General features: G+C 45.8%; 6 protein-coding genes, 1 long non-coding RNA gene and 1 pseudogene across 10 annotated transcripts; 4 read left to right on the top strand and 4 right to left on the bottom strand.

Annotated features, from left to right (window-relative positions):
- Positions 1-5,937: 5,937 nt before the first annotated feature.
- On the top strand, positions 5,938-6,502 carry LOC120962613 (uncharacterized). The gene is made up of 2 exons (XR_005753339.2): positions 5,938-6,128; positions 6,266-6,502. It is a non-coding gene; the product is annotated as an uncharacterized lncRNA (long non-coding RNA).
- Positions 6,503-18,735: 12,233 nt separating this feature from the next.
- Positions 18,736-21,652, bottom strand: LOC109750375 (thiol-disulfide oxidoreductase LTO1). 2 transcript variants are annotated; one of them, XM_020309339.4, is made up of 7 exons: positions 21,438-21,652; positions 21,109-21,370; positions 20,487-20,743; positions 20,267-20,391; positions 19,793-19,940; positions 19,508-19,645; positions 18,736-19,186 (listed from the first exon to the last, which is right to left on the bottom strand). In XM_020309339.4, exons 1-7 carry the CDS (start codon positions 21,531-21,533, stop codon positions 19,109-19,111), a joined length of 1,104 nt encoding a protein of 367 aa, XP_020164928.1. In that variant the 5' UTR covers positions 21,534-21,652; the 3' UTR covers positions 18,736-19,108. The 2 variants fall into 2 exon arrangements, with proteins under 2 accessions (XP_020164928.1, XP_020164929.1); XM_020309340.4 differs by having other exon boundaries at positions 20,267-20,379.
- Positions 21,653-21,892: 240 nt separating this feature from the next.
- On the bottom strand, positions 21,893-25,795 carry LOC109750373 (solute carrier family 40 member 1). 2 transcript variants are annotated; one of them, XM_020309337.4, is made up of 6 exons: positions 25,560-25,795; positions 25,332-25,470; positions 23,391-23,587; positions 22,868-23,308; positions 22,374-22,794; positions 21,893-22,260 (listed from the first exon to the last, which is right to left on the bottom strand). In XM_020309337.4, the coding sequence occupies exons 1-6, from the start codon at positions 25,688-25,690 to the stop codon at positions 22,132-22,134; spliced, it is 1,458 nt and encodes a 485-aa protein (XP_020164926.1). In that variant the 5' UTR covers positions 25,691-25,795; the 3' UTR covers positions 21,893-22,131. The 2 variants fall into 2 exon arrangements, with proteins under 2 accessions (XP_020164926.1, XP_040243519.1); XM_040387585.2 differs by lacking the exon at positions 25,332-25,470 and having other exon boundaries at positions 25,560-25,714.
- A 343-nt stretch (positions 25,796-26,138) lies between these two features.
- Positions 26,139-29,979, bottom strand: LOC109750398 (uncharacterized). The gene is made up of 10 exons (XM_020309356.4): positions 28,716-29,979; positions 28,568-28,626; positions 28,391-28,431; positions 28,232-28,263; positions 27,956-27,984; positions 27,739-27,775; positions 27,582-27,638; positions 26,899-26,975; positions 26,590-26,663; positions 26,139-26,445 (listed from the first exon to the last, which is right to left on the bottom strand). Exons 1-10 carry the CDS (start codon positions 28,797-28,799, stop codon positions 26,426-26,428), a joined length of 510 nt encoding a protein of 169 aa, XP_020164945.1. The 5' UTR covers positions 28,800-29,979; the 3' UTR covers positions 26,139-26,425.
- LOC109750386 (uncharacterized) lies at positions 29,892-35,266 on the bottom strand. Its single transcript, XM_020309349.4, has 14 exons — positions 35,093-35,266; positions 34,894-34,969; positions 34,548-34,658; positions 34,290-34,387; positions 34,114-34,200; positions 33,881-34,017; positions 33,699-33,771; positions 33,559-33,604; positions 33,373-33,482; positions 33,180-33,287; positions 33,020-33,079; positions 32,365-32,426; positions 31,103-31,415; positions 29,892-30,512 (listed from the first exon to the last, which is right to left on the bottom strand). The coding sequence occupies exons 1-14, from the start codon at positions 35,186-35,188 to the stop codon at positions 30,213-30,215; spliced, it is 1,677 nt and encodes a 558-aa protein (XP_020164938.1). The 5' UTR covers positions 35,189-35,266; the 3' UTR covers positions 29,892-30,212.
- Positions 35,267-44,649: 9,383 nt separating this feature from the next.
- LOC109750339 (ubiquitin domain-containing protein DSK2b) lies at positions 44,650-51,876 on the top strand. Of its 2 annotated transcripts, none has more exons than XM_020309306.4 (8): positions 44,650-45,007; positions 49,157-49,867; positions 49,961-50,163; positions 50,250-50,363; positions 50,440-50,498; positions 50,734-50,762; positions 51,272-51,358; positions 51,466-51,876. In XM_020309306.4, exons 1-8 carry the CDS (start codon positions 44,761-44,763, stop codon positions 51,612-51,614), a joined length of 1,599 nt encoding a protein of 532 aa, XP_020164895.3. In that variant the 5' UTR covers positions 44,650-44,760; the 3' UTR covers positions 51,615-51,876. The 2 variants fall into 2 exon arrangements, with proteins under 2 accessions (XP_020164895.3, XP_020164894.3); XM_020309305.4 differs by lacking the exon at positions 44,650-45,007 and adding an exon at positions 47,198-47,578.
- Positions 51,877-52,047: 171 nt separating this feature from the next.
- On the top strand, positions 52,048-52,144 carry LOC120963609 (U6 spliceosomal RNA; annotated as a pseudogene).
- Positions 52,145-52,327: 183 nt separating this feature from the next.
- Positions 52,328-56,031, top strand: LOC109750340 (catalase-1). Its single transcript, XM_020309307.3, has 6 exons — positions 52,328-52,772; positions 52,881-52,977; positions 54,065-55,209; positions 55,306-55,373; positions 55,497-55,590; positions 55,693-56,031. Exons 1-6 carry the CDS (start codon positions 52,758-52,760, stop codon positions 55,750-55,752), a joined length of 1,479 nt encoding a protein of 492 aa, XP_020164896.1. The 5' UTR covers positions 52,328-52,757; the 3' UTR covers positions 55,753-56,031.
- Positions 56,032-69,343: the final 13,312 nt, after the last annotated feature.

Here is a 69,343-nt window from a genome sequence, read left to right as displayed (position 1 = left end):
GGGGATAAACGGTAATGTGGCCACCCATGCATCCATTCTAAAAATATGAGACCAACCCAAGGGCTAACCCTCGTTGGAATTTTTTTATAGAAGAAACTCCGCGAGCATCGTGCGTCGGAGCCGGGACTCGAACTCGGGTGGGCTGGCAGCAACCCCAGTTGCCCAGCCAACGAATCGATGCCCCGCCCTCATGCATCCATTCTAACTACTTTGGTTTAGCGTAGGATAAGTATCTCAAAGATACATAGATGTATGGCTATTGTATTTAGAACAAATGATTGTTATCAAGAGAATGCAAAGACGATCCTATATATACACATATGGACACACCATCACTTTAGTTCTCGGAGATAGTACTGGTGTCATCACTCCATCCATGGATGCCCGGCTTGCCGTTCTCCGTTTCCTCCTCCTAGTACTTGTGCTATATCCAAATCCTGCTGCCATGGCCGGTCTCTCTCTCTCTCTCTCTCTCTCTCTCTCATTTTCAGGTTTGTTAACTTGATACAGAAAAAATGTTTTTATGTTCTTGTTAGCTTCGTGGATATGCTCTGTGTAGTGACACCGTGACAGACTTGACTACTAACACGCCGATATCCGTGATTGTTTATTTTCATGCAGAGAATTGCGGGAAAGGAGCTTATAGCCAGCCATTCTGTTTCGACGCTTGGTGCAAGGCACTCTGCTGGATGAAGGGGGCTCTCATCAAGGGCGGCCGTGTCAAAGACTCCCGGTGTTACAAAACACCATGGGATGCCATTTGTGTTTGTACTTTCTGCAAGAAATGATTAAATAATCTCAACAAGAAAATAAAGGGTTTTCGCTAAATAAAGTATTTGCTATTTTTTCTCTTCGAAAATGAGGACCAGCCACCCAAACTGATGCACATAGTCATATATCATTGATTCTTCTATAATCTCAATCAATGCCCAAGTACAACTCAATATCAATGACGAATAAATGGGGTTAAAAAAACCAAGGCCATCCACAAAAGGATCTTCCTCACAACAATGTATCCACAAACTTAGCACGAACCCTATGATGATGTTTGACAAAGCAACCAACAAAAACGCTACTCCTAAACAAAGCCTTCAGGAAAGGATCACCACACCGTGTTGGCGTTGACAGGTCCAACCAAATATTACACTTACAATTTTCATCCTCGAACCCAATCTTCGACCTAACACCTTCAACAAAGGCACAACCCACCCACATGACGTTACCGGATCAAGCTAACGAGGCGACAACATGGATTTTTACCCAAAGTATGCACATATTTGTCATTGAAGCCAACCTAGATCCTGGCTTGTTCAACGTATCTTAAAGATAGATACAATCTGTCCGAATTAAAATGTTTATCAAGAGCATGCAAAGACTCTCTATATAGGTAGGATATATTAATTCACTATAAAAAAGGTAGGATGTTAATTGCATGTAGATATATGGTGAAATATAACTTGACGTTGATATTTGATAGAAATTAATTGCAAGACGCTATTTGATAAAATATTAATTGCTCGGCAGATTTTATAGGATGACGTCGACTTGTTTATAACCGGTGACAGATAGATGCATATCATTTTCTTGGAGATACTATCGGCGGCATCTCCCTTAGGTTTGATAAGAAATAAACTATCACTTCATCACCATGGGTGCCCAGCATTTGGTTCTCTATTTCCTCCTCCTAGTACTTGTGTTACACGTAAGTCCTACTGATGTCGCCGGTTCGTCTCCCTCTCTCTCTATCTTGTTTTTCACTTCTTTGCACGGCGTTATACGCATGAGACTGAAGCAATTAACATGTGCACCCCGCGAAAAAACTAATGCATGTGTTGTTATAGTATGGTTTTTGATGCAATTATATTATTTTTTAATCATTTTGTGTCATGTTGTCTTTCCATTGTATTAGCGAATCTAAGGTGCTCTTTAGCTGTATTTTTTAGAAAGAAAACCCTGGCTCAGTAAGTACAAATTACAAAAAAAACACAAACTCGCTAAGATTTAGGAAATTTATACTGGATCCTCATAATTATTACTACCATCCAGGCAGTGTACCTAACACACTATCTATCCATTCCATCCGTGAGGTTTCTGAGGAAACCATCACATCACATACTACTACATGGACGCTAGGCATGCTACCTTGGGTGTGTTTGATTGCTCGCATCCTCTCCAGCCAGATCTTGGGAAAGCAATCATGGTTTGTTTGGTTACCTGTGTGGCAGACTACTAAAGCAGCCCAGATCCTGGAACTGGAGTAATGGCCAAATCGATTGTTTCCAGCGAGTCAGGCATGACCGAGTGCAAGGACGGCACGCGCTTGCACACGCGGGGACGAGAGGGAGACGGCGCATAGTTTGACGAAGCCATGCCATAAAACCCTCACCCTCTCTCACCACTCACTCTCCCCGATCTACACCGCCACTCCCTCACATGCAACATTGTGATCATCGGCGGCAGGAAGATCTGCATAGTGACCACCAGCGACGACCTTCCGCTTGACGGTAAGCCCTTTCCCTGCCAGATTTAGGGTTTTACAGGGTTTGATATGGCTTAATTTGGGTGTCGATTTAGGGTTAAATTTTGGGGAAGCTAAGTTAGATTAGGGGGTACATCAGTCTGATTGGGGGAAGAATAGTTTAACTTGGACTGCGTAGAGCAATGATCTTCACTTATGTGCAGTCCATGTATTAGGGTGATCGTTGGTATGAGGGTTGGTTCTTCCCATTGTAGCTCTGATCCTTGTACCATCTCTCTCCTTCTATATGACAGGAAGCAGTGAAGATCATCACCCTTTACATGCACATTGTTATGATCCTACACATTGTACTTCAGTGGTGTGGTGAGCCTAATGTTCTTCATTGCATTGCCCTTCCGACAAGTTGGTCATCGACAATGATGCTTCAGGCAGTTGTTTCAAGGGCAAGGCTATAGTAGAAGGCAATAGTTCAAAGACGAGGCAGGGGAGGTCGACGAATATCAGTTGCTTCCATGAGGACGTAGGTCCAACCCACTTCTGCAAGATGCTTTTAGCACCTGGGTTATATTTACTTCTATATAATACATGATGTCTTTTGTGAGCACATGGGCACCATCCCACAGGAAATCGTTCTGGGGACGAACATTGGCTGCAACTAAAGGGTCAAACGTCGAGATGTCAACGGGGGTGTGCCATGGATCAAGGGTGGGTTGGCTTTGTCATAGCTCCTGAGTAGGATAGTTTCAAGGTCATTGTGTTTGACCTTTCCGACGTAGACGTGGTGGTCAGGTGCACCCATCATGACCCAACCCTTGCCACGTCTGTGTATCACTATGAGTAAAATACACCGGAGGTCCTAAACGTATTCCAAGTGTGTCAAGTAGGTCCTAAAAGTTTGAAATCGTTCACCGCGGGACCTAAATGTGTGTACGTCGTTCGCCATGGGTCCTAAAAGTATTCCAACTATGTCAAGTAGTTCCTAAAAGTTGCGGGTAAAATAGACGTATAGGACCGGCGGTGGACGATTTCAAACTTTTAGGACCTACCTTACACACTTGGAATACTTGTAGGGCCTCTAGTGTATTTTACTATATCACTATTATACCTATGGTTGTGTCGTTGTGTGTATGCTTGTTAATGTAGTCATTTGTATGCTTGTTGAAAGTGGTGTGCATATGACTGTGTGTGCTCCTAAATTCACCACTAAAAAAAGAGATTACCACACTCTATGTCTTGCACGTAACCGAACAACAACAACACGTTGCATCTGACGAACAAATATTTGCAACCAAAGGTAGTACTTCTATTTCTGTTCTCATGCAGCCTGGAGCTTTGTGGGCAACCAAATGCACTATAAAACATGGTTTATTGTCTCTATTTGCTCATCTGGACTCAACCGAACTACAGATGCAGGAGGCCCAAAATTCATGCACAGAACCAAACACGCGGCTTATGTTTCTTCCCCCCTCTCATCTAGGATCTAGCTTGTTTTTGTCTTCTTTGCTCGCGGTGTGAGGCTACGAGAGACCAAACTAATAATTAACTGATGCGTGGATATTTATAGTTATGTTATTTCCTTTTCCTTTTAATGTAATATTGTGTTTTTTCCGTGCAGAGGATTGCAGATATCGGGCTTCGACGACGCCATTCTGTTTTGACACCTTGTGCAAGGCGTTGTGCTGGATGCAAGCGCAATTCATTGGCGCCCGTGTCAAACAACAAACATGCTGGAGATTGGAGGACAACACCAGTTGTGTCTGTCTCTTCTGCAGAAAATAACCTTAATAAAGCAAGAAAAATAAAGGTTTCTAGCTTTCTGCTGAATAAAGCGCCATAGTGCATTTGTGACATGCTTTTCACAATCCTTCAAAGCTTTTCTAATAAATCCTGTAGTTTTATCCATTATTAGAATTAGAGCAGCTATCGTCTATACTAGAAGGGCTAGGCGCACTTTGCTGCGCCATTGGTATTGTTGGGTTTTCATAAAAAATTTACTCTCTGTTTCAAAATAGAAGGCGTATTCTTTTCTGAAAAGCCAAACCTCTTTAAGTTTGATCAAATTAGAAGTATATCAAAATCAATAATATCAAATTGGTATCATTACATTCATCATGAAACGGATTTTTATATTTTATTTATTTAGTATTGTGGATGTCGATATTTTGGCTCTGAACTTGGTCAAAGTTAAAGAAATTTGAGTTTTCAAAAAACTAAATGCACCTTCTATTTTAGAACTGAGGGAATGTTTAGCGAGCGGAGGAGATGATGGCGTGTATTTTATTTTTATTCATATAATGCGGTGTTTTGGTCGGCTTTTCACAATGTGATTCTATGTTATCTGCTAATCAACCCATATATATGACAGGAAATTTCTGAGTCGGTTGCTGCATGTACTATATTGGTGCTATAGTGTCACATGATGACCCTTCATTTTTCTAATTGGTGAGAGGGTGAGTGGGATTGATATGTTTTTATAGGCCGATTGTTGCTAATTGATTTGAAAAATCGTTGGCCCGGTCAAAATCGTAAACTAAATCTAATATTGAATACCTCATTCGAATGGAAGAGCTCTAAAATTAGGAAGCATAGTGAATTAAAAGAATTGAATAAGAGAGTGCCAAAGAATATAAAACCCACCATATCTTCCTTTTAACCCCCATTTTTTAAATATATATGCAGTAGGAGCTCCTACTGTTTTGACCATAAAAAAGACGACCCAATTCTAAATTAGAGACCGCAATTGGTTGTGAGCCCTTAAAAATTAGGGAGCATAGTGTATTAAAAATATAGTTGTCCAAACAAAGTTCAGTTTCTTTCTAAAAACCCCAAGTTTGTATTTCATGTTTCTTAAGAAGAAAAAGGGCATCCAATCTCTTTCTCTCTATCTCTCTCTCTCTCCCTCCCTCTCTCCCTCTCTATCTATCAACACTTTTCACCACCCCGGAGTGCATATGCTGAATTTCTTAAACTATAAATAAAGATCATTTAGTCTTTATTTTTACATGCTCACATTTATTTTTAAAAGACACACGAGTAAATTCGCATATCCATATGTTTTGGGGAAGGGAGACGGCTTTGCTTCAGTGCTGCAAGAATTAGACCATTTCTATTGAAAATGCTCTTAGTTATTGTGGCCTATTAGACCGGCGTCAACACATGTGTTGTTTTTACTAGTATGTACCGCTCATCGAAAAACCTAGCCTCTGCAATCCAAGAAAGCCTAGGTCATTTATTTTCTCTAGCCGGTAGCCGGGCGCCAATGCGAACGGCAGCAGTCAGCAACGTATGAAAGATTTCTTCGTGAGGCGGCCACCGAATCCTCTAACGTGACAACGTGGTCGTCCGGGGATAAATGGTAGTGTGGCCACCCATGCATCCATTCTGACTACCTCCGTTAGTGTAGTAGTATCTCAAAGATACATAGATATGGCTATTGAATATGAACAAATGAGTATTTATCAAGAGCATGCAAAGACGATCCTATATATACACATATGGACACAACATCACACCGTGCTATCGGTGTTTATATTCCCTTGAGGTTCGGCAATAAAGAAACTTATCACTCCATCCATGGATGCCCGACTTGTTGTTCTCCGCTTCCTCCTCCTAGTACTTGTGCTACATCCAAATCCTGTTGCCATGGCCGGTCCGTCCCCCCTCTCTCTCCCACCCTCTAACTTGATGCAGAAAAGGTTGTTTTTATGTTTTTGTTAGCTTCATGGATATGCTCGTGTAGACTGAATAATAACGCGTGGATGTCTGTGATTGTTTATTTTCGTGCAGAGAATTGCATGAAAGGAGCTTATAGGCAGCCATTTTGTTTCGACGCTTGGTGCAAGGGGCTTTGCTGGACGAAGGCGGCTCTCATCGAGGGCGGCCATGTCAAAGACGCCTGGTGTTACAAAACACCATTGGATGCCATTTGTGTTTGTCTTTTCTGCAGGAAATGATTAATTAATCTCAACAAAAAATAAAGGGTTTCCGCTAAATAAAGTACTTGCTACTTTTTCTCTCTGAAAATGAGGATTAGCCACCTGAACTGATGCACATAGTAAAATATTGTTGATTCTTCAATAATCTCAATCGATGCCCAAGTACAACTCAATATCGATACCGAATAAATGAGGTTGAAAAAACGAGGCCATCCACAAAAGGATCTTCCTCACAACATGTATCCACAAACTTAGCACGAGCCCTATAATGTTTGACAAAGCAACCAACAAAAACGTTACTCCTAAACAAAGCCTTCAGGAAAGGATCACTACACCGTGTCGATGTTGATGACAGGTCCAATCAAATATTTACACTTATAATTTTCATCCTCGAACCCAATCTTTAAGCTAACACCTTCAACAAAGGCACAACCCACCCACATGACATTACCGGATCAAGCTGAAGAGGCGACAACATGGATTTTTACCCAAAGTATGCACATATTTGTCGTTGAAGCCAAGCTAGATCCCGACGATGTCGGACCCTGGATACAACCGCCCTGCTCTTGGAAAAGACACCGGGAGCAGGTAGAGGGCCTCATTGCCCTGCTTTCGGACACTGCCGCATGAACTTTGGTCCCTGTCAATATGGTTTATTTCCCATGCACTATAGCATTGTTCACAATTATTTCTTATAGATTTTTTATCTTTTAAAACTAACAATGGTACTCACATCTCAATTTTGTATTTTTAAAATTTCTACACTTTTAATACCTACAATCTAAAAGAGCGTCAAGTCAACAATTTCCTTTTGATACGGGTGCAAAATTCCCCAGATATTAATGACGTGCTTGTGTATTAGCAAGAGTGAAATGCGCCACTAGTCCATGAACTCAACTTGATTGCACGTTTTAGTCCAAGAACTCGAGAAGTGATCAGATTTGGTCTGCAAACTCGTTGATTTGATCAAATAAGTTCAAAACCGGTCTGACCAGGAAAAAACCGGCCACGTGGATGCCATGTCATTGATCCTTTGAGTGCTTGTGAATTCACTATTTTTATAGGGTTTTATTTGCAAATTGGTCGGGGTTTTTTTTTTCTCATAGACCATGCTAATTAAGGGCGTTTGGAGCGAAAAAGTATTAAAAATTGTGTCGCCCAAGACTTGAACCTTGGCCGTTCCGAACAGGCAACACATCACCAACCACTGGAATAACACAAAGTTCGCAGACTAACACGGTGCCGAGTATATATATATATTTATGTTGAATCAGGAGAAAAAATAAATATTAAAATGTGTGTCCTGTAGTATTTGAACACAGGCAGTCTGGGTTAGAAGTTGGCTTCCAGACCAATGCACCATGACGTGATTTATGTTCAAATAGGCAGGCTACTATATATATCTTCACGTAATCATTGTTAAATATGTATATAAAATCAGTGGGTTTCAGAGAATATCAAAGTAATATGTATAAATCTTGACGACAATACAAAACCTCACATTCAATATACACTCACACTACAGAAAATATATAGAACATGACTTCAATGACAATATCATTCGTAGTTTTTAGAAAATCCAAATGATCACATAGTTCTAAAACCATCCAACACATCATTCTGTAACCCGTTTGAAAAAGTATTACAAGCAAGTTGCACATACTTGCACTTATTCCATAGTTTTTAAACAGTGACAACACGTAGTTCTAAAACATAGTTCTGAAACCATTTGAAATTGCATTACAAGCAGGTTGCACATACTTGCACTTAAACATTCTACTTATTTCTGTAGAGCAACTGATACTATCTTGAGTGCTCATAACCATTCCAATGATCACCTCCAGGCACTGGTCTTTTTGTTTTTCTCGCTCTTCTTGCTCTTGGTGCAGCGTGGGCAACACTTGTCCCTCCTCCTTGTTGCACACTACTAGCAGTAGCACTACTTCCTTCAACATGGGTAGCAGTACCATCGGTTGCTCCTCCTCTCACTCTTGCTCTCCCTGTCCCTGTCCCTCTCACGCTTGCTCTTGTTCTTTCTATTACATTTTCCACATCTACACTTGAAGCAATATCTGAACCACTTACATTATTTGTAATAGAAGAAGACTTGGCTCTGCCTCTCCCTCTTCCCCTTCCTCCTCCCCTTCCTCTACCTCTTGCAATGTCCATGCCAGCCCTTGTTGCCGTTGTTGGCCTCGGAGAAGGAAATTCACTTATATGGTCCTGAATAAATGCATTTGCAGGAAGTGGACCTTTATTCCTCCTTGTTGGATTTGACAACTCTTCCACCTGCGAAATAGATCATAGGGATTACATCACATTAAAACCATACAAAATATATAGATCAACATATAAATAGTTAAAGAGAAATGTCTAACAGCTCCCAGGTGCCCCTACACCCTCATGAACAGTAAATTCATATAAAATTGAAAAAAAAATCAAAAAAAATCTGAAACTTTCAGGGATCAAAGATTATCAAAGGTTTGATATTCCTGTAAAGTTTCAGGAACAAATAACCTTTGTGGAGCCCTCATAAAAAAAACAAAATCACTGCTCAAAAATGTACATAAACTTTGAACAATGATTTTGTTTTTTTATTTGAGTGCTCTTCGAATGATATTTTTAGCTAAAACTTTGCAAGATCATCAAAAGTTTCATGATATTCGATGTCCCAGAGTTTCAGATTTTTTTGATTTTTTAAAAATTTGTCTTGAATTTACTGTTCATAGAGGGTGTAGGGGCACCCGGGTGCTGAAAATCCTATCTCATAGTTAAAACTATTCTTACTTCCTCCTCCATGAGCTCAATACTACAAAAGTCCTAGTACATTGTGTGGGAATCAACTCAGGATTGCCCTCCTCGGATACAATGTTCTGCAAAACAGTATAAAGAAGAAACGATGACCAACAATAACAATAATAACAATAGTAACAAAAATATAATTATATAGTTTTCTTTACCTCTACCACAGAAGGATCACCAACATTGTCATCATCATTTGTCCTCCTTTGTGGTTCCAACTTGAGTTCGGGATGTAATTCAGGGCATGAAGGCCTCTTGTGATTAGGATCCCTACAAAAGCTGCAATGCATCTTCACACCATGCTTGCTAAGTCTCGTCCCTTCCTCCTTCTCCGATGGGTGCTCTCTCCTTTTGTTTGATTTCCTCCCAGCTTTCTTTTCATACAAAGGTGCTCCCACATCCCTACCATGTGTCTTTTCCCAGAAAGATTTATCCCTTACTGGCCAAACAGTATTTCCATATGCTTTCATGTACCTTTCTCTTGTATAGAAACTAGCTATCTGGGTTTCTGGCTTTATTCTCTCTTTTCTCATGCAGGAAATGGCATGCGAACATGGAATGGCCGTTAGTTGCCATCTTCTGCAATCACAAGTTTTTTCATTCATCTTCACCTCATAGGTGTTATCTTTGCTCTTCACTTCGTATACTTGTGGCCAGAAGGATAAGCAAAACAATCACTAGCATAGTCCTCATTTTTACGCATCTTGTCCATGATTTTGGGACAAATGTTGCCAGTCCATTTGTTCTCACAAGTGTTTGCATAATCATACATCCTGTGCATAATCTGGCCCCTAATCTTTTCCCACATACTCATGATTGGAAGCTCTCTTGCATCTAGTATATATTTGCGTCAACATGTAATACAAAGCATGATCAAGAAGACTCCAAAAACTACACAAACATATACTCAGTAGCTAACATACAAGTTGCAGAATAATCTGTCAAAACAAACCAGCATGCAAAGAATTAATTTTAAACATATTTTTGGAACTTATAAAATTCTGAAATTATTAGCAAAAATAATAGACATATGTGGTTCTGTTATCTACTTTTTCTCAAGATTTTATCATGCTCCAATAACTCTGGTGATTTGTACGACAACAACAACAACAACAACAACAACAACAAAACTACATTATTGAGAACACGTAATACAATCATTCGGTAACTTACTTGTTGAACACTTCACAATGATTATTGAGGAGTGTGTCACTCTTATAGAAACAATCAAAGAAAGCCCTACACCATTGGTTTGGTGGGTGCTTATCAAGCCATGCATATGCTTCAGGACTCAGAGCCTTCAATTTGTCCATGTTTCTTTCATATTGTGGCTTGTTACTAGATCTTGCACAAGCCCAAAGTTGATTCTTCAAAACTTCCCCCTTGTGAATCGTGTTAAAGTTTTGGTAGAGATGTCTTACACAGAACCTATGTTCACTATCTGGAAATTCTTCCTGCACTGCAAGTATCAGCCCTTTCTGCTTATCTGACATAAGAGTAAAGGCTGCCGTGTGGTCGTGGATGTTCAGGTCATGCTTCAAAGTGTTCATGAACCATTTCCAACTGTTTTTGCACTCTACATCTACCACAGCCATGGCAATTGGGAAGATACAATCATTAGGGTCAATACCTATTGCTATCAACATAACACCACCATGCCTTGTCTTCAAGTGACAACCATCAAAGAAAAGAATTGGCCTGCAACCCTCCAGAAAGCCCCTCTTGCATGCATCAAGAGAAAAGTACATAGTTTCAAACAAACCATTTGCATCCAAATTAAGAAAGACACTGCTCCCAGGGTTTGATCTCCTAATCTCTTCCACATAATCCCAAAGCAAATTATATTGCTTCTCCTCATCTCCTCTGATAATAGCCATTGATCTCTTCTTTGCCCTTTGCAGCTTCATTCTGCCAGGAGCCAAATTGTAGTCCTTTTGCACCTTATTGCCAAATGACTTTGCATCAATGTTCTCATTGTCTCTTATTTCTTCCACATATTTTTTGGCAAGATAGGGAGCAGTCATTGCCTTGATAGCCCACTCTCTGCTACATGTGTGCTCATTAACATATCTCTTCACAAGCAAGCTCTTGGACCTGCTGTCTTCTGTCACATACAAATACCAGGGGCAACCTTCAGCACAGACCACCTCAACCCTGGTTCTACAATTTCTAGTCTTGTGCAAAGCCACTCTATTCTTTATGCTATACTCAGATATTGCTTCTCTCAACTGCTCAACTGTTGAAAAAGTCATTCCAATCTTGAACTCCGGGTCTGCCATGTCATGTTCAGCAAAAGACTTGAACTTAAAATTGAAGTTCTCGTCATCTGAATCTGGAAGAAGCAACTCCTCATCAGAATCTTCCTTTTTACTTTTCTTCTTCTTCTTCTTCCTCTTGTCCTTACCATCCTCATTTACTTCAACTACTTTTTTGCCTTTGCTAGTAATCATTGCATCTATGACATCATGGTCCACAAATGCAGCAAAGATGTCATCATCCCCATCTAATGGGTCATTGTCACTATCAAAGAAATCTGCATCTGAATCCAACTGGTCGCTGTCATCAGACTCTTCATCCTTCAGTTTCTTAAATTTCTGCAATCTCTGCAACCTTTTCTCTTCTGTCCGCAACCTGCCCTGATCTGCCCGCAACATGTCCTCTCCTACAATGCTCTCAGGATTGACCCCCTCACCTACAATGGGCTGCAAAACAGCATAAAAAATGGTGACGAACTATAACAAGACAAACAACAGTAACACAATATCATTATAGAGTTTTCTTTACCTCTAAAACCTTTTCTTCTATGGCAACCTCATCACATATGTTAACAGGAATTTCAAACATTTGATCGACGTAAAGTATTATGCTGTTGCAGTTCTTCGGTACTGTACTCATCATCTTCTGAAGATCATCATCACACCACACATAGAAAAGTCCTTCAGTAATACTTCTCCCAGGCATGAGCAAATATATCTTGTACTTTTCACTATCAGGGTAACCGGGTCGCTCTAACAAATCAACAAGCCACAAAATAGACATGTCCTCTGCCTCACAATAATCGAAAAAATCAACTCTGTCATCCAATATGTCCTATTGCTTCCCGAGCCACAGAAAAAGCCATTGTGATGTACCTCTAGGGTGAACAAACCATAATCAATTTCTGCATTCCACGACAAACAAGAAAACATAGATCACATATTCAGTTCAAATAAAAAATCCGCACTACAATTATATGCATCCTCTCTCTGATCTAACGTCCAGTCATCATGATTTCTCACATAGCTAGCATGATTTGCCCAGAAGCTAATAAACGTATTTGTGCAAAGCAAGCAAGCAAGCGGACAGCTTGACAGTGTTCGCACGTCTAGCCGCGTATTGTTATACGTATAAGTGACTCTCGCCTGCACTAGCTCTGATGGATTGGATCGATTCGGTGAGATCAACTCTCCTGGCCAGAACACACACGAACTCTGTCTCTCTCTGGGACAACGGAAGAAGATACATACCATATGAGGGTGCGGGGGCGCTCCGTTCGCGCAGCCGCGGCGCCATCTGCGGCTAGACGGCGTCGAGAGGACGACCGCCGTGGTCGTTTGCGGAGGTGCGTCGTCCTAACCTGCTTGTCACAGAAGGCAGACGAAACCATGGAACGCTACGATCTAGCGACAAACAAGGCAACAGTCAAGCGAAACAGAAGGAAAGGGATCGCATGATTGAAAAACGATCTGGAGGGATCTTCTGTTTTTCTCTCTCTCCTGATTCTACGTACATATGCAGTAGGCTGAAATTTATTGTGCGTGTGCGGTGTAGGTGCGGTGGTCACTGAGGCAATCAAAATTCCGGTCGACCCAAGTTCAAGTACTGGGCGATGCAAGGTTTTTTTCAATACTTTTTCAGTCTATATACGCCCTTAGGATGGTTTTAAAAAAAATCGGTCAATTTGCAGATACACCCCTGTAAAAATAGTGAACTCATGAATGGTCAACGGAACGATGACATGGCATCTGCGTGGCCGGTTTTTTTACTCTCGGGCCGGTTTTGGCCTAATTTGATCAAATCAACGAGTTTGCGGACCAAATTCGATCACTTCTTGAGTTGTTGGCCTAAAGTGTGCAATCAATTTGAGTTCATGGACTAATGACGCATTTCACTCTATTAGCAACAATATCAATACAGACATGATGGATTAATTATATTGATGGCCAAGAACGGGGAGATGCTAACCAGCCACCAGTGTGGCCATCCATCCATTCTCGGGGTACCGTCCAGCGTATCTCAAATCTCAAAGATATATAGTAAGCATTCATCGTATCTTAAAGATAGATGCAATCATTCCGACTAAAAATGTTTAACAAGAGCATGCGAAGACTCTCTATATAGGTAGTAGGATATTAGTTCACTATAAAAAAGGCAGGATGTTAATTGCATGTAGATATATGGTGAAATATAATTAGATGTTGATATTTGATAGAAACTAATCGCATGGTGCTATTTGATAAAATATTAATTGCCTGGCAGATTTTATCTGATGACGTAGACTTGTTTATAACCGGTGACAGATATATGCATATCATTTTCTTGGAGATACTATTGGCGGCTTCTCCCTTAGGTTTGATATAAGAAAGAAACTATCACTTCCATCACCATGGATGCCCGGCATGTGGTTCTCTGTTTCCTCCTCCTTGTACTTGTGTTAAACAGAAATTCTACTGCGCCGTTGCCGGTATGTCTCTCTCTCTCTCTCTCTAACTTGTTTTTCGCTTCTTTGCACGGCGTTATACACGAGAGGCTGAAGCAAATAACTAAGGCAACATGTGTGCCCTGCTAAAAAAACTAATGCATGTGTTGTTTTAGTATGGTTTTTTATGTGATTTTATTATTATTAATCATTTTATGTCATGTTGTATTTCCATTGTAATTATAGGATCTAAGATGCTCCTCTGTTGTATTTTTCTTTAAAAAAAGCTTTTCCCTTAAAAAAAACTGGCTCGATAAGTACGAATCACAAAAAATTAAACTGCAAACCCACTAAGATTTGGGAGAATTATAATTAATCCTGATAATTATTACTACCATCCAACCAGTGTATTTGACATGCTCTCCACCCATTCCATCCCCGAGGTTTCTGAGGAAACCATCACATCATATACTACTACTTGGACGCCAGACATGCTACCTTGGGCGTGTTTGGTTGCCCACATCCTCTCCAGCCAAATCCTGGGAAGGTAACTTTGGTCATTTGGTTACATGCGCGTGCGGTTAGGCTTGCATAGCACGCTACTCAAAGCAGCCCAGAGCATGGCTTTGGAGTAATGGCCGAATCGACCGTTTCTAGTGAGTCAAGCACGAGCGAGCGCAAAGTGAAGGAAATATGCCCTAGAGGCAATAATAAAGTTATTATTTATTTCCTTATTTCATGATAAATGTTTATTATGCATGCTAGAATTGTATTAACCGGAAACATAATACATGTGTGAGTACATAGACAAACAGAGTGTCACTAGTATGCCTCTACTTGACTAGCTCGTTGATCAAAGATGGTTATATTTCCTAGCCATAGACATGAGTTGTCATTTGATTAACGGGGTCACATCATTAGGAGAATGATGTGATTGACTTGACCCATTCCGTTAGCTTAGAACTTGATCGTTTAGTTTGTTGCTATTGCTTTCTTCATGACTTATACATGTTCCTATGACTATGAGATTATGCAACTCCCGTTTATCGGAGGAACACTTTGTGTGCTACCAAACGTCACAACGTAACTGGGTGATTATAAAGGTGCTCTACAAGTGTCTCCGAAGGTACTTGTTGGGTTGGCGTATTTCGAGATTAGGATTTGTCACTCCGATTGTCGGAGAGGTATCTCTGGGCCCTCTCGGTAATGCACATCACTATAAGCCTTGCAAGCATTGTGACTAATGAGTTAATTGCAAGATGATGTATTACGAAACGAGTAAAGAGACTTGCCGGTAACGAGATTGAACTAGGTATTGAGATACCGACGATCAAATCTCAGGCAAGTAACATACCGATGACAAAGGGAACAACGTATGTTGTTATGCGGTTTGACCGATAAAGATCTTCGTAGAATATGTAGGAGCCAATATGAGCATCCAGGTTCCGCTATTGGTTATTGACCGGAGACGTGTCTCGGTCATGTCTACATAGTTCTCGAACCCGTAGGGTCCGCACGCTTAAAGTTCTGTGACGATTTGTATTATGAGTTTATGTGTTTTGATGTACCGAAGGTAGTTCGGAGTCCCGGATGAGATCGGGGACATGACGAGGAGTCTCGAAATGGTCGAGACGTAAAGATCGATATATTGGACGACTATATTCGGACATCGGAAAGGTTCCGAGTGATTCGGGTATTTTCGGAGTACCAGGGAGTTACGGGAATTCACTGGGAGAAGTACTGGGCCTTATTGGGCCATATGGGAATAGTGGAGAGAGGACAAAAGGAAGGAGGCGCGCGCCCCCCCTCTGGTCCGAATTGGACAAGGGGTGCAGCCCCCTTTTCCTTCTCCCTCTCCCCCTCTTTCCTTCTCTCCTACTCCGGAAAGGAAAGGGGAATCCTACTAGGACTTAGGAGTCCTAGTAGGACTCCCCACACTTGGCGCGCCCCCTCTAGGGCCGGCCTCTCCCTCCCTCTTTTATATACGGGGGCAGGGGGCACCTCTAGACACAACAATTGATCCCTTGGATCTCTTAGCCGTGTGCGGTGCCCCCCTCCACCATAATCCACCTCGAGAATATCGTAGCGGTGCTTAGGCGAAGCCCTGCGTCGGTAGAACATCATCATCGTCACCACGCCGTCGTGCTGATAGAACTCTCCCTCAAAGCTCGGCTGGATCAGAGTTCGAGGGACGTCATCGAGCTGAACGTGTGCTGAACTCGGAGGTGTCGTGCGTTCGGTACTTGGATCGGTCGGATCGTGAAGACGTACGACTACATCAACCGCGTTGTCATAACGCTTCCGCTTTCGGTCTACGAGGGTACGTGGACACACTCTCCCCTCTCGTTGCTATGCATCACCATGATCTTGCGTGTGCGTAGGAATTTTTTTGAAATTACTACGTTCCCCAACACAAAGAGGCCACACGGCTGCACATGCGGGGACGAGAGGGAGACGGTGCATAGTTTCTCGAAACCGCGCCATAAATCCCCTCATCCCTCTCTCACCGCTCACTCTCCCCTGTCTATGCCACCACTCCCTCACAGGTAGCGTTTTGATTATTGGCGGTGGGAAGATTTGCATGGCGACCTTCCGCATGGCGATAAGCCCTACCCTGCCGGATTTAGGGTTCGATTTAGCATCCGGTTTAGGGTTTTACAGGCCTCCATTTAGGGGTTGATAGGGCTCAATTTGGGTGTAAATTTAGGGTTATATTTGTGGGAAGCTAAGTTCTATTAGGGGGTATATCAATCTAAATTGGGGGACAATTTAACTTGGACAGTCTTGAGCAATGATCTTCATTGATGTGCAGTCCATGTATTAGGGTGATCGTTGGTATGAGGGTTGGTTCTGCACATTGTAGTTCTGATCCTTGTACCACCTCTCTCCTTCTATATGACAGCAAGCAATGAGGATCATCACCCGTGACATACACATTGTTATGATCCTACACATTGTAGTTCGATGGTGTGTTGAGCCTAATGTTCTTCATTGCATTACCCTTCCGACAAGTTGGTCATTGAAAATGATGCTTCGGGCAGCTGTTCCAAGGGCAAGGTTGTAGTAGAAGGCAACAGTTCAAAGAGGAGTTAGGGGAGGATGAAAATATCGGCCGCTTACATGAGGACGTAGATCCATCCCACTTCTGCAAGGTGCTTACTTCTAATCCATGATGCCTTCCATGAACACATGGGAACCATCAGTAAATTGTACTGAGGACGAACACCGCCTGTAACTAAAGGGTCAGGCTCCGAGATGTCAACGGGAGGCATGCCATGGATCAAGGGTGGGTTTGCTTTGCCATAGGTCCTGACTATTGTTAGTTTCAAGTTCATCGTGTTCAACATTTCCGACGCAGGCGTGGTGGTCAAGTGCGGCCATCATGACTCAACTTGTCATGATCCAAGAGTTGTAATATTTGTTTGTTAGTCTGTCGGTCCTGAACCATTATGCCTACGATTGTGTGGCTATGCGTATGTTTGCTTGTCACTATTATGCCTATGATTGTGTCGCTATGTGTATGCTTGTTAATGTAGTCATGCGTACGCTTGTTGAAAGTGGTGTGTCTATGATTGTGTGTATGCTTGTTGAAAGTGGTGTGCCTATGACTGTGTGTGCTCGTAACCTCACCACTCAAAAAAGATGTAACCACACTGTATGTCTTACACGTAACCAAACAATAGTAAGTTTTATCTGGTGAGCAAAGACTTGTAACCAAACGTCGTACGTCTGTTGTGCTCTCATGCAGCCTGGAGCTTTGTGAGCAACCAAACGCATTGCAGAACATGGTTTACTGTCTATATTTACTCAGCCATACTCAACCAAATCACAGATGCAGGAGGCCCAAATTCATGCAGAGAACCAAACACACCCCTTATGGCCTTATGTTTTTTCCTCCCCCACATCTAGGGTCTAGCATGTTTTTCTCTTCTTTGCTCACGGTATGAGGCTACGAGAAACCAAACTAATAATTAACTGATGCGTGGATATTTACAATTACACATGTAATGTAATAATGTGTTGTTTCCTTTTTCTTTTAATGTAATAATGTGGTGTCTGCGTGCAGAGGATTGCAGATACCGGGTTTCGACGATGCCATTCTGTTTCGACGCCTTGTGCAAGGCGTTGTGCTGGACGCAGGCGCAAGTCATCGGCGCCCGTGTCAAACAACAAACGTGCTGGAGATCGGAGAGCAGCACCAGCTGTGTATGTCTCTTCTGCAGAAAATAACCTTAATAAAGCAAGAAAAATAAAGGTTTCTGCTGAATAAAGCGCCACAGTGCATTTGTGCCATGCTTTTCACAATCCTTCAAAACTTTTCTAAGAAATCCTATAGTTTTCTCCGTTTTTAGAACCAGAGTGGCTATCTTCTATATATAGTTGTCCAAACAAAGTTCAGTTTTTTTTTTCTGAAACCCCCAAGTGTGCCATGCTCCCTCCCTCCCTCTCGCTACATTTTCCGCGACCCCGAAGTGCATATGTCGAATTTCTTAAGCTAGAAATAAAGATCATTCAGTCTTTATTTCTCCTTTTGCCAGAAACATGAGTATGCACACTTTACACGCTCACATATTTTTTCCAGACACGAGTGAATTTGCATATCCATATGTTTTGGGGAACGGAGACGGCTTTGCTTCAGTTGCTGCAAGAATTAGACCATTTCCTTGTGTTTCTGACTTTCTGCACATATCAGGCAGAAAATTCAGTTTCACCAACAAAGTATTAATGGCTCAACTATCGACGCTGTGGAGCTCAGGAATTCCCATATGCGCCCAGAGAGCAGAAACTCTTCGTCTCAAAGGGTGGAGGGCACACACAGTGTCCTTCCCCAGGACTACAAATGTCCAAGTGCAAAGTATCACTCGAGAACTACGAAAACTGTGTGGTTTCCCAGGACTACAAGTTTCACAGCACAAACTACAGGCTCTACAAAAATGTCGTAGTACATTCACCCCCGGGTTCGATGCTCCTTCCGCACCATTCGACGGTGGAACAAATATGTTTTTTTTTTACATAGTATCACAGTGGTTAGTGGTTGTATTTAGTAGTATAATCTATTTATGCACCATTGGAATGCACCTCATCTGAAGCTCGGATGAGATTTTTGTGGCATTGCTGTTAACTACCACAAGCTTCAGGTCCTTGCCTCTAGAGAGCTCTCGATTTCTGCACTTCGAATCGGTGGGGTGCTTCTGCTCGTCGAGGTCCATGGCCTCAGGATTGCTCGGGGCTCTCGGAGACAAAACCGGATTCTTCTGCGAGGACTGAGAGTTCCTGGTCGCCGCTCAGGAGCTGAGTGGAAGGGAGGTACATAGTCAGTTCGTGAACACATAGGAAGCATAGTGCTTTCATCATCTTAGGAAGCATGGGCAAGCCACGACGTAGTGTAGTGACCGACAACATCATATGTGGAAAACTAAAGCTAGATGCGTGCAACTACGAAGTAAAACAGAGGATGTCATCTGAGGATAAGCTACAGATTCAGTGTGTGCCCAATACTGGCAGAAATGCACGTGTGCACCAAGAACTTAAATCGTGCCTCAACATAAAACGCTGAATGGGTAACATCATGGACTTGAACTTTAATGGAAACATCCAAGTTATGGGGAGTACCTTCCCGTTGATGACCCATGTTGGAAAACCTTCCAGACCAGTGGCTACACATTCGTTGGCCATTTTCTTCCCCTTACCGGCTCCATTAGGGAAGCATTCCACATAATCCAGAATTTCCATAGCTTCACGACCAAACAACTGCATGACCATATGGTAAGAATTATAAAGTAGGTCTTGATTGATTTTGCTCTGCTTCATTTTTGGAGATCTAGCACCGCAACAATCAGGTACTGTGGTAGTAACTATTAAAAGCTGTTGATTCAAGGAAGATGAAAGAACTCATACTTGTTTTTGGTCATTGCAGTGAGTACACCAGAATGCTCCATACATCTTAGCACCTATAGAATGTAGATGTCTTGCCAGTGAAATAGCAAAAGGGGTTGATTCTGATGTTACCTCTGTTTTGTATGGCTCTAATACAAAATCACCTGTGCTGCATAAAATGAAGGAAAAAGAAAGTCTATTAGTCACTTGCGATGATATTAAAGGAAACGAACTACGCAGACTAAAATTCACATTGACCTCAAATCAAAATGGCTGGTTCCTAATTAAAAAAGGAAAAGTAAAATGGTTGTCCAAAAGAGAAATTCACTATGGGATATGAAACATACAACCATAATAGAGAGTAAAATGTAACGTTTTGTGGCACGTTCGATGAAACTTCCAAGTAAATGGTAAAAAAGACGCCTTATAATTTGTATTTTCGCTGTGGCAATCCCATCATTCAACGTTATTAACCAATGTGAGAGGAAGTCTCACCCCTTTAATTGAGTAGTAGCCGAACTATATGAGTTTGTTAAAGCAAGAGCAACAATGACAGCTACAGCTAACTGAAGACCAACAAACTTTTGGATACGTGCCAAGCCAATGTCCTGCAACAATTCCTTGGAGCACAAGGTCAGTTGGACGGGCTACTTGATTACCAAAAGATCTAAATGAAGAAGAGGAATGCGCTGTTATGTTTCAGAAAAGCACACACCTTCAGTCTGATGAAAAATAATGTGAAGGAGATAAATGCTGACGATAGACAGTATAAGCAAGACGTCCCGACAAATTTGGTGTTCAGGATGAAAAGAAAATAAGCACTCGCAGTAGCCAGTGAAGTAGCAAGCAGAAGCAAGGTTAGGCGGATATCCAAGTCATCGAGTCCAGGGAGTAACTCCTCTCCGTTTTCTTGCAGAGAAAGTGCAGTCACCACACCATATGTCACCATACCAACTAATGGAAGAGGGATCCCTACATACAGAATTAAAGACAGACCAATTGTGAGCATCCGTAGCACTGTGTTATGTGTAAGTAAAAATCAGGACACGACAGCGCGAGGTTTGGCCGAATCACTATCACGGAATGATAAAAGGGAAGATCATGCATATAGTTGTATAAATTCTGAATCTGCAACCATGATTTGGAACAGAATACACACTGAATCTCGAAGGTGGCTAAGCTCTCAGTACGGACTAGAGAGGAAATTGACTATTTATCCTCCTCAATACACAATCCTACCTTGTACATACTGACAATGCAAGCACAACGGAAGCAGTACAAATGTGCGACTTCTAGAAGTAGCCCTCAATCCCATGAGCAGTGGGGGAGGAAATTACCGAAGACGACGGAGTAGTCGCTGTCGAGCACGTCGCCGCAGCCTCCCCCGGCGACGGGGCAGAAGGCCTCGGAGCCGGTGAGCTTGAGGTAGCTGAGGTAGCCGGTCTCCAAGAGCCCCAGCCCCGCGACTCCCGCTGTCCAGGCGCTCGTGGAGACGCCCCACAGGGACGAAGGCAATTCCGGCGGAGAGGGCAGCGGCGCGGGGGTCTCCTGCTGCTCCGGGGAAGGAGGCTGGGCGCAGCACCTGAACCGCGCGGCTCTCTGCGGGGACCACGGAATCAGAGGGCGCGACGACGGCGCTCGGAAGTGCGGACGGTGTGTGTCTTACCTTGACGCGCGGGGAGGAGGAGGTGGCGGTGGAGACGGCGCGGCGGGCCGCGGGCGGGAGGAAGGAGACGGAGAGAGCCGCGGAGATGGTCGCCATGGCCGGAGACGGAGGTGAGTGGTGAGAGCTCGCCTGACCGCTCAGGCTCAGCTCTCTGCACACGACTGTTCTGTGGGCCACGGTTCGCAGCTGAGCTTGCTTACTGGACCTTGCATTTGATCCATACACTCATGGAAAGAAGCCTGGGCCCATCAAATAACACGGTTTTTTTTCTTTTCAATTTCTGTTTCTGGAGATTGGAGCCAGCAACCTTGCTATGGGAGATGGCGGGAATTCTAACTGCAGAAGAAAATACTGAAATCCAGAAAACAAGAAAGTCGGAGAATAATCTACCCAAATGATAAGTGTCAGGCCGCCTTTTTTTACAACTAAAATTGCTATCCGAAAAGAACAAACCCTTAAAAAACTGAAACTTGCTATCCAAACAGAGAGTTGTCATACTTCACAACTAAAGTTGTCATCCTCGGATGACTAAACTTGCCATAAAAAAATGTCATGACGGAATTACGCCGTGCCACACGTATGACACTTGTCAGGGTCCATAATCTAAGCATGGCATTATACTACTGCTACTACAAAATTACAAATCGTACAGTCATGCACACGCATGTTCTCATTTTCAATACTGATATCATGGCTATTGCATCTTGGCGAAGATCTTGTCGAGGTGGAACAGGTGCTTCCGCACGCGGTACACGTGCAGCGTGTACATGGCCGCAGCGCAGGTCACCAGCAAGAAGGACAGCGCGATGAGCTCCCCGAAATCCTGTAATAATAATTTGGTTGCACACGGAGATCATCACCAGTTTACCACCGTACTCCTCTCGCCGTTTGGCAGCACAAACTGAACGAAACAAAAGACACCACGAACGTGCGTACCCTGGGGTCGGAGACGATGATGCCCATGACGTAGGTGAGCAGGTCGAACACGGACTGCAGCGAGCTCTGGACGCCGCCGACGGCGCACCGGTCCGCGTCGGGAACGCCGTCCTGCATCAGCTGCGTGACGGCCAGGTCGAACATCCAGAGGCCGAGCCGCGAGGCGGCGACGCCGGCCATGAGCACCCACGCCGACGCCACGCGGCCGCCCACCCAGACGGAGCCGACGCAGAGCAGCAGGCAGCACCACTGCGTCCAGATGGACCAGAGCCCCGTCCGGAGCGTGGACAGCCGCGCGTGCGCGGCCGGGTACACCACCGTCGCCGCGATGCCCACCATGGCGCTGAACCCCCGGGCCAGGCTGATCACGTACGCCGGGATGCCCTCCCAGTCCAGCGTCGCCGTCATCAGCGTCCCAAAGCTGCAGCAGCAACAGAAACAAGATCAAAATCAAATGTAAGTTCTTGTTGTATCCGTAAACTGTGCTCAATTACCTTAGCACGGAGAAGTAGAGGATGGCGAGAGCAACCCCGGGCAGCAACACCTCCTGCCTCGCGTACACGGCCCAGGACTCCCAGCAGGGCAGGACTGAGAGCCGCGTCGTCAGCCTCTCGCTCCAGTCCGACGCGTCCCGACCGTGACCCTGCACCGCCTCGTCGGCCTCCGGCGCCGCCGCGGCCGCGTCCCTTGCCAGGCTGTTGGCGCCGAGAGCGGGCACGCCGTTGTACACGGACACGAAGAGCCAGTACACCAGCCACACCGAGGCGACGTTCCATAGCGCCAGCGCCACCGCGGAGGCCTGCGCCGACACGAAGCTGATCAGGAACCCCGACAGCACCGGCGCCAGAAGCTTGCAGCTCAGGTCGATCCTCCGGATCGCCGAGTTGGTTCTGGTCAGCACCGCCGGCGGATGCCCGCCGCACATCACCACCACCCTGCATGCATCGTCGCGGCCATCAAACAACACGTACGTACAGCTAATGCAGCTAGTTAAGTTGTGGGTTTCGAATTGTGTACCATTCTCTCTCGATCAGTATGGTTCCGGCGAGAGTCGAGAGCGCCGCGAGCGCGCCGGACACGTTGGTGACCACGACCAGAGCCACGAAGACCGGGAGGCTTGTCACTTTCAGGTCATCGTACACAAGCAGTACGGTTACGGAGATTCCAGCAACGATGAAGGATAAGCTTTGAACTAGTAGCCACAGGCCCAAAACCTGCATTTAGCCATGTATATTAAGTTACTGGCGAATGTTAATCCTGATTAAGAAATTCCTCTTCGTCGGCCCATCCATGCACTACTACAAGAACTCACATAATAAGGCTGCTCATCCAACACAGTTCTGTAAAATATTCACATATATATGAGGCTTATCACAATCACATTTTCACATAATCAGTTTATATTCAAGATGGTTGTTTCATAATACCATTGTTATGATAAGTAATAAATCTGAGACGGTTTTTACAATATGGATGACTAACTTGTATTGACATAATTTACATGAAACCTAACATTCTCAATTGTTTAGTAAATCCCTTTTCATGATTGATTTATTACTTGGTTAAATATATATGATTGGTCGTCTTTGAGGAGGTTTTAGTTAGACACTGCAGTTATGTTAGAGCATCTCCAACAAGTCCCCCTAGAAACTCTCCCTAAAAATGGTTATACGGATCCTCGGAAAAATGGTTTATGACGGTGGTGTGGCGGCGTGGCGGATGCCGGAGGCGGCACGCTGACGTGACACCTTTAGGAAAAGGTTTACGGGAATACCTTTTCCCCCTGCATAGAGGGGGAGTTGGGTTCTTGTTATAGCTCCAAGGTTAGGGAAGTGGGGCCACTTGATCTACAGATTCACCCAAATCTGATTACTAAAACTGAGGATTTGGAGCCTCCCTTCCTTGTTGGCTTCCACAATGTACTTCTTTTTGCGAGGATTTCACCATGTACTTGATTCATTTCTATAGTGGAAGATTGCTCGTTGTTGCCTCTGGTTTTTCCCGCAAGGGGTTTTCACGTAAATCATTGTGTCTCCCTTTGATTTGGTGTTCCTTTTGTCGTAATGGTTGCTGCTCAAGTGTTTGCTTGCCAGTGGTACCTATTGCTCATGTTTGTTGCTTGTGTTGACATTGGAGACATGACATGCATGGATTGTTTGATATGTTGATGATTATGTTGGGGTATTGATGTTGTAGCGAGCTGCTCTTGCAAGTATATTATTGTGGTGAACATTGGATAGTTTGGTGCTTGTGAAAAACTAGCTTGTTGTTTTGTGAAAATTGCTTTTGGAGGCCGAGCTCCATGGAAGCCTCCAAATGCAAACTTCAAAATTCATGAAAAATTATATTTTCACGTTTCAAAAAATTGTGAAAAAAAATACAGATCCAAAACATGAAGGTATAATGCACATGTGTAAATTTTCAGGATGAAATACGTTGAAATGAGGTCTATGCAAAAAAAAATCTGGATCTTTTTAACACATGATACTATTCATCCTTTCAGACCATGCATTTTTCATTTTTGTACAGGTCGCATTTCAACTCATTTCATCCTAAAATTTTACACACACACACCTCACATCCTTGTTTACATGTACAAATTTTTTCAGATTTTTGAAACCAAAAATTTTGAATTTTGAATTTTACAAAAAATCGATCTCCATGGAGGCCGAGATCCAAAACACCCTACCCGTTGTTTTGATCGTTTCCGCAGCTCTTTACACTCACTCACATGGGCTGATTGTACGGGGTCCCCACTCACATGGGCTGATTGTATGGGGTCCCTAAAAGAAATCACGTTTACAGGATCTGCTGGAGTAGTTTTTTTTTTGCCAAAAAAATCCCCCTAAAACAGTTTTTTATACGGGAAAGGGGCTCTGTTTCTAGTTCGTTCAGTGAGGGACGTCCTTCAGTGAGCAAAGTTCTCGTGATCTGGAAACAAAGAGTGAAAGAAGAAACCTGAAGGTAGGTGAGGCTATCGACGAGGGTGCCGACCATGGGCCCGAAGGCGGACTCGACGACGCCGTAGACGGCGGCGAAGAGCAGCGAGCCCGGCCACACGCGGATCATGTACAGCCCCACCGAGAACTCCCACATGCTGCGACGCGACGCGATGCGAATGGAATGCGATCGAATAAGGGTGGGATTAATCGCTGAAGCGACGGAAAGGCACTTGGCCGTACGTACCGCGCGCCCCATCGGGCGAGGAAGTGGCCGGCGTAGAGGCGGCGGAGGAGGGCCGCGTCCAGGCCGCCGCCGACGCCGTCGAGGAGAGGAGCGAGATGGCCGCCGCTCCCCGCCTCCGCCAGGCCCTCCATCTATCTACCCAAGCACGGCGGATGGGGCGGGTTCGCCGGAGAATGGTTGGGGATCGGGGGAGCGATCGAGCGGGGTTTTGTTTTTTTGTGGGGTTCGGGGGTGGGCGAGAGTTTGACCTTGACACGGTAGCCAGATGGGCTTTTCTAGGCCTTTGTAGAAGAAATTGCTTCAGACAGAGCATGGCACTTGAACAATTTACGGATGCCAAAAACGCTTCAAAAAAACAATTTATGGATGCCCCTAAAAAAACAATTTATGGATGTCAGACATGGCTGGCTGTATACTAATATAGTGTCAAAAACGCTCTTATATTATGGGTACCAACCAAAATATATACTAATAATAATTCAAATCATCATTTCAAGTCACCACATCATGGAGGAACTAATGGTCAACTCTCCAACCCTGGAGTTCATGCAGGATAGGGGGAGCAAGAAAGTGGGAGAATAATAATCGAAACATGGTACTGTTCCTGGGTTTCAGATGCAGAATCACAAAGCATACAGTCATGCATAAGCATCTTCTCATTTTTCTTGTTTCTGTATACAGCCCTGGATGGTATTAAATAAAATCACATAATATCTGATGAACACTACGAATATAAACCAAATGATGACTTGGAATTTGGACTTCCAAATGTATGTGCCACCAGAACATTCTTTCACATGTGGTTCCGGTGTAGGGTGGCATTTCTTTTTTAGTCTTCCATGTACTACAAGTTTCAGGCAATACGGCTATATCCTGCAGTTCGCCGCTGTAGAAATATGTGGAAAGATGCAAGTTAGTGAACAAGGGTGGTAAAACCTTTCATCTGTCTTTGAGGAATAATAAGGTTGTCTAGACTCTGACGAGCATGAGATATAAGCAGTTGTGTATATACAGGGGGGCTGAAACTCACTGCAGTAGACGAACTGGTTGAAATCCAACGTCACTTTCCCTTGCTTGGTTGTGTCAAATGAACTATACAAGTTACTGGAAACCAAGAAAATGTTTCATCAGTAATTCGGAGTAAAATTTAGCACATGGTACTTTGAGAGAGACAAAATCACTGAACACATTTCCGCAAAATGTTCCTCGTTATTTAAATGTATATGAAGTAACCACAGACCAGTCAACAATTAGGTTTTAGTTGCAAAGTAGTAGAAGATGTCCAGCAGCTGTGTACTGTGAAACATTGAAATGCACGTCGGAACCATGCTGTGCATACCGGGCTGACTGCACAAAGATGCAGATCGATATGAACTCATCCAAACGAACCATCCCCTTCTTGCTCTTGTCGAAGCTCTGAGAATAGACAGGTATGAAATTAGCTAAACAAAATGAATTAAAGAATAAGAAGCACAAATGCAGCTACAGGTACTTATTCATTACTAGAAGTACTAGCCAAGGCCTCTAGGCTGCGTAACTAGGAAATGGATATGGTCGGACGAACGAACTAAAGAATACTGAAGTAGCATTTTCTCAAGTTCTGTCATACTGCAAGTTTTTTTTTTCCAGGGATATACTGCAAATTTTTCATTTTATATTCACTGTTGACTTCAGTTTCCACCTGCATTTTCTCAGTTGCATGACCCATTTCAAGCTCAAATATGAAAACCCATGGTCATATAACTCATCTTAGTACTTCAACGACCAACACTAGTTTTTGGAACAGCAACGGTGGGCGATCGACGAACACTAGTTTTACACCTAGATGCCCCAATTTGCAAGAAAAGGCATCTTAGGATAAATAACTTCTTCATCTCAAGTTTTAAATTTGGACAGGTTCACCCTTCAAATGTATCACTGCAATAGTTCCTCACAAGCTCATGATGCCTTTTGGGAGAGCCTCTAAAGCTAGGCATGAATAATGCTACAATCAACCGTGCAGTCGCAATGAAAGTGAAGTACCTCACAGACAGTGTAGAAGGCAGGTGAATCCAAAGAGAAACCGAGTTTGATCAACGCCTGTATAGAACATGGAGGGAATTAAACAAAATCCTGTAATGTTGCTCATACGGGATACAGTTGACAGTACATCTCAAAACTAGAGAAAATAACATATCACCTCATACACATCCTCAAGGCTGAGAAATCCACGACCCCTGAAAATAAGGAGAGGATAAGAAAAGTAGACAAGAATAGTATCTCAAAACACACGCACAAACATACTGAACACCTAAAGTCGAGAAAAATACAAACTGTAACAAAGTTTAGAGTGGTACTTGAACAGTTTATGAATGTATGAATGTCACACATGGCTGCAAACTCACGAAACAGGATACCTTTCTAGGGTGGAGAAGACACCCTGCACCTGCAAATTGAAAAGGAGTAGAGCATATAAACAATCGATTCAAACAGGAAGTATGGAACTAAGAATGTATTGCAATGAAGCTCACTCCTCCGAAATGTAGTGTAGCGTACCATATAGTGTAACTTTAGTACAGACTAATTTACTTAACAATTCAGTTGTTTACCTAACTTCAAGTACCATGGCCACAAGACTATCGGTTTTTTTAAAGGAGAGACAAATGACAGATCGAAACATAGATCCCCCGTACCTTCTGAAGGAACTTGTTAAGAGCCAAAAACTCTGCAAGTACAAAGGGATACAGCAAGCGGGGTCAAAATCAGATCATCTTTCGAAGTGACCACAGCATGGAGCCAATGGTCAACTATCCCTAGAGTAGTAAAGTTCATGCAGAACCGGAGCGGCTAACCTTGGAAGCTCATGGTGCCGTTCCGATCGAAGTCGTACATCCTGCACAGTACAGTACATATATCATCATCATTGACCCTCCCAATCCCCAAATGAGCTCGAGTCATCGGATAAATTAGGCAGAGGAGAGCGCACGAGGCGAAAGCCCCGGCGGACAGAGGAGGAGGAGGAGGAGGACCTGATCATCTGCTGCACGACGGAGAGGGGGAAGTCGAGGTTGCCCACGGCGAGCGCGCTCTGGCGGGAGGAGAGCGGATTCGCGCGTTAGTGGTCGAATTCTGGTCGCAGGCGCTTACGAGTAGGGGGCGTGAGGGGATAGGGAGAACCTGGAGCTGAGGAGCCGTGATGTTGCCGGTGCCGGCGGCGTCGACGCGGTCGAACCACTCCCGGAGCACCACCGCGTTCTCCATCTCCGCGACGGAGACTACCAGAGCGTTTCAGGGGGGTGGGGGGAGGGAGGTGGAAGCTGGCAGGTTTACGTCTTCGTGAACTTCCGCCTTCGAGCATAGGATACGGAATGTGCGTACACGTATGTATTTTCCAGCCTCCGGGAGGGCCACAATAAATTTTACAGGAGAAATTGTTTTAGCACGCAATAGTCAAATTCACGTCTAAACTAAATATGCATGCATATATTAAGAATAAACTTATGGGTCCTCTTAGCTGGCGAACATTCGCTAGGAGGGGTTGGCATTTACGAACGTTTTGATGGCAGTTTTTTTTTAGGGTGATGGCAGTTTTAGTTGTATGAGAAGTGACAATTTCTTTCGAACCGCATGACAATTTCTTTTCAGAACTGCCACCATTTGATCTCGCTTCCTAACTAAAACTGCCAAAAAATGCATCCCCTTGCCACCCCCACCCAGCTATAACATTACCGTAAATTTATTCAAACTAAATTTGCGCGACCAAAACTATCGTGGGAACTAGTAGATTGTTGAAGTGCCATCCTTAAGCTTTCTTACCTATGTTTAGGTATTTGATTTTCTTGGTTTTCTCATCTTCTCTCTTTTTTCCTCCTGTTTATACCTACACCTCTCCAACGTTTACCCTTTATCTGTTTAAAATCCACGACAATAGTCAAAACATATCTCTTTTCTAGGCAAAACTAACCAATGGAATTCCCCACAATTGAAGATGAGAAATTAGTACTACCTCCGAAATTATAAGATGTTTTGGATATTTCAATATAGACTACATACAAATTGAAAATGAGTGGACAAACACACTAAAACGCGTCTATATAGATCTGATTCAGAAAAAAGTTACTCCCTCCGATCCAAATTAATTGTTGCAGCTTTAGTACAACTTTGTACTAAAGTTGTATTACAGCTGTGACAATTAATCTGGATTGGATGGCGTAGAACATCTTATAATTTGAAATGGAGGGAAGTTCACTGGGAAGCATAATTTGTCCTTAGAACACAACTGAAGCAGTAGGCTGCCTTTCCTTTCATTTTCTGCATGAACATAGAAGCAATTGATAAAAATGGAGAGCTCCATTTTCCCTAAGCTCAGCCCACTTTCTTATTGAATCTTTGCAAATGCAACCACACATGCTGACAGCACTCTAACTCTAGCTCACGTCACTTACATGCCTAGTAAACGGAAGAAATTAAACAAGATAAACCTTACATGTATCTTGTCTACAGCCTACGCTTGATCTTCTGCACAACCAGGAGGGCATCCTCCCAAGGTAAGTTCAATGACCGACAGAATCGTAGCATTGTGTTCGTATTGGCCATCCTGAACTTCACGCCATCAAATCTGAGGGCTTCAATGTGCTTACCAGCATTGATGAAAACAGATGGGGTGTTGCTGCTTCACTCTGATTCACCACTATGAAATAACGTGGACAGTGGACGATGGTCTGCATCAGTAACATCCGCCGCTGGCCTTGGCAAAGCAGCAGCAGCATCGGTGGATGCACACGGTGACTCAGCACTCATGGTGTCCATGATCACTTTTCCGAGAACAAATCGGACCTCGGCAGTAACTCCGTCTTCCAGCAACTTATAGTCAATCCCATGCATCCCTCTTCTCTTGTCATATGAAGTTAGGTCAGAGTCAAGGCCGTTAAATATCCCCAACACTCTCCCCTTCTCCCTGGCTGATACAAAAACCTGGGAACAGACCCACGAGAAATCTTAGTATGCATGATGATTATCGACTGACTTGAGAACAAATATACTCCCTCCGTCTCATAATATAAGAACACTTTTGACACTAGTGTAGTATCAAAAACGTTCTTATATTACGGGACGGAGGTAGTACAAGGCAATTAGCAATTTAACTAAACTATATAGCGACTGTTCTGCTACATCCATGCATATTCTCTTGTTAAAACTGGCAGCGATTCATCAGTGTACTGTGTGTTAACTTAAGTGGCTAGGCAATATTGATTCAAGTGCCATCAATAAGAGCCCCAACCACTGTTTTCTTTTTCTATTTGCCCAGTAAAACAGAAACGTGTGGAAGTGATAATAAAATGATACCAATATTTGAGAGCATAGAAACAATCTAAACAACTATTTAAAGATTAAAGATGCAATTAAAAAGCGCTTCACAAAACGCACTGCTGATTCAGCCTGGAAACAGGAAAATAACATAAGTTGCTCCCAGAACAGGAAAACAGAAAATTCAATAAAAAGGTAAGAACTGCTGGTGTGAAGATGCATGGTTGGGAATTAGGATATGCTAAAGCGGTACTTACAAGTCCTGAAAATTGTGATGCCCCTGGATATCTGATCACTGATTGTTTGAGAGTATTTAAACATGTCAATGTATCAACCGAAGATTTGACTAGTGACGCTAGATGTGATGTCTGTTCCATAAGATCATCCACTTTGGCCCCAGAAAGCCCAAAAGCTTCTGGGACATATGTAACTGGTGCTCCAACATCTTCGTTCAGGAACTCGATGGCGCTGTCCCATGTTCCAAAATGCATCAGTGCAGCGAAAGCCTTGATTACCTGGGCATCTTGTGGAGAATTTACCAATGCATTGTGAAATGCCAACAGTGCTAGCCTGTTAAATAATATCAAGTGAATGAAATATCCGGAGCATGAGTGACAAAGAATATTCATACCGAGGACTGAAAATTGGGTCAAGATATGCTACTTGGTTGTCAAATAAAGAAACAGAAAAAACAGTCTGCCTACTCAGAATAATGGGTGCTAGTATAGGCACAAAAGAGGACAACGTAAATGCACACTGACAGTGGTACGGAGTACTATGCAGATATTATAAAAGATGCACTTTGTCTTCTCTACTCAACCAGACTGAAAGTGAAAACTACTCCCTCCATCCGGGTTTATTGGTCCTCCTTGTATTTAGTGTTGAACTTTGACCATAAAGTTAACTAATAAAATACGTATGAATATAATGTCACAAAAATCATATGGTATCTTCTTTTCAACACAAATCTAATGGCATACTTTTTGTAGCATATAAATCATATGTTGTGAGTTATATTTAGATTGCCAAAGTTTGATCCAAAATACTAGGGTGCTTAATAAACTCGGACGGAGGGAGTACGCCATGATTATGATGATATAGCCTAATAAACTGTGTGCCAAAATGTAAAGAAGATAAATATGGTGATGTAGCAAAACCATGATTATCTTCTAATGTGAAACCCAGGAATTAAAGTGATGATATTAGTATATGACATGAGCTGATAACAAATGTTAGAACAACCACCAGATTACGGAAGTACACACCCACCATGCTGATAAAACAGCCCTTAACAGAGCCAGCAAATGTGTATATTAGTTTTACTAGATATACTTTAGGCTTGTCTGGTTGGTACTTGGTATATCTAGTACCAGCACTTCCCGAGGAGCATATTTTAATACTAGCAAGTACAAACAAAGGAACACTGTATGGTTTACTGCCCTTGGTATAACTTGAGTAAACCCACAATCGTAAGCACAGTCAAGTCGAGACATGGAATTCAGCACTCAAGGACTCTTACCACAAAGAGCAGTGGCATGGGCGGTCAGCGGAGAAGAACTTGTCAAGATTGGCCAATAGATTCTGCACAAGTGAAATCAACAGCAGGAGACAACATATTAAGCCATAATCTTAAAATCCAAATTTCACATGAACTAACGGGAAGGACAACCACATGGCAACAGCAATTTGAAAAGGGAATCAAGTACCGCTGAAATATAATACCAACTTAGAAAGCATCAGAAATAAGCAACATGATAAGTGGTAGTTCTAAAGTATAGAAAGATGTCAAAGTGACAGATACATCATCTAGTTATTGGCAACACTCTGCCAGTGCCATGACGTGTGCACAGGAAAACAGTTCTTTTCACCAAATAACCCAGCAATAAAGAAACTGGGGATGTACAATAAGTCAATCTAATTAAAAATAAACCCAGTGGATAGCCCCACAAGCCCGTAACTGCAGATGACTAGAGACCTAATATAGAGTGTTGATGGAAGCATCTTTTGCCAAGGTGAGGAATACCTCAGGGCAACGAAGCCAGCCCCATCATTTTGACAGATATGAATATGTACCCACACTAATAGCAAAACTAGAGTTAAGTGTGCGCTTAAATTTTGCACTATATTTAGAATCCAATTTTCCACACAACATGGCACATTTCAGAGTTACTCACCATGAGCATCAGCCCTCTGTCACTAGATTTGCCCTTTAACTGATCTGACAAATATGCTGCCTAAAATTCAAAGAGCATTCAATAATGAGTAAGCTGAAAGAGAAGTGGTCACGACCAGAAATCTACTTGTCTAGCAACGAGACCGCATTGCTCAACTTACCTGAAAAGGCAGCAAAATATCGAGAAGTCCATATTTTCTAAGTAATCTAATCGAAGACTCTGCCGCCCCATAAGATAGCATATATTTCATTTCCATAGCCAACCTTGGCTGCAGAATAAATGAGGTCATCAACGTAAAGAGAAAATACACGAGAAAATATATATGTTTGCACATCGCTTTCAGGGAGATAAACCTTGTCGATATCCATGATGGATGGAGAAAGATCACGTATTGCAGTAGAAGTTTCGCTGGAAAACTGAAAGCCAAGGCGAGCAGCAACTCTCAAGCCACGCAAAATTCTGGCTGAAAGAAATTAGAATCAAAATTTGTCTTGGATAGATAATGATAATACAAATCAAGGACATTCTTGAACACCTACCAGGATCCTCCTTGAAAGAAACATGGGCAGGAATCACTGTACACACCTGATTGATGATTTAAGGAGTTAAGCAGAAGGAAAAGGGTAAGTAGACGAGGACATGGTTGAATCTGCCTGAGAAGACTCTCACTCACTATTACCTTGTTTTTTCTTAGATCCTTTACTCCATTCACATAATCATAAACTCTGTGATTGAATGGATTAAAGAATAGGCTGCCATACAAGCATTAAAACAATGTTAGTAATTTAGCTCCCATGATATTTCACAAAAACTGCATTTGATGAGCATTTGAAGTACAAGACTTCCTACAGAACATATTACCTGTTTACTGTAAAGTCTCTTCTCAATGAATCCTTCCAGCGAAGAATATCCCCCCCATCACGGCCATCTGTATCTTCTGAGCAGTTTACATTTTCATTTCCTTTCACTTGAGTCGTATTTGTTTTGAAGCTTGAAACCTGTAAGAATAAAAGAAAACATAAGCAAGCGAGGGTTAGACAACAATGCTCTAAGAACCAGTATCCAAAATGCCAATGTTCCTATGAATAACAAACCTCAAATAATGAACCACGCCATCTAACAAGGCATATTGGAAAGCGATTGCCAACGATGAAACAACGTGAGAAAACATGTTCTTTAATCTGAAAAGAATCAGAAGCACGTCAATGGGACAATGGTATCATTATTTTTGGAAAAAAGGAACACGTGTGATCTTTGAATGAGCTGAAACCTCTTTGAGACTTGCAGTGGTGATCACATCAAAATCTTTAGGCGCCCTTTTGAGTAGCAAGTCTCTCACACATCCCCCAACAAGATAAGCTTCAAATCCTGTAAAACAACTTTGTCCTTGAGTACTGCATACATTCTTACATTCTGTGGTTTATTTTTTAGCACAGTGGTGTATTAAGAAGCAAAAGCATGACATGAATGTGGTGCCAAAGCTCTTAGCTTTGAAACGGGGATAAATAACCAAGCGACTTCTATGCACCTTTTCGTTTCAGCATTTGTAGAACAGCCATACAATTGCGAGGTATAGCGCCCGCGGGGATTCCAACGGCTCTCGAGTCAAAATATTTCCACGAGGAAGGATCGATGGATCCTGCACATGAATAACAGTTGATAAAGTCAATTTGCATAGACATACATGGCTTACATTTGTTTGTCAGGATTTACTTGAACATCTTTACTCGAAACGAACAACTGGGTGCTTCCCATACACCAAAAACCAGTGCAGAGAGAATGTGATACTAATAAGTACAGAAGCTAAACGAGAACAAGCTACCCGTGCAGCTGCACAACAGCTGCGGAAGGCGAGCTGCATCGATATGATTTACCTGGCCTTGAAGCGGAGCTGGACCGCCCGTTCCGCAGACCGCCGCCGCCTTCCTTCCTCGAGCCGTACTTCCTCATCTGAAGGTGGCAGAGCGATGGATGGGTTAGAGACAGAGCGAAAAATTGCTTAAGTGCGCCGCCGGCGAGGTGCTCGACGGAATGCTAGACGGGCACGGGGGAGGAGGCGGCGTGGCGACTGACCTGGAGGAGACGCGAGGCGGCGGAGCTGAGGCGGGAGAGGAGGGGAGCGGGGGAGGGGAGAGAGGAGAGGTCGGTGCACCGTCGGACCGCCGTCATGACATGGCCTGGGGAGGCAGGCGGGGGCGGTGGCGGCGGGGAGTCTTCGGCACGCACGGCGCACGGTTGTTGTACCTGGCAGGCCAGGCTGAAGCGGGCCGCTATGTAGTGGCCACGGAGAGAGGGGCCGGGCGCAGTCGGACTGACGCGATACGGCCCATTAAGGCCAGTGAGCCACGAGCTGAGCCCAACCAGTGTTACTTTGTATTTTCTTCGAGCTTAGATCCAAATCAGTGTATCCGTAATTATTATGAGTATGAAGAAGAGATGTTTCTCAAAAGAAAAAGTAGCTCAACGCAAATGCTATTTCTCGCCCGGTTGGGATCATGTGGAAGTAGGTGGAGGGAAACAGGAGGCGGGCAAGGGCGTGTTAGGCCAGTTACCAAGTGGCAAGCACCAGGGTTGGGAATCGCGAAGCTAAATGCGGACAACGCGATTGTTAAGTAGGCCAACCGAGGTGTAGTGTGCCAAGATGACCAAGTCCATTATTTGGGGCGCTTTTTTTTGCGGGGGTTATTTGGGGTGCTTCTACCGTGGTGTTTGAGGGTGTTACGGATCCAGCGACGCTCAAAGCTTTGGCATGCAAGGAGGCATTATCTCTAGCTGAAGATCTGCATGCCAGTATTGCTCGTATTGCATCCGACTGTTCAAGAGTCGTTAATGAGCTACAGGGATCTATCCATCCGTGGAGCCTCCATGATCCAAGAGGAGAGCGAAGATTGAGCTGTATAGTTTTAGCGGCGCAACTTTGGTCATAAAACAATGCGATTGTAATGGGAACCCATCCATTAGAGCATCTCTAGCAGACCCCGCATAACGCCGACCTGCAAAACGCGTTGGCAGTTCGCGAAAAAATGGCTTTGCGGGCCGGGCCAGGTCGGACGGCCGCAGAGGCAGACCCCGCAAAACGAACCCGTATAAAAGGATTTTCGCGTAATATGCTCTTTTAAGGGTCGGCTTTGCGGGGGCTGGTCTGGCGCCGCTCCCGCCGGCCCGCAAATCTGAAATTTGCACTTCAATTTGACACAAGATAATACATTTCTTTGCTTTTTCAACGACATTGGATACATAGGACATCACCAAATCTTTGCTAGAATAGCAAGACCAAAGAAAACAAGAACCATAATTATGCATTTTAGAAGATTTCCAACTTCCATAACTGCTCCCACTAGTTGAAGCAATATCTTCTCCATGCACTCATTGTTGATCTGCGGATTCTTGATCTTGCATTCTTCATTCTTATTCTTTGGTTCTAAAGAAGTAGACGTTGCTTCCCCTCTAGTTGCACATGCAGCCGCTTCATTACCTTCGATTGTACTCATGAGTGCACAAACGTCTATTAAGTTTCTTTCTATCAATAAATCAATGTATTCGCCTTCCCAAAACCAAGATGAGCAATATATTTTCCATGCACTCATTGTTGATCTGCGGATTCTTGATCTTGCATTCTTCTCCATGCACTCATTGTTGATCTTGAACGTCTATTAAGTTGAAGCAATATCTTCTCCATGCACTCATTGTTGATCTGCGGATTCTTGATCTTGCATTCTTCATTCTTCTTCTTTGGTTCTAAAGAAGTAGACGTTGCTTCCCCTCTAGTTGCACATGCAGCCGCTTCATTACCTTCGATTGTACTCATGAGTGCACAAACGTCTATTAAGTTTCTTTCTATCAATAAATCAATGTATTCGCCTTCCCAAAACCAAAATGAGCAATATATTTTCCATGCACTCATTGTTGATCTGCGGATTCTTGATCTTGCATTCTTCTCCATGCACTCATTGTTGATCTTGAACGTCTATTAAGTTGAAGCAATATCTTCTCCATGCACTCATTGTTGATCTGCGGATTCTTGACTTGCATTCTTCATTCTTCTTCTTTGGTTCTAAAGAAGTAGACGTTGCTTCCCCTCTAGTTGCACATGCAGCCACTTCATTACCTTCGATTGTACTAATGAGTGCACAAACGTCTATTAAGTTTCTTTCTATCAATAAATCAATGTATTCGCCTTCCCAAAACCAAAATGAGCAATATATTTTCCATGCACTCATTGTTGATCTGCGGATTCTTGATCTTGCATTCTTCTCCATGCACTCATTGTTGATCTTGAACGTCTATTAAGTTGAAGCAATATCTTCTCCATGCACTCATTGTTGATCTGCGGATTCTTGATCTTGCATTCTTCATTCTTATTCTTTGGTTCTAAAGAAGTAGACGTTGCTTCCCCTCTAGTTGCACATGCAGCCGCTTCATTACCTTCGATTGTACTAATGAGTGCACAAACGTCTATTAAGTTTCTTTCTATCAATAAATCAATGTATTCGCCTTCCCAAAACCAAAATGAGCAATATATTTTCCATGCACTCATTGTTGATCTGCGGATTCTTGATCTTGCATTCTTCTCCATGCACTCATTGTTGATCTTGAACGTCTATTAAGTTGAAGCAATATCTTCTCCATGCACTCATTGTTGATCTGCGGATTCTTGATCTTGCATTCTTCATTCTTCTTCTTTGGTTCTAAAGAAGTAGACGTTGCTTCCCCTCTAGTTGCACATGCAGCCGCTTCATTACCTTCGATTGTACTCATGAGTGCACAAACGTCTATTAAGTTTCTTTCTATCAATAAATCAATGTATTCGCCTTCCCAAAACCAAGATGAGCAATATATTTTCCATGCACTCATTGTTGATCTGCGGATTCTTGATCTTGCATTCTTCTCCATGCACTCATTGTTGATCTTGAACGTCTATTAAGTTGAAGCAATATCTTCTCCATGCACTCATTGTTGATCTGCGGATTCTTGATCTTGCATTCTTCATTCTTCTTCTTTGGTTCTAAAGAAGTAGACGTTGCTTCCCCTCTAGTTGCACATGCAGCCGCTTCATTACCTTCGATTGTAATCATGAGTGCACAAACGCCTATTAAGTTTCTTTCTATCAATAAATCAATGTATTCGCCTTCCCAAAACCAAAATGAGCAATATATTTTCCATGCACTCATTGTTGATCTGCGGATTCTTGATCTTGCATTCTTCTCCATGCACTCATTGTTGATCTTGAACGTCTATTAAGTTGAAGCAATATCTTCTCCATGCACTCATTGTTGATCTGCGGATTCTTGACTTGCATTCTTCATTCTTCTTCTTTGGTTCTAAAGAAGTAGACGTTGCTTCCCCTCTAGTTGCACATGCAGCCACTTCATTACCTTCGATTGTACTAATGAGTGCACAAACGTCTATTAAGTTTCTTTCTATCAATAAATCAATGTATTCGCCTTCCCAAAACCAAAATGAGCAATATATTTTCCATGCACTCATTGTTGATCTGCGGATTCTTGATCTTGCATTCTTCTCCATGCACTCATTGTTGATCTTGAACGTCTATTAAGTTGAAGCAATATCTTCTCCATGCACTCATTGTTGATCTGCGGATTCTTGATCTTGCATTCTTCATTCTTATTCTTTGGTTCTAAAGAAGTAGACGTTGCTTCCCCTCTAGTTGCACATGCAGCCGCTTCATTACCTTCGATTGTACTAATGAGTGCACAAACGTCTATTAAGTTTCTTTCTATCAATAAATCAATGTATTCGCCTTCCCAAAACCAAAATGAGCAATATATTTTCCATGCACTCATTGTTGATCTGCGGATTCTTGATCTTGCATTCTTCTCCATGCACTCATTGTTGATCTTGAACGTCTATTAAGTTGAAGCAATATCTTCTCCATGCACTCATTGTTGATCTGCGGATTCTTGATCTTGCATTCTTCATTCTTCTTCTTTGGTTCTAAAGAAGTAGACGTTGCTTCCCCTCTAGTTGCACATGCAGCCGCTTCATTACCTTCGATTGTACTCATGAGTGCACAAACGTCTATTAAGTTTCTTTCTATCAATAAATCAATGTATTCGCCTTCCCAAAACCAAGATGAGCAATATATTTTCCATGCACTCATTGTTGATCTGCGGATTCTTGATCTTGCATTCTTCTCCATGCACTCATTGTTGATCTTGAACGTCTATTAAGTTGAAGCAATATCTTCTCCATGCACTCATTGTTGATCTGCGGATTCTTGATCTTGCATTCTTCATTCTTCTTCTTTGGTTCTAAAGAAGTAGACGTTGCTTCCCCTCTAGTTGCACATGCAGCCGCTTCATTACCTTCGATTGTACTCATGAGTGCACAAACGTCTATTAAGTTTCTTTCTATCAATAAATCAATGTATTCGCCTTCCCAAAACCAAGATGAGCAATATATTTTCCATGCACTCATTGTTGATCTGCGGATTCTTGATCTTGCATTCTTCTCCATGCACTCATTGTTGATCTTGAACGTCTATTAAGTTGAAGCAATATCTTCTCCATGCACTCATTGTTGATCTGCGGATTCTTGATCTTGCATTCTTCATTCTTCTTCTTTGGTTCTAAAGAAGTAGACGTTGCTTCCCCTCTAGTTGCACATGCAGCCGCTTCATTACCTTCGATTGTACTCATGAGTGCACAAACGTCTATTAAGTTTCTTTCTATCAATAAATCAATGTATTCGCCTTCCCAAAACCAAGATGAGCAATATATTTTCCATGCACTCATTTTTGATCTGCGGATTCTTGATCTTGCATTCTTCTCCATGCACTCATTGTTGATCTTGAACGTCTATTAAGTTGAAGCAATATCTTCTCCATGCACTCATTGTTGATCTGCGGATTCTTGATCTTGCATTCTTCATTCTTCTTCTTTGGTTCTAAAGAAGTAGACGTTGCTTCCCCTCTAGTTGCACATGCAGCCGCTTCATTACCTTCGATTGTACTAATGAGTGCACAAATGTCTATTAAGTTTCTTTCTATCAATAAATCAATGTATTCGCCTTCCCAAAACCAAAATGAGCAATATATTTTCCATGCACTCATTGTTGATCTGCGGATTCTTGATCTTGCATTCTTCTCCATGCACTCATTGTTGATCTTGAACGTCTATTAAGTTGAAGCAATATCTTCTCCATGCACTCATTGTTGATCTGCAGATTCTTGATCTTGCATTCTTCATTCTTCTTCTTTGGTTCTAAAGAAGTAGACGTTGCTTCCCCTCTAGTTGCACATGCAGCCGCTTCATTACCTTCGATTGTACTAATGAGTGCACAAACGTCTATTAAGTTTCTTTCTATCAATAAATCAATGTATTCGCCTTCCCAAAACCAAAATGAGCAATATATTTTACATGCACTCATTGTTGATCTGCGGATTCTTGATCTTGCATTCTTCTCCATGCACTCATTGTTGATCTTGAACGTCTATTAAGTTGAAGCAATATCTTCTCCATGCACTCATTGTTGATCTGCGGATTCTTGATCTTGCATTCTTCATTCTTCTTCTTTGGTTCTAAAGAAGTAGACGTTGCTTCCCCTCTAGTTGCACATGCAGCCGCTTCATTACCTTCGATTGTACTAATGAGTGCACAAACGTCTATTAATGTATTCGCCTTCCCAAAACCAAAATGAGCAATATATTTTCCATGCACTCATTGTTGATCTGCGGATTCTTGATCTTGCATTCTTCTCCATGCACTCATTGTTGATCTTGAACGTCTATTAAGTTGAAGCAATATCTTCTCCATGCACTCATTGTTGATCTGCGGATTCTTGATCTTGCATTCTTCATTCTTCTTCTTTGGTTCTAAAGAAGTAGACGTTGCTTCCCCTCTAGTTGCACATGCAGCCGCTTCATTACCTTCGATTGTACTAAGGAGTGCACGAACGTCTATTAAGTTTCTTTCTATCAATAAATCAATGTATTCGCCTTTCCAAAACCAAAATGAGCATCCATCTTCCTACACACATGATGATGTTCGAAATGAGCTATCGCAGTTGAACCAAAGAATGCGGTGCCAAAGCCGAATGAAAAGAACATGTACCCCGTCGTTTTCGCATTTGAAGAACACCCATCCGGGGTGCTTCGGCGTGCCCGAAGTTAGCCGCAGCACTGTCCGCATGCAGTCGTCGCACTGTATGAGTGGCATCGGCGAGCCGCAGAGCCGCTGCGCGAGCGCCGAGCCCGATGGCCGGCCGGCCGAATCCATGCCGGCAAACCGGCGGCGGCGGCAACGGGACAAACCCGTACCTGCATGCGGCGATGGGACTTTGTCGGGGCTGCGCGAGGTGCTCCCCGACCATTCCATCGCTTGGCGCAGCCACCGGTGGCCGAAAAAGCCAAATCTGGCCGCCCGCGATGAAGGGCCGCAAATCTGCAACTTTCCAGCCCGTCGACGCAGGAGGGGGGGCGGAGGGCAACCTCGTGCGTGTGGCGGACTTCGGCGTGATCCCGTCGGATACTTTCACCGGAATCGTGGGCGGCGGGGCGAGGGGAAGAGCGGAGGTGGCAGGTGAGGAAAAGCGCGGGCTAAAATGTCCTCCCCACCAACCGCTCCCGCTATATGCAGGGCACCGACGGGCCGGGGAGGGGGGGGGGAGGGAGGACCCGCGTATTCGCGGGTTGGGGCCAAGATTTTGCCGCGCGGCCCGTGCCCCTCAAAAATTTTACGGGCCGGCCGCGTTTGAGGGGTCTGTTCGTGCGGGATTTTCCGCGCCAACCTACATTTTGACGGTTATTTTGGGGGTAAGGGCTTTTTACAGGGTCTGCTAGAGATGCTCTTAGCTAGGGAAGCTACTAACTTACTACTATGGAGGCATGATACCACGTTTGGTTGCTCGAGCCCGCAGCTCATTTTTTCTATTCCCTAAAACATTGAAGTTCAAATAAAGTCATGTTGTTTTAAAAAAATAGGTCTCCCCTACGCCATTGCTAGATCGGGCCCATATCCTAGGTGCGCATGAGGTTTTTGTGTTTTTACCAGTTTTTTCACTGTTTTGCATCGGCTTTCTTCGGATTTTCTTTGGGTTATCTCTGATTTTCTTTGATTTTTTTGTCTACTTTTATTTTGTTGGTTTTTCTTTGTTTCTTTCTCTTGTTTTCACCAATTTCTCTGGGTTTTTCTTTTTTCTTTTTTGGCACATGTAAAAAAATCATACACATTATACATTTTTTATACATCTCAAACATTTTGTACACACGTTTAACATTTATTAAATACATGATAAACATGTTTTTAAATATATTTAATGTCTATTTTTTTACATGCGCATCATAAATTTTCATATACATCTAAAACATATTATATATACATTTCAAAAAAATATGATTACATTTGTTCAAATATGTGTTTACAAAAGTATCAAGTTTGTGCTACACATTTATCAAATACATGCTTTTTAGCCTCAATTACATGGATACATGTCATACACCAGAACATGCGTACATACACCACACACACGCACGCACATCACTACACACACCTGCTATGCGCCTACCAATATCTACTGCCTATGCACACACGACATGTCTTGAGAAACTTTCGAAGCCATCTGACTCTATGAATGATGGGTATGTCTATCATCCCTATGGCATGTAGACGTGCAAGGGGAAAATTCCCAGGGTGAGACACCCACGCCGATCCTAGAGATCTATGTTGGGCGGGCTTGGTGGCCACCGCCACAACCAACCACCGAGCCACGGGCTCATCCTCATTTTTCAAATATGTGTTAAACTTTTTTAGAATTATAGGCACCATTTTTTAAACAATGCAAACTGTTTTTAAAAATTCATAAATGTTTTTCTTATAAATGTCACAAACATATTTTTTTGAAACGTCAGAACCTTTTTAAAATCACACAGACATTTTTTTTCATTGTATAACATTTTTTTAAAATGTCACGTACATTTAAAAAAATACATGATCGTTTTTTGAATGTTGTGTACAGTTTTTGTATGCTTTAAACATTTTCTAAAAGTGGAGCTACATTGTGTTACACTGCATGAATATTTTTCAAATGTGTGGTAATTTTTTGATATAAAATATACTATTTTTCAATAATATATGTATTTAATTATTTTTCCAAAACATAATCAAAAATAAAAAAACACATGTGTGATGTCAGTTTAACGAAACCACATGGCTACTAGGCGAACCCACTATCCGCTATTTGTAGGTGAGCTCGGTTTTCGTCTCGCTAAAGACGAGACATAAACTTGCGCCAATGCCCAAGCTCAAACTTTTTAAAAACTTGGCTTGGTCTCGGACTGACTCGGCAGTTCAGCGAGCGGAGCCCATGCCCCTACGCAAGCTCGGCAAGCCAACTCAAGAAGCGTTGTAAAAACGACATGACCTTTGTTGAACATAACTAGTAATAATTCATGATCAATATTAATATTAGCACTTCACAATCATACGTACGTTGTATAGCCATGAGTCGAGCCATGGCGTAGTTTAACGAGTTTATTAATTGTGTCATCGATGGCATGCAAGACACATGATTATGTAGCATCTTTGTGCAAGTACACCAAAATAGTTTCTCCGCCACCAATGGCATACAAACGATAAGCACACAAATATTCACTACCCCTATCCTTTCTAAGTAGCTAGCACTTGTTCGTGTTACATAGTGCATTTGCAGTCGATTTATAACAATTGTGGCTCGAATGGTGAGCATGCAATTAGCACACACGTGTGAGAAACCACTTAAATTGAGAAAAACGCCCCCGCGTCGGACGAGGGCTCATGAACATGGGAAAAGGACACAAAAAGGGAAAAAGGAAAATGAAGATGTCATTGTCTTCTTTACAACTTGCCTTGTGAATTAAAAGTAGTAAGAATGCTCAGATTAATATTGAGCGGAACAACAACAAAATAGAAATGAACCACCAAACTAGAAAAAACAACCTATGTCTTAACAGACACATGATTTCTCACACGCCCAGAAAAGAAGAAGTTCAGCAGACAAAGAGACCCCTCCATCACGCCCAGTCCATTGCGATCCCTGCCCCTCAACACAAGGAAAAAACAAAACAAAAATGAACATAACAATCACACCATAACGGGATGGGACAAGCGACACTGCAAACCTTAAGCATTGTTGATCCAACGGCTCAAATGTGTTGATTGAGACTTCGCTAGATCCCAGTCGAGCAATATTTAGTAAGCCCGAACAATAAAAGCAATTCCAACTCTTCACGCTTTATTGTTGAAGTCTGTTTTTCTCCAAGCGGTTGATGGAATTTCATCTTGTTCAGTGAGCCGATGCAAAAGCTCAACGATGGAGCAGAGTAGCGTGTCACAAACGAGAAAAACGAGGGGGCAGCACGTATCGGACACACAATGCGTAGTCCGGACAGATACGTCTTCGAGCGACGGGGCCTTGACACTAGAACCTTCTCCTCCCCCGTCCGCACCGACCCTGACAGCCCGCTCCACGCGGCGGGGCCCACCTACCCCGCGCCACGCGAAGCGATCCCAGCCGTCCGTCCCCGCCCCACGGCCCCTCTCCGCCGCCCGATCCTCCGCCCGCAGCCGTTCTTCCTCCTCCGGCGAAACGAACGCTCGTACAAAAGCGAGAGAAAAGAGGGGAACGGACGGACGAACTCGCGCACACAGCACACGACACAAGCCACAAACCCCTCCCCCCCTCTCTCCCACTCCACAGGCCGGATCGGGGCGGAGGCCGGCCGGATCGACCCTCGGGCCAGCGGCATGGGCGGCGGCGAGGGCGGGGCCGGCGGCGAGCCCGCGGCGGGAGCGGCCCCGGCCGCGGCCGCGCAGGCGACGCTGCACATCCGCGGCACCAGCGGGAACAAGTTCGCGGTGCGGGCCGACCTGGGCGCCACCGTCGGGGAGTTCAAGGCGGTCGTCGCCGAGAGCTGCGACGTGCCCGCGCCGCAGCAGCGGCTGATCTACAAGGGCCGGATCTTGAAGGACGACCAAACCCTAGCCAGCTACGGTGCGTGCGTGTGCCCCCTTATCCCCCGCCCTGAGAAGCTCGGGCTTCGGTGCGACTTCGTGTAGTCTAATCTGGCGTGGCTGATGATGTGGTTAGTTAGGTCCGATGCTTGCGCTGCGTTGGTCTGCGTATATGGTGGTACCTCTGTGTTGGATGCAATGCCTGCCTCACTTGTTTTGCTAGGAGGTGGGCGAGATGCAGCTTAGCTCTTTCGAGAATGCATGCGATGGGTGCCCTATGATTTTCTGTGGTCCTTGCCTCCTTGGTTGATGGATTGGCGCAGAGGCACAGCCCAATAAGTAGAGCCTTAGGCGTTGAATGACAGCACACCTTAGTGAACATTATGCTATAGAAGTGAAATGAACGCGGCTCTGATGCCTCCACATGAATGTAGTTCCAGACACCATGGCGCCATGCAAGTGCCAGCGTCACGTCTGCACTTTGCGTTGGTAAGCAAAAAAATCCTAGGCGGTGGCATACAGACAGTAAGCATGCACGAATCGACTCATCTTGCTGGATTGCAGCATGACAGCATCTTAGCAGTCACTGATTAGCCACTAGGAAGGCTATCGTTAATGCTTCCGGGTTCCCGCCCATAACTGTATTGAGATTGGTTTCAAGTGCTTGTTATTAGGGTTACGTGTTATCAACCATTGTCATCCACGTGTAACGTGTTTTCATTCAGCTGGCACGATGCTATTATTCCTATTATGGCATTAAAGTCTTGTTGTGTTTCGACAACAATAGGAACCATCTTTGATTGCATTATCCACGTGGCACTCTTCATCAAACAGGAAATTCTATTTGAAACTATTGCAAAGTTTTAGTGCATCCTCGCCTATTTTAATATGTACCTACAAATTACCATATCAGATCTACTGTTCTGTAGATATCGTTTTGTACATGTATTTAAGTAGTTTTGATCTTCATGAAAAAGGTGTTTTCTCTAACCATTGCTTCATTGCTTCATGTTCATGTTTGGTACTTGGCAAAGTTGAATAAGCTAGCACTTTTGCTGCAAGTCACAACATCAGCATGACATGTTTAGCTTGTTCCTTTGGACAAGTATGATTAAACTTGCCATACATTGCTATCCTAACATACTTGAACTGGCCATACAAAGAAGATGTATAATTTGGAAAATTCCTTGCTTGTCATTAACTCCATGTAATAAAAAGGAACTAAACGTGGACAAATTTCTCATGCTAGACTGGTACCTCCAGTAAAAAAATTCAACTATCTTTATTTGACAATTTATTGGAAAGATTTTTTTTGTTTTCATGCCTTTGAGCTATGTGTCACAAGTCATGACAGAACAATATGGAGCCACATTATATCTGCGTGTTTTAGTGTGTGAATGTAAGTACAGAAGATCCTGTCCAGTTAAGTCAACACTTTCAGAACACGCCAACTTTGGATATAGAAATGCCTTTTGTGATTGTGTAGGACCGACTGCTTTATATAGAATTGCTGTTAGTAGTCTGTTGCTTGATTCTAGGAACTTCAGTAGGTACACACAGATTTGAAGCACAAACGAAGTGATAATTCTAATAACTTACCTGTCCATGTGCTTCAGGATTATGGATGGTGATGCATGGAAGTACACCTTGTTAATTTCACAAATTCACTCTCATTCTGGTGCCTTTTCCCCCCTTCCCTTTTGAAGGTGTGGGGACCGATCACACCATCCATATGGTCTGTGGTGCTGCACCACCAGCAACATTGGCTCAAGTGTGTCGACCGAGACTCCGCTAAATCTCAGTTGACTGATATTTAGCAAGCCCGAGCGATAAAAGCAATTCCAACTCTCCACACTTACTTTTGTAGTTCTTTTCCGGAGCGGCTGATGGAATTTCATCTTCTTCCATGAGTCGATGCAAAAGCTTAGCACCGAAACAACTAGGGAGCAGAGCAGTACCGTGTCAAATGGCAAAAACGAGGGAGCAGCACGTATCGGACACACAATGCATACTACCGGACAGGACGGACTACGTGTTCCGGCGACGGGGCCTTGACACTAGAACCTTCTCCACTCCCATTCACGCCAACCCTGACAGCCCGTTCCACGCGGCGGGGTCTACCCACCCCACATCACGCAAAGCGTTCCCAGCCTCCATCCCTGCCACACGCCCTCGCTGCAGCTAGATCTCCCCCACAACCGCTCTTGCTCATCTGGCGAAGCGAACGCTTGTACAAAAGCGAGAGAAAAGAGGAGAATGGACAAACTCACGCACACAACAGACAACACGACACAAACCCCTCCCCTCTCCCACTCCACAGGCCGGATCTGGGCGGAAGCCGGCCGGATCGACCCTTGGGCTAGGGGCATGGGCGGCGGCGAGGGCGAGGTGGGCAGCGAGCCCGCAGGAGAGGCCTCAGATGTGGCTGTGCTGGTAGCGTTTTACATCCGGGACACCAGGGGGAACGATTTCTCGGTGTGGGCCGACCTGGGCGACACCGTCGGGGAGTTCAAGGTGGACTTCGCCAGGACCTGCAACGTGCCGGCGCGGCGGCAGCGGCTGATTTACAAGGGCCGGATCTTGAAGGACGACCAAACCCTAGCCAGCTACGGTGCGTGCGTGTGCTCCTTACCCCCACCCTGAGAAGCTTGTTCTTCGCTGCGATTTCCTAATCTGGCGTCGCTGATGGTGTGATTGGTTAGTTCCTATGCGTGCGCTATGCTGGTCGCCTTGGGTGGCGCCTGTGTCTTAGATGCAATGCCTGCCATATTTGTTTTGCTAGCAGGAGGGTGAGATGCAGCTTAGCCCCTTTGACGATGTGTACAAGTAGTGCCCTATTTTTTTTTTTTTTTGGGGGGGGGGGGGGGGGTTAGAAGTGAAATGAACACGGTTATGATGCCTCTACACAAATGTAGTTTCAGACAATATGATGTCATGCAACTGCCAGCGTCACGTTACGCACCTTGCGTTTGTAAGCAAAATTCTAGGTGGTGATACATCGGTAGGGTGGTATACAGCCAGTAAACATGCACGAATCGACACATCTTGCTGGATTGCAGCATGACAGCATCTTAGCAATCACTGATTAGCCACTAGGAATGCTATTATAAATGCTTTCAGGTTCCCACCGATAACTGTATTTAGATTGATTTTCAAGTGCTTGTTATTAGGGCTACATGTTATCAACCATTGTCATCCACATGTAATGTGTGTTCATTCAGCTGGTACAATGCTATTATTCCTATTATGGCATCAAGTCTTATCGTGTTTCGACAACAATAGGAACCATCTTTTATTGCATTATCCATCTGGCACTCTTCATCAAACAGAGAAATTCTATGGGAAACTACTTCAAAGTTTTAGTGCATCCTCGCCTTTTAATCTGTACCTGCAAATTACCATGTCAGGTCTACAGTTCTGTAGATTTCTTTTTGTACATGTAGTTAAGTAGTTTTGATCTTCATGAAAAAGGTATTTTTTTAACCATTCCTTCATTGATTCATGTTCATGTTTGGTACTTGGCAAAGTTGAATAAGCTAGCATTTTTTATGTAAGTCACAACATCAACATGATATGTTTAGCTCGTTCCTTTAGATAAGTATGAGTAAACTTGCCATACATTGCTATCCTAACATACTTGAGCTGGCCATACAAATAAGATGTATAATTTGGAAAATTCCTTGCAATTGTCATTAACTCCATGTAATAAAAAGGAACGAGACATGGACAAATTTCCCATGCTAGACTGGTACCTCCAGTAAAAAATTCAACTATCTGTATGCGACAATTTATCGAAAAGAATTTTGTGTTCCGTTCATGCCTTGAGCTATGTGAGCCGCATTATATCTGCTTGTTTTAGTGTGTGAATGTAAGTACTGGAGATCCTGTCCAGTTAAGTCTAACACTTTCAGAACACGCTAACTTTGGATATAGAAATGCCCTTTGTGGTTGTGTAGGACTGATTGCTTATATAGAGTTCAGTCATTAGTCTGTTGGTTGATTCTAGGAACTTCAGTAGGTACACACAGATTTTGAAGCGCAAATGAACTGTCAATCCTTATAACTTACCTGTCCATGTGCTTCAGGATTAGTGGACCTACCCTTGATTGGTTGATGCATGGAAGTACAACTTATTAATTTTACGAATTCACTCTCATTCTGGTGGCTTTTTTCTCCTTTGCTTTTGAAGGTGTGGAGGCCGATCACACCATCCATATGGTGCGTGGTGCTGCACCACCACCAACATCGGCTGCCCCGGCTGCAGCCAACCTTGGGACTTCAACTACGACTCCTGCGAATACCCCGCCAGCTGGTCTTGGAGGCTTGTTTCAAGGTCTTGGTAGTACAGGAACTGCTGGCAGTGGAGCTTTTGGTTTATCTGGCTCTGGCCTTCCAGGATTAGAGCAGATGCAACAGCAGTTAACTGAGAATCCCAACTTAATGAGAGAAGTATTGAATACACCAGCCATGCAAAACATAATGAATAGCCCTGATCTAATACGCGATTTAATTATGAACAATCCTCAAATGCGTGAGCTCGTCGACCGTAATCCGGATCTGGCACATGTCCTGAATGATCCAAGCATTCTCCGCCAAACTGTTGAAGCAGCTAGGAATCCTGAACTTATGAGAGAGATGATGCGGAACACAGACAGAGCCATGAGCAACATTGAATCTTCTCCAGAAGGGTTTAATATGCTGCGCCGCATGTATGAAACTGTTCAAGAGCCATTTATGAATGCAACAACAATGGCTGGGGAGGGCGACACAAATCCAAACCCATTTGCAGCTCTTCTAGGAGACCAGGGGTCTAACCAAGCCAGAGATCCAACTGGAGATGCACCAACTACTGCTCCTGCTCCAAATACCAATCCACTCCCAAATCCCTGGGGTGCAAATGGTAGGTTTGGCCGTTTGGGTACTCCCATATTTTTGGTGTTCACATGTGCATTTATTCTTGTCTTGTTTTGCTATCTAAGACTTAAATCTACAGCTGGGGCTGCACAAGGAGCAGCAAGGCCTTCTGCTGCTGCAAGGAGTGCCACAAGCGGTGGCCTAGGAGGGTTGGGTTCTGCAGATTTGGGAAGTATGCTGGGTGGTGGCTCTGATGCTTCCTTATTGAACCAGGTTATACAAAACCCTGCCATGATGCAAATGATGCAAAACATTATGTCTAATCCTCAGACCATGAATCAGGTACACAGCTTCAACTACTTCTGTTTTGAATAGTTGACCTGAGTACATAATGTTTTGGCCCTCTCCTAATGTTTTCTTGCATGTAGTTGCTCAACATGAACCCGAATGTACGTAACATGATGGAATCAAATACCCAAATGAGAGAAATGTTTCAGAATCCAGAATTTCTTCGCCAGTTGACATCTCCTGAAACATTGCAGGTGAAATTTATACTGCTATATGTATGTGCACAGCATGTGATTATATGATAAACTAAATTGCTTTCCTTTTATGTAGCAATTAGCTTCATTCCAGCAGGCATTGACGTCACAGCTTGGTCAACAAGCTGCTGGCCAGTAAGTATCTTCAGCTCAACTTGACCTCCTTAGCTCATGATGTTTTTTATTCCCCTCTATCTAATGCACTTCTTGTTATGTCTTGTTGAACCTAAAATGAAGAGAATAGGCATTTATCGTTGAATCTGTTTTCTTGTTTATGACCAAAAAAAGGCTTTGTTGTTGTTGATGATGCTAATATGGTAAGCCTTGCTCTATGCTCTCTTTGTTGAATCTGTTTTGTTGCTTGTTTCAGGGAGCGGACCCAAGCGGGCACTACTCCAGGTAATTTGCTCTCTACCTAGTTACCATTTGAATGGCTTATCTTACCTAGCATTGATATATGCATAATTCATTAATGAGCATCCTGCCTGAATCTATATCTGTATTTTTTATGGTTGTGTTCCTTTACATTCTTTTGATAAGTTAAACATCACTTTTTTATATTGCTCTCCATGAGTTCTGTTTTTGTATCAAAATTGAGAATGCCTAGCACACTGAGATTTCCCCCCTTTTGGGTCTGTACCTTGGTTGTATAATAAATTATAACACCCTTTGGGCGAACAACAAACTCTACTTGGAAACAGTTTTGTGTTCCTGATTTGTTATATATTCATTCTGTGCTTTCTTTTTTATATCCTTGAGATGCCTCATCCAACTCTTTCATGCAAAGTCAATGATTTTTTTTATCTTATACTCTACTTGCAAACTCGTGTTAAGTCAACCACGCTTAAACTTTTAGCTGTAATTACACTATTATCTAGCTAATTTTCTAACAATGTATTGGATGCTAGGCAACGTTAACCTCAACAGCTTGATGAGCATGTTCAGTGGGCTTGGAGCGGGCGGTGGCCTGGGTGGTGTCCCAAATATCCCAACTGGTCAGTATGTATTCCATTGTTTATAATATTGAAAGAAACACCCTCTGATAGTGTGATTGTGTGTTGTCCATGAACCTTGCTCATCGGTTGAGTTTCTGAATTGACAGTGCCACCGGAAGAGCGCTACGCGACGCAGCTAGCCCAGCTCCAAGAAATGGGTTTCTTTGACCCACAGGAGAACATCCGGGCGCTGTTGGCTACCAATGGGAATGTCCATGCCGCGGTGGAGCGCCTTCTTGGGAACTTTGGGCAATAGTAGTAGTTGGCATTGTGAGGCTTGATTGGTTGTATACCCTACCCGGTCCCGGTGAGATTGAAAGGCAGCATCTCTAGATTCTATGTGTTTTAAGATGGATGAATAAACCAGTCTATCTACTGGCTACCCTTTGCATGTATACATGAGTCCCGTGTCGTGTCGTGTCGTGTCGTGGTGGTTAAACTGTGGTATATTGCTGTTGGTAGTAGTACCTTGGGTCGTCGGTGTACATACATATTGAATTGTGGTGGTCTTAAAAGTACATCATGTGTCCGCTGTCTTTCTGCCCTGATCTTACCGCCCATGTATTCTTGCTGCCAGATTTTCTTGATTCCTATGCAGACACCTTTGGTGGAACCGGAGAATTTTTTGTTCCGCGGAATGTTTACACAGCAGCTTCGGAAGAGGTAATGTACGTAAGATGTTATGTGAAGCACCGAAGAGAGAAGCATCTGATAATATTGGAACGATACAGAGAAGATTAACATGGAAGGATGACACGCACAAATTGAGAAGCGAGCGGCACATGCTCTGTACCGAATCTACACACGACTGGCGTATGGAACACCGGTCGGTACAAGGCCCAACGTGTAGCATCGCGGTTCACCTGACGCATGAGGTGAAAAATCGTCAGTATATAGGAGAAAAAGAAGAGAGGCGTGGCTAACGAACCCTGCGTCTCTTTTTTCTGGCTAGTGCCTTCCGTGCAAGGCGGCGATGGTGCACTGCACGATAGGTAAGGCGTCTCTTCCGCCGTGCCACGGTCGGTCGCGTGCGTGCCATGTGAACGGCATCTGCCAAATTCGCATCCCCCGGCCCGTTCACACCCAGTTCCATTTCCCGCCCGCGTTTATCCGGTGGCCGCGCCGGAAACTGCCCCGTTTTATTCTGGCCGGGGAGCGCCGGGCGGGGCGCGTGTGGATGAGGCGCGCGCGGCCCGTATCCGCCCACCCGACCCCCGGAGCAGGGAGAGCACACGTACGCCCACGATCGAAGGCCCAGAAGCGTCCGGCACGGGGACAAATCTTTGTCGCCCTCTCGTTCCCGCTATAAAGCATCCGCGCCGCGCGGCGGGGCTCGCCTAGTCGTCATTCTGCGCGCGCATCGCCGGCCGTCCGCCCGTCGATCGTTCCTCCGTTCGCCATGGACCCCTACAAGGTGCGTGCTCCGCTCTCTCTCCGCTGCCCTGCCCAGGTGGCTCGCGGCTCGTGCTGGTTCTTGGTTTTGGTTTGGTTTTGATGGGAGTCTTGTGCTTGTGTGGTGCAGTACCGGCCGTCGAGCTCCTTCAACGCCCCGATGTGGAGCACCAACTCCGGCGCGCCCGTCTGGAACAACGACAACTCCCTCACCGTCGGATCCCGAGGTACCCTACCCCCTACACCATCCGCTCTCCTTCCCTTCCCTTCTCTTCTCTTCTTACCACTACTTGCCGGATCACGGACGTGTGGTGTGGCTGCCTGTGGGTGTGGCCACTCTCACTCCGTCGGAGTCATATCATCACTACGTATATAGCAAGTAAAGTACGTACGCCGTAGCTTTAATTTGTTACTAATAAAATCGTCCGGAGTTTCTTTTCTCATCAGAGGAGCCTCCAGGCCCCCGTTTTCAATTAAGAAAACAGAGTATTTTTGTACAAAACATGTGGCAATAGCAGCCATACACTCCCCAAGACATACATACATCCGGCCTACATCAGATCAGAGGTTCTAAACTGGAAGAAAAAGAAACTTAACTAGGGGTAGGGGAGACATTTTCTACAATCCTCTTTTCTATACAACAGTCCACAAACCCAGCAGGAGAACATCAAGAAAATATAACATTCCTGAGATCATTAGGAAGTACACATTGAAAGCAAGATTTGTTCCTTGTTTTCCAGATAGTCCAAAAAAGTCCAGCAACGCCTATTCTGACATTAATCAAGAAAAGATTTTGGAATTTCCCAAAGCAGCCCCAATAACATTCCATAAGAACCTAGCTAGTGAGCAAGAAAAATAATAAGTGATCAATGCTCTCTTCATTGTCACAAAATTCACATTTCCTACTTTCTGTATCATATAGAATTCCTAAGTGATTAGTGCCTCGCCGGGGATTCAAATTGTCAGAGCAAACTAAGCTAGACTACCAAGCCCGAGATTACAGAAAATGTTCAGACGATACTATACTGAAGTTCGCAGTAAGCAAACTTAAAGTGTTTTGAGTTCTTAACCCCCCAAAATGAAGTGATTTAGGCTTCAGTACGATTGGGAGCAACTGAATAATTCATGGTGAAAGAAAGACACAAAGAACTTGGTTATTCTTTAAGTGCTAATAATGATAGAGGAGATTAAGAATAATTCAGGACAAACATATACTACCATGCATATCAAATTATCAATCGAGTGTTTGATGCTGACGACGCCTGCAAATTGATTTAATGACGATGCTTGTATGTGCTGTGACTGTGACTTCAGGTCCCATCCTGCTGGAGGACTACCACCTGGTGGAGAAGATCGCCGACTTCGACCGCGAGCGCATCCCGGAGCGGGTGGTGCACGCGCGTGGCGCCAGCGCCAAGGGCTTCTTCGAGGTGACCCACGACGTGTCCCACCTGACCTGCGCCGACTTCCTCCGCGCCCCCGGCGTGCAGACCCCCGTCATCGTGCGCTTCTCCACCGTGATCCACGAGCGCGGCTCCCCCGAGACGCTCCGCGACCCGCGCGGCTTCGCCATCAAGTTCTACACCCGGGAGGGCAACTGGGACCTGGTCGGCAACAACTTCCCCGTCTTCTTCATCCGCGACGGCATGAAGTTCCCGGACATGGTGCACGCGCTCAAGCCCAACCCCAAGACCCACATCCAGGAGAACTGGCGCATCCTCGACTTCTTCTCCCACCACCCGGAGTCGCTCCACATGTTCACCTTCCTCTTCGACGACATCGGCGTGCCCGCCGACTACCGCCACATGGACGGCTCCGGCGTCAACACCTACACGCTCGTCAACCGCGCCGGCAAGGCGCACTACGTCAAGTTCCACTGGAAGCCCACCTGCGGCGTCAAGTCGCTCCTCGAGGAGGAGGCGGTCACGGTGGGCGGCACCAACCACAGCCACGCCACCAAGGACCTGACCGACTCCATCGGCGCCGGCAACTACCCGGAGTGGACCTTCTACATCCAGACCATCGACCCGGACCACGAGGACCGCTTCGACTTTGACCCGCTGGACGTGACCAAGACGTGGCCCGAGGACGTGGTGCCGCTGCAGCCGGTGGGGCGGCTGGTGCTCAACCGCAACATCGACAACTTCTTCGCGGAGAACGAGCAGCTGGCCTTCTGCCCCGGGATCATCGTCCCCGGGGTGTACTACTCGGACGACAAGCTGCTGCAGACGAGGATCTTCTCCTACTCGGACACGCAGCGCCACCGCCTGGGGCCCAACTACCTGCTGCTGCCGGCCAATGCGCCCAAGTGCTCCCACCACAACAACCACTACGACGGGCTCATGAACTTCATGCACCGCGACGAGGAGGTCGACTACTTCCCCTCCAGGTTCGACCCCGCCAAGCACGCGCCCCGCTACCCCATCCCCTCGCGCACCCTCAACGGCCGCCGCGAGAAGGTACTCGTACTGTTATATGCTGTACCTTGGCTGCCACCTGCTGATCTGTTCTTCTCACAAGTTAGTAAGTTAAAATGCATGATGCATGGAATGCAGATGGTGATCGAGAAGGAGAACAACTTCAAGCAGCCCGGGGAGAGGTACCGCTCCATGGACCCGGCAAGGTGCGTACCAAGCTACTGTATCAATCAGCAAGCAATTGTTATGAACTTGCATGGTTAATCAATTTGGTATTGCTAACTGAATGATGTATGTGTGTGTGTGTGTGTGTGTGTGTGTATGTTCAGGCAAGAGCGATTCATCAACAGATGGATCGATGCGCTGTCCGACCCCCGCCTCACCCACGAGATCAAGGCCATCTGGCTCTCCTACTGGTCTCAGGTAATCAAACATCTCTGAAGAAATTTGTGTGTAATTTTTTCCATGTTCTCTGAAGATTATAGTAAGATATCATACTGAATTGCTTCTCGTGGGATCGTGCAGGCTGACAAGTCTCTCGGCCAGAAGCTCGCGAGCCGTCTCAGCTCGAAGCCGAGCATGTAAGATCAGTCCATGGAGTGCGCAAATCAGAAATCTGCTTCCTCTTATCGGCGAGGATTACGTACCAAATGCTGCATCTAGCTACTTCATTTTACTGAGCCTATTTTGAAAAGAGGACATACATATGATTCTGCAACACGTTACGCGCATTGTCGTCTGTCGTTCATGTAATAATTTGTACAAGAGCCTGTTTCTCCTGATACTTCATGATTATTGTAAAGTGAATGCATCTTGATTAATGAACCAAATTAAGAATAAGTTGAAGAGTAAGTATGTCAATAATCTCTTGTGTTTGTCCTTTGCAATGACTTCTTTTCTTGGAACACTTTTTTCTTACAATGTTCTACAGAAAAATTATCAGAAAACAAACAATAAATATAAATAGTAAAGTTGCATGTTGTCTATGTTGGTTCATCAAACCTCGTGTTGGTTATATTTGGAGTCACCGTGCAAATTATCTTTTTCAGCTCGCCGTATGTTCCTGCAAGGACTAAGCATTGCTCTTCCTCAACTCCGAGGATGATAGGTATCATAACAAGTAGATACAGGATAGCAATACTTCAGAAGAAATAATTAACGACAGCGATAATGGAACATGACAAAACCTGAAGGACGACACATCTACCTTCTCAAGATGCAGGTCTAGCAGCACCTCACTACACATTTATCTTTATTATTGTTCATGAAGGCAGTGACTCCAATATTTGGATAAATGAGTTCTTAAGAGTAAAAAATGTATTTTTATGTTAATTTAGTTGGTTGCGGCTGTTCTTAGCAAAGGAATGTTCAGTCTGCATGCCCGCCTAGTGTCTACTTCATACTTCAGAGAGTACCCGACTCAGTTCCAGAGAGTACCCGATTCAGTTCCAGTTCCAAGCCATGTACCCCTTTCTTTCCTTCCAAAAATCTACTTACGGCTTATACAGTTTACAAATATCTTAAATGTACTCTTAAGAGCTCATTTATGTGGCTACTCTTCTCGATGTGTCGCTACCAAGATTCGGCAACTCTCCTCAAATTAAGTGTAGCTACCAGGATTCGAGCAAGTCTGTTCATATCACAATGGTATTATATATAAAAATCATCATGGGTCACTTAATTATGCCTTTTTTCCCCGCAAAAAAAAACAATTATGCCTTTTTCGGGTATATCCCCACAAAAAGAAACCTATGCAAATGAATGCTACGAAGAAGTTTTAGAACACACTATAAATGATTGTGTGTTCATTTTTTCTTACTACCGACTACAGCCACCGGTTCCCAAGATTCGAACGCCTACAAGCGTGTTGTCAAATCCTCTTATATGTACAGATTGTAAGAGCATCTCCAGCCGTTGGCCCTCCAGGAGGCTTAAAAATCGCCGCCTAGGGGCGAGCCGGCGCTAAAATCGGCTCTGTGGTGATTGGGTTTCCAGCCGCCGCTCCCAGGTCGCCCCCACGCGCCGATATCGGCCCATTTTGACGCAAATGTGCCCGCTTTTCGGCCCACTTTCGGTGCAAAATCGGCCCGATATCGGCGCAAATCGGCCCATATTCGCCGTGATTCGGTGCAAATTCAACAAAAGTAATTTTTTTTATCACATAATTCATCACAAAAAATCAATAGAAATCAGATAGTTCAACAACAAATAGTTCAAATCAAATTATATAGTTTAACAAATAAAAACTCATATTTCATCACACGTCGGGCTAGGCGTTGCCCTTGAGCCTCCATAGGTGCTCCACCAGATCCTGCTGCAGTTGTTGATGCACCTATGGGTCTCGGATCTCCTGACGCATATTGAGGAAGGCAGTCCAGGTTGCCGATAGCTGGTGATCAACCTGCGCAAGAGGACCCTGCCTGTAATATGGTTCAGTGTCAAACACTAGCTCTTCCTGCTCGCTCTCAATGATCATGTTGTGCAAGATGACACAGCAAGTCATGATCTCCCACATTTGATCTTTCGACCAGGTATGAGCGGGGTACCGGACAACAGCAAATCGAGATTGGAGCACACCAAATGCCCGCTCGACATCCTTCCTGCAAGCCTCCTGAACCTTCGCAAAGTGGGAGTTCTTGCCTCCTGGCACAACATTTAAGATAGTCTTCACAAACGTAGACCATCTCAGATAGATGCCATCAGCTAGGTAGTACCTCTCGTTGTAGTGCCGGCCATTGACCTCGAAGTTCACCGGAGGAGAATGACCTTCAACAAGCTTGGCAAAGACATGGGAGCACTGCAGCACGTTGATGTCATTGTGAGTTCCTGGCATACCAAAGAAGGAGTGCCAAATCCAGAGGTCCTGTGTGGCCACTGCCTCAAGTACCACACTGGAACCGCCTTTGGCGCCTTTGTACATCCCCCGCCAAGCAAATGGACAGTTCTTCCATTTCCAATGCATGCACGTCGATGCTTCCAAGCATCCCAGGAAATCCTCTTGCTGTATTCTGTGCTAGGATCCGAGCAGTGTCTTCAGCATTGGGTGATCGCAAGTATTGCGGTCCAAACACTGCCACCACTGACCTGCAGAACTTGTAAAAACAATCAATGGTCGTGCACTCGGCCATGCGCCCATAGTCGTCGAGTGAATCACCGGGAGCTCCGTATGCAAGCATACTCATAGCTGTCATGCACTTCTGGATTGAGGTGAATCCAAGTTTGCCGGTGCAATCTTTCTTGCACTTGAAGTAGCCGTCGAACTCCCAGATGGAATTCACAATCCTGAGGAAAAAAATTCGGCTCATCCGATGACGGCGCCGAAATACTTTGTCGCCGTGCAATGGAGCGTCAGCGAAGTAGTTGGAGTAGAGCATGCAATAGCCTTCCATACGATGTCGGTTCTTTGCTTTCACCCACCCCGGCGCTGAGACACCTCGCCGTGGCATTTCATTGCTCGTGAGCAGGCCGGCGAGGGCAGCGAGGACCATGAGGTGCTCCTCCTCCTGGACGTCGGCATCAGCTTCCTCCTCCAGCAACGCCGCGAGCGCCTCCTCATCGTCTGAGTCCATCGCCGAGCAGACAAATCGCCGAACACCTAGCGGGCGTGGTGGGTGCAGAGCCGCCGGTATGCCGCCCTGCGCGGTTGGAACGCCGGAAAACTCGTCCGGAAGGTGGTGGAGAGGTTGCCGCGCGAAACGTTCTCTCTTTTCCGGGGGGGGGGGGGATGGCCTATCTAGCGATGATGGGCGGTGGGCGGCGCCGGGGTCGGCGGGGTGGTGGTCGAGCGCGCGGGGGTGGGTGCGGGAGTCCTAGACTAAGGGGTCCTCGGGCGTCCGGCCTGTTGGACATGGGCCGGACTGGTGGGCTATGAAGATAAAAAGCCGAAGACTCTCACCCGTGTCCGGATGGGACTCTCCTTGGCGTGGAAGGCAAGCTTGGCGTTCGGATATGAAGATTCCTTTCTCTGTAACCGACTTTGTACAACCCTAGTCCTCTCCGATATCTATATAAACCAGAGGGTTTAGTCCATAGGCACAATCATAATCATACAGGCTAGACTTCTAGGGTTTAGCCATTATGATCTCGTGGTAGATCAACTCTTGTAATACTCATATTCATCAAGATCAATCAAGCAGGAAGTAGGGTATTACCTCCATAGAGAGGGCCCGAACCTGGGTAAAACATCGTGTCCCCTGTTACCATCGACCTTAGACGCACAGTTCGGTACCCCCTACCCGAGATCCGCCGGTTTTGACACCGACATTGGTGCTTTCATTGAGAGTTCCGCTACATCGTCTCCAAGAGGTTCGATGGCTCCGTCAATCGTCTACAACAATGCTGTCCAGGGGGAAGTTTTTCTCCCCGGCCAGATCTTCGTATTCGGCGGCTTCGCGTTGCGGGCCAACTCGCTTGGCCATATAGAGCAGATCGACAGCTACGCCCCTGGCCATCGTCAGGTTTGGAAGCTTGAGCTACGTTGCCGATGCCCGCGGAGACTTGATCTTTGACGGATTCGAGCCCATGGCAGCCGCTCCCTGCCACCGCGATGAGCATGACCTAAATCTGTCATCGGACCATACCCAGGAGATAGCACCTGTAAGTGCTCCGGCCCTAGATCCGGAGCAGATTGCGCCGTCCGAGGACGGGAAGCTCAACCCCGCCACGAGAGCCGCAGACTCAGCGGCGCTGGAGCCGCACACAGACCTAACCTCGAGCGGGACCTGCATCACCGGAACCTCGGATTCGTCTCCGGCCACAGGTTCCGAACCACGTGCATTCACGTCCGTCGAGCCCGATCCGGCGCCGGTCGTCGAATTCAGCGCCGCGGACATCTTCCGGCACTCACCTTTAGGCGATGTGCTGAACTAATTAAAAACCCTCTCCTTAGCAGGGGACTCACAGCCGAATTATATCCGGTCTGAACGGGGGGTGGATGATGGGGAATTTCGCTTCCCACCCACCTCCCATTTCATAGCCACTGTCGAGGACTTAACCGATATGCTCGATTACGGCTCCGAAGACATCGACGGTATGGACGACGATGTCGGAGATGAGCAGGCCCAAAACCCGCCGTTTACCAGATGCTGGTCGGCCACCTCTTCGTATGACGTGTATATGGTGGATACACCCAATGAGAATAATGGCGATGACAAAGAAGGCCCAGTTGAGGATAAACCTCCTGAGATACCGCCAAAGCACCGGCGTCAGCGGCGCCGCTCTAAATCACGCCGTAGAAAAGACAGCAATACCGGCCTAGGAGACAATAACACTCCGGACGGTGCCGAAGACAGAGCAGACCCCGACGAGCCAACTACTGAACAGGACGATCGGGAAGATGGGCAAGTCAGCCCTGAGGAACGGGCCGCAAACGAAGACTCGGAGGACAGTAATTATCTCCCACTCTCCGAGGATGAGGTGAGCCTCGGTGACGAAGACTTTATCGTGCCTGAGGAACCTCTCGAGCAGGAGCGCTTTAAACGTCGGCTAATTGCCACTACAAGGAGCCTGAAAAAGAAGCAGCAGCAGCTTCAAGCTGATCAAGATCTGCTCAATGACAGATGGACCAACGTCCTGGCAGCCGAGGAATACGGCCTCGAGCGCCCGACCAAAAGCTATCCGAAGCGCAAATTGTTACCTCAATTTGATGACGAGGCGCTGGAGCCTATACCGTCAGTGCGTAATGCGGCTGACCGACCACCACGTGGCCGGGACAAAGCGGCAACTCAAGCCGAACACCAGCCCATACCCCACCGTAAAGGCAGAGACATAACTGCTCGGGGTTATACATACGACCTGCGGCAGGACCTGGACAGTAGAGCAGGTTAGAACAGATCGATCTATGGATCGCGGGGGCGTGCCCCGACACGCGACAACGGCTATCTAGCCGGACGCAACAAGCATAATTACGCCCGGGCCGAGAACCGCAGACGGACTCCATCCGAGCTACGTCGCGACGTGGCCCGATATAGAGGCGCCACACACCCCCTTTGCTTCACTGACGAGGTAATGGAGCATGAATTCCCAGAAGGGTTTAAACCCGTAAACATCGAATCATATGATGGGACAACAGACCCCGCGGTATAGATCGAGGATTTTCTTCTCCATATTCACATGGCCCGTGGTGATGATCTCCATGCCATCAAATACCTCCCACTAAAACTCAAGGGACCAGCTCGGCACTGGTTGAACAGTCTGCCCGAAAACTCTATTGGCAGCTGGGAAGACTTGGAAGAAGCCTTCCTCGACAACTTCCAAGGTACATATGTCCGACCTCCAGATGCCGACGACTTAAGTCACATAATTCAACAGCCCGGAGAGTCAGCCAGGAAATTCTGGACTAGGTTCTTAACCAAAAAGAACCAGATTGTCGACTGTCCGGATGCCGAAGCCCTAGCGGCCTTTAAACATAGCATCTGGGACGAATGGCTCGCCTGACACCTCGGCCAAGAAAATCCGAAGTCCATGGCAGCCCTCACGGCGCTTATGACCCGCTTTTGCGCGGGCGAAGATACCTGGCTAGCCCGTAGCAATAATAATGCAAGCAAACCTGGCAATTCGGAAGCCAGAAATAGCAACGGCAAGCCCCGACGCAACAGACACAAGCGTCGAAGCAACGGTGATAATACCGACGACACGGCGGTCAATGCCGAATTCAGTGGCTCCAAGTCCGGCCAGCAGAAGAAGCCGTTCAAAAGAACAATTCGGGCTCATCCAGCCTGGACCGCATTCTCGATCGTCCATGTCAGATACATGGCACCCCCGATAAGCCAGCCAATCATACCAACAGAAGATGTTGGGTCTTTAAGCAGGCCGGCAAGATAAACGCCGAAAACAAGGAGAAGGGGTCGCAAAGTGAGGACGATGACGAGGAGCCCCGTCCACCGAACACAGGGGGCAGAAGAAGTTTCCCCCTCAGGTCAAAACGGTGAACATGATATACGCCACCCATATCCCCAAGAGGGAGCGCAAGCGCGCACTCAGGGACGTCTATGCGATAGAGCCAGTCGCCTCAAAATTCAACCCATGGTCGTCCTGCCCAATCACTTTTGATCGCAGGGACCATCCGACTAGCATTCGCCACGGCGGTTCAGCCGCACTGGTCCTTGACCCAATAATCGATGGATTCAACCTCACGCGAGTCCTCATGGACGGGGGCAGCAGCCTGAACCTGCTCTATCAAGATACAGTGCGCAAAATGGGCATCGATCCATCAAGGATCAAGCCCACCAAAACTACCTTTAAAGGAGTCATACCAGGTGTAGAGGCCCGTTGTACGGGCTCAATCACACTGAAAGTTGTCTTCGGGTCCCCGGACAACTTCAGAAGTGAAGAGTTGATCTTCGATATCGTCCCCTTCCGCAGTGGCTATCACGCACTGCGGCTCAATCACACTGAAAGTTGTCTTCGGGTCCCCGGACAACTTCAGAAGTGAAGAGTTGATCTTCGATATCGTCCCCTTCCGCAGTGACGAACCGCATTCGCTCGATTTAATGCGGTGCCACACTATGCTTATCTCAAGCTCAAGATGCCCGGACCACGCGGGGTCATAACAGTCATTGGAAACACGGAGCGCTCCCTCCGTACTGAAGAACACACCGCGGCCCTGGCAGCGGAAGTACAGGGCGGCCTTTTAAGGTAGAATTTTAATTCAGCGGCCAAGCTCCCGGACACCGTCAAACGAGTCCGGACTACTCCGCAGCTTGACAGTCCGGCTCGTCAGGAGTTAGACTAGCAATTTGGCCTCCATCTCAGTCCTAACCAAATGGCGGCATACGTACCGCGCGTACATAACTACGCACTCAAAATACCATGGGCAGAGACGAAGGTATAACCAGACTGTGGTCCACAATACGGCTCGACCTTCCGCGGACACACATACTTTCACTTTTTCTTTTTACCCTTTTCAGGTTTCTTTTCCGCAGGCCCCTAGCGGCGGTCTGATCATCAGTCCTTTCGAAGGACGGATACACCAAGGTGGCAGGCGGCGCAGACGTGTGGGGGAATCTCTAGACGTTCTCTTCGACGATCGTCCTACCTGTTTTCAGGACCCGCACACAGCTCCCCCTTGGTCTTGGCATGTTAAATAGCCAGGTTGCTTATTGCACTAATTTGTACAAATACGTTTTGAGGTATCAATCAAATTATAACGAGAACTGTTCGCGGCCCAACTTATGTGGCACTAGCTTACAATTTCATTTTATCTCGTTATTCTTATCGATTGCGCACGTACACTCTGGTACGCTTTAATACGCCAGGGGCTTCATTGTGTTCCATACTATGGCAACAAAGTCCGAACACTTTTACAGTACAGTTCGGCACCCCAAATTTAGCATTATATGCATTGGCTCTGAATCATGTCTTTGGTCAATAGTTGGGTTGCCCGGCTCCTGTGCTTACTACCTTACGTTCCGCTCTATCGGCTAGGGTAGTAAAGGGAGAACTACTGCGATTGTGTTTCTGGGTTACCCGAGCAAACACCTCAGTAGAGAAAGCCGAAAACTGACTGTCATGGTGTGGCGAGAGCTGGTCAGCTATTCGGAGGTTCAAAATCTTTTGCGATTTTTTCCGCATTATGCGATGGATCGGCCTCCATCCGATCAGGTGTTTACATCACCCTAGTCCGGATTAAATGCTAACTAGGGGCTGCGCCTAATTTTTTATTGTCAAACTCCTATGGCTAAGTGAGGGTGATAAAGCCACATAGTCTGATTGCCTGGTTCGTTGCGCTAAACACCTCCTTCACGGACCAAATTTTTGGATCAAGAGTGTTTAGATTCCATCCCGAACACCCCCGTACTACCTACGTGGGGGCTGGAGCCGACGACTGGCCAACTCTCAGATTTAATAAAAACGGCCGCACAAAAGGTAAAATTTTAAAAATAACAAGCATTATATTACATAACGACTTTGTTTCATCATACAAGGCAAAGATAACACGAATGTATTCATTCGAAGATAATGTATTTTGCACATTGCGCCGCCACAATGCGGGACCCCTCCAGGACATCTTCAAAATACCGCTCGGGCGTGCGGTGCTCCTTGCCAGCGGGCGGTCCCTCGGTCGCGAGCTTGACGGTGTTTATCTTCGCCCACTGCACCTTGACGCGGGCGAAGGCCATCCGCGCACCCTCGATGCAGATCGACCGCTTGATGACGTCAAGCCAGGGGCAGGCATTGACCAGCCGCTTCACGAGCCTGAAGTAGCTGCTGGGTATAGCTTCGGCAGGCCACAGCCGGATTATTAAATCCTTCATGGCTAGTTCGGCCACCCTATGCAGTTCGACCAACTGTTTTAGTTGGTCGCTAAAGGGCACCAGATGTTCTGGCGCAAGGTATTGCGACCAGAAGAGCTTCTCCGTCGAGCTCCCCTCTTCGGCTCGGAAGAACTCCGCAGCATCGACAACACTGCGCAGCAAATCCGCAAACGCTCCTGGAGAACTCCAAATCCGGGTTAGTAAGAGATACCTCTTCTTCACATATTTGCTCTGCATAATGAAGGCCTTACCCGCCGCGATTTTTCTGGCCTCTTGGATCTCCTGGAGAGCGCCCTGGGCTTCAGCCCGGGCATCTTGTGCGCTTTGGCGAGCCTTGGCGAGTTCAGTCTCTTGATCCGCAATATTGTGTTCCAATGACTCGCATTTTTTGACGGCATCCCGGAGCTCCAACTGGACCTCATCAACCCTGGCCTCGTGTTTTTCACGGGCGGCTTGCTCCTTTGCCGCTTTCTCTTGGGCCTCGGCCAGCGCCTTCTTGAGGGTTTCCACCTCAGACGCCGCTCCTACAACTACCATGGCACTATAGTCAACATAAATCATCAATTCTTTCTGATATACAGCAGGTCATTATATACCTTGCTTATCCTCCAGCTGTTTTCTTGTTTGGCCGAGCTCCTCCTCGGCCCACTCCAGTTTCTGCTTCAATCCGGAGACTTCGGCAGCATGAGAGGTTGCACCAGCAACGACGCCTGTTTATTCACATAGACATGTGTGGTTAGTATCCTGCGAAATTATTTGATCCTCTGTCCGGCTTTTCTTTCCGAACACCGGGCAGGGTCTCAGGGGCTACTGTCTATACTGTGACTTTCTTTTTACATAACTGCATCGCTTACCTCAAAGCCTGTCAGAAGGCTGGTGCAGGCTTCGGTCAGTCCGCTCTTAACGGACTGAACCCTCTCAATCACCGTACCCATGAGGGTGCGGTGTTCTTCCACGATAGAAGCGACTTGCAGCGCTTCCATTAAAGTATCCGGTGGCTCTGGATGGACAGAGGTCACCGATGGGATTGGTGCACCTCCTTCTTTCGAAGGAGGCTGCCTGCCTGATTCCGGAACCATATGGGTCTCGGGAACGGTATTCGGCTGGGGGCCAAATTGGATATGGCCCCCATCGCCAGTCTCCAGGGGGATCCGCTCCCCCAGGTTTCCGACAGCCGAGGTTTCACCCTCTGGCGCCGTTTTGATGGCCTCCCGCGCCTCCCCCTGGCCTGTGACGGTCCTCGGGACACCGCTTCGGTGTCATTCGTGGCCTTGGGAGAGGTGGCCGTCGGTAGTGAATCACTGTCCATGGCCTTTGGATCCAGCGAACCCCCCGATGAGGATCGCTGGGAGCTGTCGTGGGCCGGACTGCAGCATGTGATTCAACGCATTAGAATTGCGAAATAAAGGAGTCGGACATATAAGTGTGTCAGAGCCTTCGAATACTTACGATCCGGCCGGAGGCTTATCCCTTGGGCGCCATTCCGAGCTGCTGTCGGTATCCGGCGCGGTGTCGTCCGCAAGGGAGGCTCTCCCCCTCTTGGACGCTTCAGCCTCCAGACGCGTGGAGGCCGCCCTTTTCTTCCTTCCCCCCCTCAGGGGGGAGTTGCTTTCTTCTTCTTCCTCCTCCTCGTCGTCAGTGGCGGGTGAGGAATGGGTCTCGGCGTCTTCGGACGTCACATCCGAAGTGCCCTTGTGGCGGAGGCCACCTCTGGTCCCCTTGGCCTTCTTCTCCGGTGCCTGGTAGGGCGCCGGAACCAGCATCTTCGTCAGAAGTGGAATTGCTGGGTCTTCGGGCAGCGGAGCCAGACTCTTGACCAGCTCCGCCTTCTTCGTCCAGCCCTGAAAAAGTAAAGACGGGGAAGCTTAGACATGCTCCTTGAGTATGTAAGTAAAGGATGCACCTTGAAAACACGGAAAAACTTACCGGACTGGCGGGGTGGGTCAGGTTGTACCCATGGTCTTCGGTCTCCTTTGGCCATGTCTCGTTGGCCTCGAAGAGCACCTTCCAAATACCTTCATGCGTAACGCCGAAGAAGTGTTGCAGGGTCCGGTGCTTGGCCCGATCAAACTCCCACAAATTGCAGGTCCGGCTTTGGCATGGAAGGATCCGGCGAAAGAGCATCACCTGGATCACATTGACAAGCTTGATGTTCTTGTCGACCATGCTCTTGATGCGCGTCTACAGCGCTGTCAGCTCGTCCGACGAGGCCCAGTCTAGGCCCTTCTCTAGCCAGGAGGTGAGCCGTATCGGGGCCCCGGACCTGAACTCGGGAGCCTCGGCCCAGGTGGTGTCGCGGGGCTCTGTGACATAGAACCACTGTTTTTGCCACCCTTTGACAGTCTGCATGAAAGTACCTTTGGGCCATACGACGTTGGGCATCTTGCTCACCATGGCGCCTCCGCACTCTGCGTGTTGGTCGTCCACCACCTTCGGCTTCACATTGAAGATCTTCAGCCACAATCCGAAGTGGGGTGAGATGCGGAGGAAGGCCTCGCACACGACAATAAATGCCAAGATGTTGAGGAAGGAGTTGGGGGCCAGATCGTGGAAATCCACCCCATAGTAGAACATAAGTCCGCGGACGAATGGGTGGAGTGGAAATCCCAGCCCGCGGACGAAGTGGGGAATGAACACTACCCTTTCACGGGGCTCCGGGGTAGGGATGATCTGTCCCTCGGTCGGAAGCCGGTGGGCGACCTCCTTGGCCAAATATTCGGCCTCCCGGAGCTTGGTGATGTCCTTCTCCTTGACGAAGGAGACCATCCACTTGCCCTGCGCTCCGGATCCGGACATGATCAGAGTGCTTTCTTGAGGTGGAAGAGATGAAGTCTTGGGCGCTGGAGCTCGAGAATGGGTGGGCAGAGAGAGAGAGAAGGCGTGAGCGAAAGGGGGTGGATCCTTATCCCCTTATAAAGGCAGCGAATATCAAGTGCCTCCCCACTCGCCTCAAAACTCGCCTATTTCCCAAAGGCCGTGCAGACGACACGGTTGGATTATCCACGCCCGTATTGAAGAGAATCCCGTAATAAGGGGACACGATCTCTGCCTTGACAAGACGTGCCAATGAAACCGCATCTCAAAACGTGGAGTGGCAGGCCGAAAAACGGTTCGAAATAATGACCGGGTGGTGATGTGGCATCATGCTACAAAAGTTGTCAATGGATTGGACTCGTGAAATATTATACTCTCTACGGTTGTGTGTGTGGTACTTGTTTTGCAGAGCCGGACACATTCTTTGTGTTCGAAGGCTGTTTTGGAGTATTCGGAGGAGGAACCTGCCTTGCAATGCCGAAGATAATCTGCGCGCCGGAAACCTTGTCATTGAAGCCTGGTTCAGGAGCTACTGAGGGAGTCCTGGACTAAGGGGTCCTCGGGTGTCCGGCCTGTTGGACATGGGCCGGACTGGTGGGCTATGAAGATACAAAACCGAAGACTCTCACCCGTGTCCGAATGGGACTCTCCTTGGCGTGGAAGGCAAGCTTGGCGTTCGGATATGAAGATTCCTTTCTCTGTAACCGACTTTGTACAACCCTAGTCCTCTCCGGTATCTATATAAACCGGAGGGTTTAGTCCATAGGCACAATCATAACCATACTGGCTAGACTTCTAGGGTTTAGCCATTACGATCTCGTGGTAGATCAACTCTTGTAATACTCATATTCATCAAGATCAATCAAGCAGGAAGTAGGGTATTACCTCCATAGAGAGGGCCCGAACCTGGGTAAAACATCGTGTCCACTGTCTCCTGTTACCATCGACCTTAGACGCACAGTTCGGGACCCCCTACCCGAGATCCGCCGGTTTTGACACCGACAGTGGGGGCGAATCTGGATGATTGCCTTGACTTTTTGCCTGACAGTGTGGCCCATGCGTGTTTTCCCTTCCGCCGGAGCCCCTGAGCACCCCCCAGTGCGCTGGGTTCGGCCCGGGATCGCCGGGCCCAAAAACGGACCGAGCCGGCGGATTTCGGCATCTTGGGGGCGCGATTGGGGGGGGGGGGGTTTCGGCGCCGGCTCGGAAAAAGTCGCCCCGGGGGGCCTGTTGGGGGCGCGGCTGGAGATGCTCTAAGGAACCCAAGTGCCTCTGTAGTCTCCACCTGCAAGTCATCTTGTGGTTGAACTTCCTAGATGATTTATGCATGCACCTATGTATATGTGTGTTGCATGTTGAGTATATTGTGTATTGGACCCACCTCCTGTTTCCTCTGTATAGTCGAGGTTGTGGCCTCCCTCTATACTCATATATATATGTGCCTGGTGCACCGATCAATGCATTGCGATTGCACAGCCTATTCATCTCGTTCCACATGGTATCCATCGCAGCATGGTCCCAACCCTAGCCGCCGCCACCACGTGCCGCCGCCGCCGCTTCACCCCACCGCCGCCACAAGCCGCCGCCACGGCCACCGCTCCCTCGGTCGCCGCCGCCTCCCACCACCCGCGCCGTCCGCCGCCGCCCCGGTCTCTTCTGCCGCTGCCGCCGCCGATCGCCCGCTTCCGCACCCCACCAACCCGCGCCGCCCCACTCCTCCTATCACCACCCCGCATCGCACCTCCACCCCTGCCGTGCCCCACCCGCCCCGCCACCTCCTACCACCGATAGACAAAGACGAAAGAGGGGATGCCTTCCGGGGCATCCCCAAGCTTAGGCCTTTGGTTGTCCTTGAATTTTACCTTGGGGTGCCTTGGGAATCCCCAAGCTTAGGCTCTTGCCACTCCTTATTCCAAAATCAATCAAATCTTTACCCAAAAACTTGAAAACTTCACAACACAAAACTTAACAGAAAATCTCATGAGCTCCGTTAGTATAAGAAAACAAACCACCACTTTAAGGTACTGTAATGAACTCATTCTTTATTTATATTGGTGTTAAACCTACTGTATTCCAACTTCTCTATGGTTCATACCCCCCGATACTAC

The sequence above is a fragment of the Aegilops tauschii genome, chromosome 4, assembly GCF_002575655.3.
Source record: "Aegilops tauschii subsp. strangulata cultivar AL8/78 chromosome 4, Aet v6.0, whole genome shotgun sequence".
Lineage (NCBI taxonomy): Eukaryota > Viridiplantae > Streptophyta > Magnoliopsida > Poales > Poaceae > Aegilops > Aegilops tauschii.
Note: the sequence above shows the minus strand (reverse complement) of the source record. Positions and strands in the feature narration are given on the sequence as shown.

Excerpts from the sequence above, each read along its gene's own strand:
- LOC109750375 (XM_020309339.4), bottom strand. The coding sequence starts at position 21,533 with ATGGCGACCATCTCCGCGGCTCTCTCCGTCTCCTTCCTCCCGCCCGCG. Across the intron at positions 20,392-20,486 it reads TATTTTTCATCAGACTGAAG|GAATTGTTGCAGGACATTGG; the intron begins GTGTGTGCTTTT and ends TTGTGCTCCAAG. Across the intron at positions 19,941-20,266 it reads GCTACTACTCAATTAAAGGG|CACAGGTGATTTTGTATTAG; the intron begins GTGAGACTTCCT and ends CATTTTATGCAG.
- LOC109750373 (XM_020309337.4), bottom strand. The coding sequence starts at position 25,690 with ATGGAGGGCCTGGCGGAGGCGGGGAGCGGCGGCCATCTCGCTCCTCTC. Across the intron at positions 25,471-25,559 it reads CTCGCCCGATGGGGCGCGCG|CATGTGGGAGTTCTCGGTGG; the intron begins GTACGTACGGCC and ends GTCGCGTCGCAG. Across the intron at positions 22,261-22,373 it reads TCATCGTCTCCGACCCCAGG|GATTTCGGGGAGCTCATCGC; the intron begins GTACGCACGTTC and ends TTATTATTACAG.
- LOC109750398 (XM_020309356.4), bottom strand. The coding sequence starts at position 28,799 with ATGGAGAACGCGGTGGTGCTCCGGGAGTGGTTCGACCGCGTCGACGCC. Across the intron at positions 28,432-28,567 it reads GTCGTGCAGCAGATGATCAG|GATGTACGACTTCGATCGGA; the intron begins GTCCTCCTCCTC and ends TGTACTGTGCAG. Across the intron at positions 26,976-27,581 it reads CCTTCTACACTGTCTGTGAG|AGCTTCGACAAGAGCAAGAA; the intron begins GTACTTCACTTT and ends GTCTATTCTCAG.
- LOC109750386 (XM_020309349.4), bottom strand. The coding sequence starts at position 35,188 with ATGACGGCGGTCCGACGGTGCACCGACCTCTCCTCTCTCCCCTCCCCC. Across the intron at positions 33,288-33,372 it reads CCATCATGGATATCGACAAG|CCAAGGTTGGCTATGGAAAT; the intron begins GTTTATCTCCCT and ends TTTATTCTGCAG. Across the intron at positions 32,427-33,019 it reads ACAGAGGGCTGATGCTCATG|AATCTATTGGCCAATCTTGA; the intron begins GTGAGTAACTCT and ends TCACTTGTGCAG.
- LOC109750339 (XM_020309305.4), top strand. The coding sequence starts at position 47,224 with ATGGACAAACTCACGCACACAACAGACAACACGACACAAACCCCTCCC. Across the intron at positions 49,868-49,960 it reads AAATCCCTGGGGTGCAAATG|CTGGGGCTGCACAAGGAGCA; the intron begins GTAGGTTTGGCC and ends TTAAATCTACAG. Across the intron at positions 50,364-50,439 it reads CATCTCCTGAAACATTGCAG|CAATTAGCTTCATTCCAGCA; the intron begins GTGAAATTTATA and ends CCTTTTATGTAG.
- LOC109750340 (XM_020309307.3), top strand. Across the intron at positions 55,210-55,305 it reads TCAACGGCCGCCGCGAGAAG|ATGGTGATCGAGAAGGAGAA; the intron begins GTACTCGTACTG and ends CATGGAATGCAG. Across the intron at positions 55,591-55,692 it reads GGCTCTCCTACTGGTCTCAG|GCTGACAAGTCTCTCGGCCA; the intron begins GTAATCAAACAT and ends GGGATCGTGCAG.